At 39.2% G+C, this 72,089-nt stretch overlaps 2 protein-coding genes across 3 annotated transcripts in view; both read left to right on the forward strand.

The window, feature by feature from the left end:
• The first annotated feature begins 39,685 nt into the window (after window positions 1-39,685).
• On the forward strand, window positions 39,686-57,153 carry OTUD6B (OTU domain containing 6B). The gene is made up of 7 exons (XM_006916680.3): window positions 39,686-39,915; window positions 40,564-40,715; window positions 42,881-42,961; window positions 48,175-48,487; window positions 49,244-49,305; window positions 53,842-53,948; window positions 54,704-57,153. The coding sequence occupies exons 1-7, from the start codon at window positions 39,834-39,836 to the stop codon at window positions 54,786-54,788; spliced, it is 882 nt and encodes a 293-aa protein (XP_006916742.1). The 5' UTR covers window positions 39,686-39,833; the 3' UTR covers window positions 54,789-57,153.
• A 7,701-nt stretch (window positions 57,154-64,854) lies between these two features.
• Window positions 64,855-72,089, forward strand: part of LRRC69 (leucine rich repeat containing 69) — an 87,382-nt gene continuing 80,147 nt past the window's right edge. The window contains exon 1 of one of the 2 annotated variants that reach the window (XM_006916682.1): window positions 64,855-65,073. In XM_006916682.1, the coding sequence (XP_006916744.1) occupies window positions 64,891-65,073 (183 nt within the window). In that variant the 5' untranslated portion in view covers window positions 64,855-64,890. The remainder of the gene's footprint in view (window positions 65,074-72,089) is intronic. The other variant, XM_025050143.1, reaches the window with a different exon arrangement.

The raw sequence follows: 72,089 nt of genomic DNA on the forward strand, positions 1-72,089 counted from the left end.
GTGCTGCCAATGTGTGACCACCACTTCCAAGGCCATGAAGCAGATTTCCAGACAACAGATAAAGTGAAGCAAATTAATCATTGTCTGGCTGCATATACTATTAACTTCAAGTAAGTTTTGTAATGTGGACATGACATTCCATATGAGGTCAGTTAGGAGGCTGTCTCGGCAATCTTCTGTTACAAACAGACTGATATTTTCTCAGTGTTTATGTGCATTTGATTAAGTGATATGAACTCAACATTCCAAAGGGAGTACTACATCATCTCCATCTGTCACATGATCTCCTTGTGTTCCATACAGGCCAGTCCCTTGATGGCCACATGATTCTCATGGGTGGTCACATGATTCTGTCTGACTCCCATGGGGTCATGCTCCTGAGGTTTACACTGTCTAATTTTGAACATACTATGCTAAGGACATACTCACACTTTCAACATCCTAGACCCTGTGACAGAAACTAATGTGCAGTGCTGGCCAACAGATCAAAGCTGTCGATTCTTACAGAAAAGACAGGAGACCTCCATTCAGTTAAGAGTACTGTCCTCCCTTCGAATGATATAGTTTGGAGATCCCGGTGCATGACACAATGCCAGTTCCTTTCTAACACTAATAAAACCTAAAATAAAGTAGTTGACAGCCCCAAGTCCACAACGTGAAGACTATCCAATTGGTAACAAAGTCCAGAATGAAGTCCTAGGGCCAAAGACCCAGCTTGGCCCTTGCTATCAGAAACTCTTGCAGAGACCTTGGCCTACATAACCATCTGTCATCACATAGGAAGAATAAGAACAGAGGACATGGTTCACAGCTTCAAGAATGTCTTCCCCTTAAAGCATTTACAATAGAAATTTGGGCCAATGACACCAACCTGTGTCATGTTAACAGTACAGTCAGCAAAACTTGGTCCCACGTCACCAATTTTTCCTTTTGACAATTATTGAAAGGTGCCCATAACATACAACACCAAGCCTTACCGCTTGTAAGAGAAGATAGTGTGGGAACTAAGAAACCTTGCACAAAGCCTGGACAGTTCTATAAGGAACTCGATTGAAGACTTGCAAGCACAGCCAAGCATTGCTCCAATTTCCAGGAAACAGAGTGAAGACCTTGGCCCTCAGAATGTAGCCTAAATTTTCTTAAAGGAACCTTAGGTAGAGGATGTGGCACATGGTAACAAGTACTTCTTAGTGGTAAAAAAAAAGGTCAATAGAAATCCATGGCCCAGGACCCAGTGTTCTGCCTGGACTAGGGCAAGCAGAGGGGATGTTTTAAAACACAACACCATGCCGGCCTCCTTTACAAAGTAAACTGGATTGGAAAATGATTCACACACTGAAGCCCGGTTCATTCTAAGAACTAAAGTGAAAATCTACGACCACAGCGACAAGACGAGTCACCTGGTAGACACCAGATTCCCTCCAGGTGTGATTCCCTCACGTGAATCCAGTGTGGTGTTCACGTACTGTCGCATGATTCCCTAGTGATTGCGTCATGATTTTCAGGTGATTTCAAAGTTACTCCTCTTCCTCTATCTTTAGCCATGAGTTTTCAAGACAAGTCTCATAAACACTTCATTTTCAATATTTCAGCATTGATACATTGGCAGTTAAGCAATTCCCTCTCCACAAGAGTGGCCTAAGGTCCTCATACAAGAATAGTGCGGTAGTCCCAACTGAAGCCATTAAGAGTTATGCTCACAATGACTCAGCATTTTGTACAACACAGCAAAATGGCACCTACTGTTCCACCGTTCTAAAGTAGCTTAGTCAAGCAGTCTCCAAATTTCAATGCCAATATTGTGCGACAGCCACTCACATTGCCTTCAAGAAGACCATGGACTTCGGGCCACATAACTATCGACAATTGTCTGGTAGTCCACGCCACTGTCCTTAAGCAAGTCTTCTCATGCAGACATGACCTTTCGATTGAAGGGCCGTTAGGTGGCTCTGTTACATACTGACTCTCGTTTTCTCAGTGTTTACGTGAATTTTACCAAGGAATGTAGAAGGGTAACTCAAAAGTGAGTGCCACATCATGACTCCAATGTCATGTGATCTCTCATTGATGCCCTCTCATTGATGGTAACGTGGATCCCACGGAACAGCTTCATGAATATCGCGAGATTCCCTAATTCTTGTTATGAGATTTCCAGGTGACTTCCACCTCATTTTCCTCTGCTAGCCTAAAACACTTGTTTTCTAAACACATTGAAGGAACTCCCTCAATGTCACTATCTCAACTTTCTCTCCGTGGTGGTGAAGCCAATCCCTCTCACAATTTGTAGTCTGAGGTTTGTATAGAGAAATTCTCAGGCAGTCTTTCTTTCCTCTACGAAGATTTATATCACAATGACTCAGCATTTTCCCTTCAATACAGCAAAATGGCAGCTATTGTTTCAACCGCTATCCAGTCTCTTCCTCACAGCACACTTAGCTTCCAATTATCAATGTGACAAATGAGCGACTGCCGCATCCACTGCAATAAAGCAGTTTTCCTGACAACAGACAAAACGCGAGGAAAATTATGGTCATTGACTGGTCACATATTCCCTTGACACCAAGTAAGCTTTGTAATGTGGACACGACATTCGATTGGAGGTCAGTTAGGAGGCTGTCTCGGCCACCTTCTGTTACACGCAGACTAATGTTTTCTCGGACTTTATGTGAATTTTCAAAAGTGATATGAATTTGTCATTCCAAAGGGAACACTACATCATCCTCATCTGTCACATGATGTCCCAGTGTTTCATACAGTTCAGTCTCTGATGGGCAACTGACTCCTACAGGTGGTCGCGTGATCCTTTTGTGACTCCCTAGAGGCCAACCTCCCAAGGTTAACACTGTCTAATTTTGAACAGAGTAGTCTAAAGACCTAATCACATCCTAGTCCCTGTGATAGAAACTAATGTGCAGTGCATGTCCCATAGATCAAAGCTGTCGATTCTTACAGAAAAGAGAGGAGACCTCTGTTCAAGTCACAGTACTATCCTCGTTTCAAATAATGTAGACTGGAAATGCAGGCCTATGACCTAAAGCTACTTTCTCCTATCACTAATACAACGGAGTCCTGGTCTAAAGCCAAAAAAGCCTGTCCTTGTTGAAAATTAGTATATTGGAGACCTTAAACCTCAAGGCCAGCCTATCCTCTGGTAAGAATATATTTCTTGAAGAACTAGAACATTGGCTCCAGGCCTGGACTTTCTGTTAGGAGCAAGAGTGGTGACTATCTCTGTAGTTCCAATTCTTCACCTATTCCAGGAGGTTGAGCTGAGACCTCTTGCCACAGCATTTCTTCTGTCTTTTCATAAAGAAGACTGGAATGATGCCTTGGGCCAATGGTTCTAAGCCTGTCCTTCCTGAATGAATGGCAGGTGGTGACCTAGGTCCATAGCAACAAGCCGTCTTTATTCAAAAGAAACTAAAATGGAGACTTAGGCCTGTGACAGCAAGACTTAGGCCTGTGACTCTCATAACAGGAATTAGAGTGCAGGCCCAGGCTCCCAAGTTCAAGACCATCCAATTTATAACAGACTAGACGAAACGACTACCCACAGTACACCCAGGGTATCCCCTGTGAACAGAGACTCATGTGGAGTGTAAGGCCAACAAACAAAGCTGTCTTCTCAAAACAAAAGAAGAATGGGACCTGCTGTTCATCCCAACAACACTGTCTTCACTTGAGAGGATGGTCAGTGGTGACACAAGCCCAAGGCACAATGCCTGTCTTTTCCTAACAAAAAGTTCAAGAAAGACTTGGACCCAAAGCACTGAGCTTCTCGTATGTGTAAAATCGTAGACAGGAGAACTTAACTCATAGAGCAAGGCTGTCCTCAGGGAAGAGAATCTTATCTTGAGACCTAGGACCTTATCTCTTGCCTGTATTTCTAATCAGGAACCAGAGTGCTGACCATGGTTTGCAGTTCCAATCCCTTCCCTTATTTCCATGAAGTAGAGCTGAGAAATTGGCTGGCAGCATTTCTTCTGTCCTCCTAACTTAAACTGAGGGATGGCATAAGCCCAAAGTCCCAAGACTGTCCTCTGTGAACAAATGTCACCTGGAGTCCTAGGCTCACAGCAAAAGCCTTTTTGATGGAAGAGAAACTAGAATGGAGTCTGTGGAAATCTGCACCAAGATCTCTTAAAATAAAATAGTTGGCAGCCCCAGGCTGACAATGTCAAGACAATCTAATTGGTATAAAAGTCTAGAATGAAGTCCTAGGCCACAGCACCCAGAATGGCTCTTGCTACCAGAAACTCTTGTGGAGACTCTGGCCTACAGATCCAAGCTGTCATCTCCTAGGAGGATGAATAACGGAGGACTCGGTTGATGGCAACAATACTGTCCTCCCCTGAAAGCATTTAAGATAGAAATTTGGTCCAACGGCAAAAAACTTGTGTCATATTAACAGTACATTCAGCACAATCTGGCTTAAAGCACCAAGGCTTACTTTTGGTAAGAGAAGATAGTGTGGGCACTAAGAAACCTTGCACAAAGCCTGGACAGTTCTTTCAGGAACTCGATTGGGGGGCTTGCAAGCACAGCCAAGCATTGCACCTATTTCCAAAAAGTAGAGAGGAGACCTTTGACCTCAGAATGTAGCCTAAATTTACTTAAAGAAACCTTAGGTGGAGGACTTGGTACGTGGTAACAAGAACTTCCTGGTGGAAAAAAAGTCTATAGAAATCCATGGACCAAGACACAGTCCTCTGCCTGTACTAGGGAAAGTAGAGTGGATGTTTGAAAATGTACCATATCCCTCTCATTTACAAGGTAACTTAGATTGGAAAACTTTTTACACACCGAAGCCTGATTCATTCTAAGAACTACAACGACAGCAACAAGATGAGTCACTTGGTAGACACCAGATTCCCGCAGGGTCTTGCTTGACCATCACATGAATCCAGTGAGGTGTTCGTGTGACCGCTGCATGATTGTTCTGTGATTTTCAGGTGACTTCCACCTTACTCCTCTTCCTCTATCCTCAGCCAAGTGTTTTCAAGACAAGACTCATAAACTCTTTTCATTTTCAATATTTCGGCATTCATACATTGGCCATTAAGCAATTCCCTTTCAAAAATAGTGGCCTAAGGTCCGCAACCAAGTATAGTGTGGGAGTCCCACAGGAAGCCATTAAAAGTTATGCTCACAACGATTCAACATTTTTCTATAACACAGCAAAATGGCACCTACTGTTTCCACTACTCTTAAGTAGCTTCATCAAGCAGACTCAGTCTCCAAATTTCAATGCTGATAATGTGCGACAGTCGCTCTTATTGTCTTCAAGCTGGTTGACTGACCATAGATGAAACCTCAGGCCACTTAACTAATGACAGCTGTCTAGTAGTCTATGCCACTGTCCTCAAGCAAGATATGATCTTTCGTTTGAAGGGCTGTTAGGTGGCTCTGTTACACATGGACTCTCTTTTTCTCAGTGTTTATGTGAATTTTGCCAAGGAATGTAGAAGAGTAACCCAAAAGTGAGATCCACACCATCATCATCTGTGTGATACCCTCAGACCAGTTTCATGATGGTCACGTGAATCCCATGGGAAAGCCTCATGAATATCGCGAGATTCCCTAATTCTTGTTACAAGATTTCCAGTTAACTTCCACCTCATTTTCCTCTGCTAGCCTAAATCAAGTGTTTTCAGAACACATTGAAGGAATTGCCTCAATGTTAATATCTCATCTTTCTTTCTATGGTGGTGAAGACTGTCCCTCTTAGAATTTGTAGTCTGAGTTTTGTTATAGAGACATTCTGACACAGCTGTTCTTTCCTCCATGATGGAGTGTCCTCACAATGACTAAGAATTTTTCCTACACTACAGCAAAATGGTGGCTGTTGTTTCCACCGCTATCCAGTCACTTCCTCACAGCACACTCAAGCTCTAATTATCAATGCGGCCAATGTGCGACTGCTGCCTCCACTGCCATAAAGCAGTTTTCCTGATGACAGACAAAACCTGAGGCAAATCATGACTGGCCATGTATACCTTTTACCTCAAATGAGTTTTATACTGTGGACACAACATTCGATTGGAGGTCAGTTAGGAGGCTGTCTCGGCCACCTTCTGTTCCACACATATTAATGTTTTCTCAATGTTTATGTGAATTTTCACAAGTGATATGCACTCGTCATTCCAAAGGGAGCACTATATCACCCCATCTGTCACATGATGTCTCAGTGTTTCATACAGTCCAGTCTGTTAATGGCCCCTATTTCCCACAGATGGTCACGTGACTGTCTTGGGGCGATGCTCTCAAGCTTAACACTGTCTAATTTTGAACAGATGAGGGTAAGGGCCTATTCACACTACCAACATCCTAGACTTTGCAATAGAAACTGCTGTGCAGTACATGGCCAACAGATCAAAGCTGTCGACTCTTACAGTAAAGACAGGAGACTTCCGTTCAGGTAACAATACTGTCTTCCCTTCAAATGATGTAGACTGGAAACCTGGGCCCATGATACACAGCTGGTTTCTTCCTAACAATAATACAAAGGAACCCTGGTCTAAAGTCAAAAAGCCAGTCTTCGTTGAAAATTAGTATGTTGGAGACCTTACACCACAGGACCAGTCTTTCCCCTGGTAAAAATAGCTGTCTTTAAGAACTAGAATCTTGGCTCCAGGGATGAACTCTCTGTTAGGCGCAAGAGTTGGGACTTTGGCTTGCAGTTCCATTTCTTCACCTATTACAGGAGGTTGAACTGGGACTTAGGGCCACAGCATTTCTTCTGTCTTCCTATCAGAGACTGAAGTGATGGACTGGACCCACGGTTCTAAGCCTGTCCTCCCCGAACGAATGTCAAGTGGTGTCCTAGGCCTGAAGCAACAAGCTTGTCTTTATGCAAGGGGAACTAGAATGGAAATTAGGTCTGTGACACCAAGCCAGACCACTCCTCACAGAAATTAGAGTGCAGGCCCAGGATCCCAAGTTCAAGACCATCCAATTATAACAGACTTGATGAAACAACTACTAACACTATACCAAGGAATCCCCTGTGAACAGAAATTGAGATGGAGTGCAAGGCCCACAAACAACCCTGTCTCTTCAGGACAAAAGAAGAATGGAGGTCGCTGTTCCTACCAGCAACACTGTCTTCTTTTGAGAGGATGTGGCATGGTGACATGGGCCTAAGGCACAATGCCTGTTTTTTCCTAACAAAAGTACAAGGGCAATAGGGATTTAAGGTACTAAACCTGTCCTCCCTGAAAACTAGTAGATAGCAGACCTTAACCCACAGGGCAAGCCTATTCTCAGGTAAGAGAATCTTATCTCGAGACCTGGAACCTTGTCTCCTGCCTGGATTTCTAATCAGGAACCAGAGTTCTGTCCTTGGTTTGCAGTTCCAATCCCTTCCCCTATTTCCAGGAAGTAGAGCTGAGAAAATGATCCACAGCATTACTTTCCCTAAAAGAGACTGAAGGGGTTGGGTAAGCACAAAGTTCCAAGCTTGTCTGCTCTGAAAAAATGTCGCCTGGAGTCCTAGGCTCACAGCAAAAGCCTCTTTATTGTAGAGAAACCAGAATGGATACTGTGGAAATCTGCACCAAGCCTGGATATCTTAAAAGAAACTTGTTGGCAGCCCCAGGCCCACAACATCAATACCATCCAGTTGGGAACACAGTAAGACTGAAGTCGGAGTCCCACAGCACCTAGCCTGGCCAATTGTACCAGAAACTGTTGTGGAGACCTTGGCCTACAGAACCAAGCTGTCATCTCATAGGAGGAGGTAGAATGGAGGACTCAGTTTACGGCTCCAAGACTGTCCTCCCCTTAAAGCATTTATGATAGAAATTTGGGCCAATGGCACCAACCTTGTGAAATGTTAATAGTATATTCAGCACAACCTGGTCCTATGTCACCAATTTTTCTTTTTGACAATTATTGAAAGTTGAATATAACTTATAGCACCAAGCATTTCCCCTGGTAAGAGGAAATAGTGTGGGCACTAAGAAACCTGACACAACGCCTCATCTGTTCTTTCAGGAAATCGATTGGGGAGCTTGGAAGCACAGCCAAGCATTGCTCCTATTTTCAGCAAGTAGAGTGGATACCTTGGCTCACAGAATCTAGTCTAAATTTTCTTAAAGGAACCTTAGGTAGAGGACTTGGCACACAGTAACAAGACCTTCTTAGTGGAAAAAAAAAAGTCAATAGAAATCTATGTCCCCAAATCCAGTCCTCTGCCTGAACTTGGGCAAGTAGAGTTGATGTTTGAAAATACAACACCATGCTGGTCTCATTTACAAGGTAAACTTGAGTGGAAAATGTTTCACACACTGAAGCCTGGTTCATTCTAAGAACTAAAATAAAAACCTAACCCACAGCAACAAGACTAGTCACCTGGTAGATACCACATTCCTGAGTGGGCTTACTGACCCTCACGTGAATCCCATGAGGTGTTCACGTGTCCGCTGTGTTATTCCCTAGTGATTGCTACGTGATTTTCAGGTTACTTCCACCTTACTACTCAGCCCCTATCCTCAGCCAAGGTTTTCAAGACAAGACTCATAAACTCTTCATTTTAAATATTTCAGCATTGATTTATGTGCCATTAAGAAATTCCCACTCGATAGTAGTAGCCTAGGGTCCCCATCCAAGAATAGTACGGGATTCCCACGGGAAGCCGTTAAGAGTATTGCTCACAAAGACTCAGCATTTTTCCTACAATACAGCAAAATGGTGGCTGTTGTTTCCACCATTACCCTTCACTTCCTCACAGCGCACACAGCCTCCAATATCAACCTGTCTTATGTGCGACCGCCGTCTCCACTGCCATAAAACAGAGTTCCTGACAAGAGAAAAACGTGAGGTGAATTATTGAACTGCCTGCCCTCATATATCGTTGATCTCAATTAAGATTTTTAATATGGAAAGAATATTTGATTGGAAGACAGTAAGGAGGCTCTCTTGGTCACCTTCTGTTACACACAGACTAATGTTTTCTCTGTGTTTATGTGAATTTTCTCAAGTGATATGCACTTGTCATTCCAAAGGGAGTACTACATTATCTCCATCTGTCACATGATCTCCCTGTGTTTCATACAGTCCAGTCTCTGGATGGGGCCCTGATTCCCACGAACACTCATGTGATCTTTTCATGACTCCCTCAGGGCCACGCTCCCAAGGTTAACACTGTCAAATTTTGAACACACCAGGCTAAGGACCTCCTCACAGTACCAACATCTGAGCCCCTGTGACAGAAACTAAAGTGCAGTGTATGCCCCTCAGATCAAAGCTATCAACTCTTACAGAAAAGACAGGAGACTTCTGTTCCAGTAACAGTACTGCCCTCCCTTCAAATGATGTAGACTGAAGACCTGGGCCCATGACACACAGCCAGTTTCTTCCTAACACTAATGCAACAGAGCCCTGGTCTAAAGTCAAAAAGCCTGTCCTTGTTGAAAATTAGTATATTAGAGACCTTAATCTGGAAGGCCACCTTTCGTCTGGTAAGAATATCTTTCTTGAAGAACTAGAATCTTGCCTCCAGGCCTAGACTATCTGTTAGGAGCGAGAGCTGTGACTTTGGCTTGCAGTTCTAATTCTACACCTATTCTAGGAGGTCTATCCAAGACTTCAGGCTATAGCATTTTTTTCTGTCTTTTCCTAACAGAGACTAAGTGGTATCCTGGGCCCACGGTTCTCAGACTTTATGTCAGAATAAATGCTGAATGGTGTCCTAGACCCACAGCAACAAGCCCATCTTTATGCAAGTGAAACTAGAATGGAGATGTAGGCCTGTGACACCAAGCCTGGACTGTCCTCACAGGAAATAGTGTGCAGGCCCAAACTCCCAAGTTCAAGACCATCCAATTTTTAACAGACTAGATGCAACAACTACTTACACTACACTCAAGGTATCCCCTGTGAACAGAAACTCTTGTGGAGTGTATGGCCCAGAAAGAAAGCTGTCTTCTCAGAACAAAAGAAGAACGGAGGCAGCTGTTTATATCAGCAACACTGTCTTACCTTGAGAGGATTTGGAGTGGTGACACGGGCTCAAGCATAATGCCTATTTTTTCTTAACAAAGAGTACAAGGGAGGCTGGGACCAAAGGCACTAAGGCTGTCCTCTCTGCCTACTAGTAGATAGGAGAGCTTAACCTACAGGGCAAGCCTGTCCTCAGGGAAGGGAATCGTATCTTGAAATCTAAAAACTTGTCTCCTGTCTGGATTTCTAATGAGGAACCAGAGTGCTGACCATTGTTTTCAGTTCCAATACCTTCCCCAGGAGAGAGGATTGTAAGCTGACGAAGTTTTTGCAATTTGTGAGGTCTATCAATGAACCCTCCTAAGAATGGGGAATTATGAACTGTTTGGGGAACAATGCGGTGTTGCTCCATGGCTGGGAAGTATGCTCACAGCCCCGAGCAGATGGAACTACAAAAGACCCTAGCAGTGTGTGGTTTGGGTGATTGTGCAGAGGATGATATTATTCTAGGCAGCAATTGTATGCTCTTGTATAAAAGCAGGTTGTAAAAATAAAACTGGGCCATTGCTCCACCATCAGTAGACAGTGGACCTTCTGATCCCAGCTTTCTGTCTTCTTTCTTTTCTCAATATCCCACCGCTTCCAACAGGTACATTCTCCAGAGCTGTGCTGGGCGTGGCAGATTTACCATTTGCTGGATGCGGCAGGTGGCACCCGGAAAGGGATCTGAGTATGGGAAGACGTAAAAAATGGTAAGATGAGGAGACTCCCTTGGGATAAGCATAGGCAAAAGAGGAGGTGGGAGAAAATACAGATAACAGCCTGGTAGAATTCAAGAAAATACACAAATTAAATAAATTTAAGGAATAGGCTGTAGTAGTTAGGAGTTAAACATGGAACAACAAGGATCAAAAGACCGCAATATTTTTGTACAAATGCTTAAGGCTACGCTTAGAGCTAGAAGCTATAAAGTGAAAGAAGAACAATTAACAGAAGTTTTAAGTTTTGTGCAAGAAACTTGCCCTTAGTTCCCAGAGGAGGGAACTGTCAATAGTCAGACCTGGAGAAGATTCAGAAGCCATACGATGGCGCTGTACCTCTGAAGGGCCTGATATGATCTCCATTTTTACGTTCTCCTTATGGGCTTTAATAAGACATTGTCTTGATTCTACTTGGGGGGGTTCAAAGACTCCTGGGAGAAGAAGGTAATGAGTGGGTTGCTACACTGCGAAGGACTTTGAGTGGCATGAGGACCTTTATACTCCTTCACCACCTTCTGCTTCTCTGTCACCATTGCCTCCTGAGTATGAGCTAGAAATAGAGAGGGAGGCTTACAGGGATCAGCAGGCTAGGAGAAGAGAGGACAGTCAGGGCTGAGTCGGGACACCTAGGGAAGTTACAAATACTGATGATGGGGAAATATGGATATGTGCATTGTTGTGGATTTTGGCCCGTGTACCCAGAAGAACCAAGTGGCACTCAGCGAACTAAGAATCAAAGGAGGTTTACTTACGCCAGTGGGCTCAAAGGAGTCACTCTCCCAAACAAAGGCAGTCAGGTAGATTTATACATTGACTACTTTTACATGCTTGGCGGTCTTTTGTTTTCGGTGCGCAGGAAAGGTAGGGTTCCAGGGAGAGAAGGTTGGAAAAATTCCTCTGGGATGGGTAGCCATCTTAGATATCTTTATGTTTCCCATATCAGCATGGCCTCTAATCTATATTTATCTGTGTTATATGTAATATAGTGGTTCAGTTAAGAATTCTAATTATGATGGAAAGGAAAATGTATGTTTTTGGTAACAGAAAGAATGAAGTATAGAGATTTATTATGAAGGAAATTAAAGAAAAGGTGTTTGTCTTAAAATTGGTTATTTCTGAATGAGTGAAAAGAGGCAAACTGAAGGAATGAAGAAAGTAGTAGAAGGTTTATAAAAAAAACATCCTGAGAGGAAATTTTATGTGATTAAACTAAAGAAGATCTGAAATTTATATGCCAAAAGTAAACTAATGCAATATTAAAGTTATGTTTTAATATTTCTTAGACTATTAGTTTGCTGCTGATATTATGGAAAAGTTTTCTGAGTAGAAAACAAGGATTCTGTGATGAATCAAAGTAATTTCTGTGTTTTATGTTGCCTTAACCAGTTTTCTGAGGCTTTTAGAGAATGGATTAACATTAGCCCAAAGTCTGAGGGCCAGAAACTCCGTGCTATCTATTTTGTAACTCGGTCTGTGTGCAATATTCAAAAGAAGCTCCAAAAGTTGGGGCCTAAACCCCAACCCTACAGCTGTGTTGGCTGGAAGATCACTGCTTAAAATTTATTACTTCCTGGAAATTACTGTTTAGCTATCGCCATGAGAACATAGGCTATTAATTATGGGAACATAACATTCTAATAACAAACTTTCTGCTTCTGTACGCACCCCCCCTTGCACACCTGACCTGTGGGTTGACAGGTAATGAATGAGAAAATCGACCTTTGTGTTAAGACAGAATGAGAAATGAGATTTAGGGCTTAAAAACCCTGAACCTCTACATTTCACTGCTGCTTAATTTGGGGTCTGCGTGCCCCTGGCAGACCCAGCTGGCTGAATAAAGAGTGTGTTTCCTATAACTCACTGATTTTTGGTGGTCCGTGTGTCTTTTGGGCGCTGGTGGCTACAACACAGCCTGCCTTGGTGCCAGAAGTCTTTAAGGTGTCCAATAACTGGGACAGAGCAGAGAAGGAAGCAAAGTACAAAAAAGGCACAAATATAAGCTGCCATAATACAGGGACCACATCGGGGTGACCCTAGGCAATAAAAACTTTGCAGGCCTGGAGGGCCTCGATCTTGGTTGGCCGTGAGTGGCATTGTCAGGAATGAAGCATAATCAATGTGCAAACTGCAGAAGTAGGGGCACTGAAAGGGCAAATGTTCATCTAGCCCTGGGAAGCCAGGGAGGGGTGGACCTCATAAGCCCTTGCCCCACACAGTGAGCCTCTCATGAAGTGGCTGCTACCTCCTCCAACAGTGGAGGTGCAAGTGCTTGCAACCTCCAGTCCTAGGAAAATCCACCACGAACTCAACAGTGGAACTTCAGGTCACCCTCGACATGGCAAAGAGGAAAAACTGAATTTTTACAAGATACTAGAGCTACCTACTCTGTCTTGACCCATCCCATGGGCCTATCTCCAATGCTAACCACATAGTGACAGAAATAAATAGTCTGCCCTCAAGGCAAATAGAAAGGCACTACCAAGTTTTGTTAAGTTCCCAAATGCTGTCAAATTACAAGGAATCAACAGCTGGATACATTTATCTTGAATTAAACAAGTTTCTTATGAGTCCTCACAGGTTCCTCCAGAAAATAAACCGGAAAGTGCATCCTCTTCTTCTGAACCTGCGGAAGACCTTAAGCTTTTGTTTCGGAAACTAGATAAGTCCACATGTCCCAGGGAATCAGGGAACTTTTGTGTACCTTGAATTAACAAACTGCCGTGAAAAAGTAACTTCATTGTCAATTACATCTACTATCAACTTTGACTTATCTTTTCTATCTTTTTGCTACATTTATATCTTCTAGGTTACAAGGATTCCTACCACTTCTGCATGCTGGAACGGCCTCATGTTGTCTGCCTCTGGGGCTCTTAGAATAAGCTTTCAGAAATTTTTATTCCCAATCGGCAGGGACTACAGCCCTATCTCAGCTTTGAAGAAGTTACAGAAGAGAGACCTTCTTCCCTCAACGTACCCTTAAGATTAAAGGAATAAAATCTCTGACGAGAAATAATGTAGGGATGAGGCAGGATATTGAGGTGTTGTTTGGGTCACATTCAGAGACTACAATGCCTCTGAATGGGATTAAAATAAAGTTAAATTACATTTATAAGTGATATGGACTGGCAATAATGCCAGTCTCGACGTGGCTAATCTTCATAAACATATTCTTGACATCCAAAACAATAGAGCCTTTATTGTGGAGCTTGCAAAATTGGCTGAGAAAAATTCAGAATATTTGAGAAGCTTTAACCCCTACAATTTTCTTAAACATATTGCCTGGTACTTATTTAGTCTGCTATTGTTGCTGTTAGCAAACTTCAAATACAAAAACAAAAAGGGGAAGTTAGCCTCACGACTCCACCAAATATATTATATCATGTACTTTTTGCTTTAAATTTTTTAAAGACAGATGATGATGGTGGAACAGCTTCAGAAAGATTCTGGTCTCCTAACGGGAATCCATAAGCAGTAGTACTTCATTGGAAGGACTCATTAACTTGTGAATGGCGTGTCCTGGATCCTGTGTTAGTATGGGGCAGGGGGCACATTTGTATTTTCCCTGAAGGTGCAGACGGACCTCGTTGGCTGCCTGAAAGTCTTGTCAGGCATTGTGAAGATGGCGGATGGATCAGACCCAGAGAAGCTCAGCTAGAGTATACATACTTTGTTAATCACCCTGAAAGGACACATTCAAAAGGACTTGTAGCAAGCTTTTGCAGCTTTGGACTTTGTTAACCTGTCTGATTCATCTACTGCAGATTTGAATATTAAGTATAGCTATGGGGTTCGATCTTGTGTAGCTGCCCCCTATGTTTTTCTACTGGGACAATTGCCAACATATGCTTCAGATGGTCTTCTTAATGTATCTTGTACCAAATGTAGTTTAACTAATTGTGCCGGTCTCCATAATAAGGGGTTGGATCTATTAGTTTTGAATCAACCAAGTTTATCATGGCACTAAATAAATTAGAAGAACTTGGTATGATAATAGTGGAGTACAAGCTCTGTTAAAAATGAAATTTGATTTGAATAGACATAAAAGAGTTATAGGACTTGTTATTGCAGGACTAGTAGCTCTTGTGTCCTTAATAGTTACTGCAGTAACTGCAGCAATGGCTTTATTGGAAAGCATACAAAATGCTAATTTTTGTTATGAGTTGGCCCATAATACTTCTATGGCTATGAAGACACAAGAAGATAATGATTTAAAATTAAAGGTTAAGCTGAATGCTTTAGAATCTGTTGTAGCACAGATAGGAAATGAAGTTCTTGAAAAAAGCACAAGTTTGCACTGCCATGCTGCTTTTAAAGGTGTAAGTGTAACTAATGTAATCTATTCATCTGAATGAATGCCGATTGATGTCCTAGACCCACAGCAACAAGGCCATCATTCTGCAAGGGAAACCAGAATGGAAACTTAGGCCTCTGACACCAAGCCTGGACTCTCCTCACACGAATTAGAGTGAAGGCCCAGGTTCCCAAGTTCAAGACCAACTAATTTATAACATACTTAACGAAACAACTACACTCACATTACACTCAAGGTATTCTCTGTGAACAGAAACTAATATGGAGTGTATGGCCCAGAAAGAAAGCTGTCTTCTCAGAACAAAAAAAGAATGGAGGCTGCCTTAATACCAGCAACACTGTCTTCCCTTGAGAGGATGTGAGTGGTGACACGAGCAAAAGGCACAATGCCTGTCTTTCCTAACAAAAAGTACATGGGAGACTGGGACCCAAGCCACTCAGCTTGTCCTGTCTGTAAACTAGTAGAAAGGAGAACTTAACCACAGGGCGAGCCTGTCCTCAGGTAAGAGGACCTTATCTAGAGACATAGGACCTTGTTTCCTGCCTGGATTTTTAATTAGGAACCAGAGTGCTGATCTTGGTTTGCAGTTTCAATCCCTTTACGTATTTCCAGGAAGTACAGCTGAGGAATTGGCCCACAGCATTTCTTCTGTCTTTCCATAACAGAGACTGAAGAAGTGATGTGAAGTCACAGTTTCAAGCCTGCCATCTGTGAACAAATGTCACCTGGAGTCCTAGGCTCACAGCAAAAGCCTTCTTTATGGAGGAGAAACTAGAATGAAGACTATGGAAATCTGCATCAAGACTGGACCTCATAAAAGAAACTAGATGGCTGCCTCAGGCCCACAATGTCAAGACTATCTAATTGGTAACAATGTCCAGACTGAAGACCTAGGCCCACAACACTCAGCCTGGCCCTTACTATCAAAAACTCTTGGCCTAGAGAACCAAGCTGTCATCTCTTAGGAGGAGGAAGAAAAGAAGACTTGGTTTATGGCTTCAAAACTCTCCTCCCTTTAAAGTATTTATGATAGAAATTTATACCATTGGCACCAACTTTGTGTCATGTTAACAGTACATTCAGCACAACCTGGTTCCACGTCACCAATTTTCCATTTTGACAATTATTGAAAGGTGACCTTAACTTAAAGCACCAAGTCTTTCCCTTGGTAAGACAAGGTAGTTTGGGAACTAAGAAACCTGGCACATAGCCTGGACTGTTCTTTCAGGAACTTGACTGTGGAGCTTGGAAGCATGGCCAAGCATTGCTCCTATTTCCGAGGAGCAGAGTAAAGATCTTGGCCCACAGAATTTAGCCTAACTTTATGTAAAGTTACCTTAGGTGGAGGACTTGGCACATGGTAACAAGATTGTCTTGGTAGGAATAAAAAAAAGGCCATGGAAGTCCATGGCACAGGACCCATTTGTCTGCCCTTATCAGGGAAATTAGAGTAGATGTTTGAAAACATGACACCATGCTGGTCTCTTTTACAAAGTAAACTCAATTGGAAAACGTTTCACACACTCAAGCCTCATTCATTCTAAGAAGTAGAGGGAAAACCTATGCCCACAGCAAGAAGAATAGTCACCTGGTAGATATACAATTCCCATGAGGTCTTCCTTGACCCCATGTGAATCCCGCGAGGTGTTCATGTGACCGCCACATGGTTACCTAGTGATTGCTACGTTATTTTCAGGTGACTTACACCTTATTCTTCTTCTCCTATCCTCATCCAAGTGTTTTCAAAACACATCTCATAAACTGCTTCATTCCAATGTTCAGTTCTGATGCATTGGCCATTAAACATTTCCAACTCGAAAGTAGTGGCCTATGTTCCGCATCCAAGAATAGTATGGGAGTCGCGCTTGAAGCCGTTGAGTTGTGCTCACGATGACTCACCATTTTTCCTACAAAGAGCAGAATGGCAGCTGTTGTTTCCAAGATTCTAAAGCAGCTTCCTCATGGCAGACTCTTCCTCCAAATTTCAATGCGTTTAATGTGTGGCAGCCATTCCATTGCCTTCCAGCAGGTATTACAACCCCAGATGACTGATCAGACCAGTTATCTAATGATTATTTTCTAGTAGCCTACACCGCTATCCACAAGAATGTTTATTCATGCAGACATGACATCTCAGTTGAAGGGTTGTGAGATGGCTGTCTCGCCACATACCATTACACACAGACTATCCTTTTCTCAGGGTTTATGTTAATATGAACAAGGATTGTAGAAGTGTATCTCAAAAATGAGCTTCATACCATCACCCCACTGTCACGTGATCTCCCTGTGATGCCCTCAGGCCAGTCTCTTGAGGGTCACGTGATCCCTGCCAGTAGCCAAGTAAATGCCCCGATTTTCCGTAGTACATGCTACGAGATTTTCAGGTGACTTCCACTCATTTTCTTCTGCTGGCCTAAACCAAGGGTTTGCAGAACGCGTCGAAGCAACTGCCTCAATGTCCATACCTTAGCTTTCTTTCCATGGTCATTAAGCAAATCCCTCTCAGAATTTGTAGCCTGTGGATTGCTATAAAAGAATTCTGAGGCAGCAGCTCTTTCCGCCATGAAGAGATATCATCACAATGACTCAGCATTTTTCCTACAATACAGCAAAATGGCAGCTTTGTTCTCACCGCTATCCAGTCACTTCTTCACAGCAGACTCAACATTCAAATTTCAACGCAGCCATTGTGCGACCACCACCTCCACTGCTGTAAAGCAGGTTTCTTGACAACAGACAAAAGCTGAGGCGAATGAACAATCATTGTGTGGCCACATATATCGCTGACTTCAAGTAAGTTTTCTAATGTGGGCATGACTTTCTATTGGAGATCAGTTAGGAGTTTTTCTTGGGCACCTTCTGTTACATACAGAATAATGTTTTCTCAGTGTTTATGTGCATTTTCCCAAGCAATGTGAAACTAATATAAAAGTGAGCCCTACACAATCACCGAATGTCATGTCATCTTCCTGTGACTCACACCAACCTGGCTCTTGATGGTAATGTGATTTCCCCAATGGTAACGTGAACACAGCCTAATTCCCATGGGATTGTCACTTGACCATGTCGTGATTCCTATGGGGCCATGCTCCTGAAGATAAGACCATCTAATTTTGAACAGACTATGTTAAAGGCCTATGGACACTACCAAAAACCTAGACCCTGTGGATAGAAACTAATATGTAATGAATGGCCCACAGATCAAATCTGTTTGTTCCTACAGAAAATAATGGAGACCTTCGTTAATGGTACCAGTACTGTCCTCCCTTCAAATGATATAGATTGGAGTTCAGGGCCCATGATATAAATCCAGTCTCTTCTTAGCAGAAATACAACAGAGCCCTGGTCTAAAGCCACAAAGCCTGTCCTTGTTGAAATCTAGTGGATTAGACAGCTTAAACTTCCATGCCAGCTTTTCCTCTGGTAAGAATGTCTTACTTAGAGAACTAGAACCTTGGCTCCATGCCTAGACTTTCTGTTAGGAGAGAGTATGATGACCTTGGCTTGCACTTCTAATTTCTTCACCTATTTTAAGAGGTAGAGGTGAAAACGTGTCTCTCTGGATTTCTTCTGTCTTTTCCTAACAGAGACTGAATTGATGGCCTGGGATCACAGTTCTAAGCCTGTCCTCCCTGAACAAATATTGAGTGGAGCCCTAGGCCCACAGCAAAAAGCTTGTCTTTATGCAAGGGAAACTAGAATGCAGAATTAGGCCAATGACAATAAGCATGAACTCTCCTCACAGGAACTAGAGTGCAGGCCCAGGCTGTCTCATTTATAACACACTAGACGAAAGACTTATTCACACTACACCCAAGGTAGCCTTTGTGAACAGAAACTCAGGTGGAGTGCATGACCCACAAACAAAGCTGTCTTCTCTCAACAAAAGGAAGAATGAAGGACTCTATTCATGCCAGTAATACTGCCTACTAGAAATGATGTGGAGTGATAACATGGGCCCCAAGGCACAAAGTCTGTCTTTTCCTAAATATAAGTACAAGAAAGATTAGTTCCCGAGGCCCTAAGCTTATCCCCTCTGAAAACTAGTAGATAGGACACCTGAACTCACAGGACAAACCTGAAATCTGGTATGAGAATCTTAACTTGAAACCTAGGACCTTGTCTCTGGCATGGAGTTTGAATCAGGAACTAGAGTGATGACCTTGGTTAGCACTTCCAATCCCATCCCCTATTTCCAGGCAGTAGAGCTGAGAAATTGGCCCATAGAATTTCTTCTCTCTTTTCCTATCAGTTTCAGAAGCACTGGCATATGCCCATGGTTCTAATAGTGTCCTCTCTGAAGGAATTTCAACTGGAATCCTTTGATAAACAAGCCTTCTTCATGGAAGAGAAATTAGAACTGAGACTGTGGAAATCGGCACCAGGCCTGAACCTCCTAAAAGGAACTAGTTGGCAGCCCCAGGTCCACAAGGCCAAGACCATCCAATTGGTAACAAAGACCATACTGAAAACCTAGGTCCACAATACCCAGTCTGGCCCCTGCTACCAGAAACTCTTGTGGAGACCTTGGCCGCAAACCAAGCTGTCCTCTCTTAAGAGGAGGAAGAACGGACGACTTGGTTCATGGCTCCAAGACTTTTCACCCTTTCAAGTATTTACGATAAAAATTAGGATCGATGGCACCAACCTTGTGTCATGCAAACAATCCATTCAGCGCAACCTGGTCCCACATCACCAATTTTCCCTTTGGCCAATAAAAGTGACTGTAACTTACAGCAATAAGCCTTTCCCTTGGCAATAGAAGGTAGTGTGTGCACTTAGAAATTTGGCATAAAGCTTGAACTGTTCTCTTAGTCACTCTACTGGGGAGCTTGGAAGCACAGCCAAGCATTGTTCCTATTTCCAGGAAGTAGTATGGAGACTTTGGCCCAAAGACTCTAGCCTAACTTTTCTTAAAGGAACCTTATACAGAGGACTTGGCACACAATAACAAGACCGTCTTGGTAGAATAAAAACGTTGAAAGATGTCCAAGACCCAGGACCCAGACCTCTGCCCGGATCAGTGGAAGTAGAATGGATGTTTGGAAACACCACACCATGCCATCTCATTTTTAAGGTAAAGTCGAGGGGAAAACATTTTCAACATACTCGAGCCTGGTCCATTCTAATGAGAGGAAAACCTATGTCCTCAGCAACAAGGCTAATCACCAGGTAGACACATGATTCCCACGGGGTCTTCCTTGACTCCACGTGAATCCCACAAGGTGTTCAGGTGACCCCCCGTGATTCCCAGTGATCACTATGTGAATTTCTTTTGACTTCCACCTTATTCCTGTTCCTCTATCCTCAACCAAGTGTTTTCAAAACACATCTCATAAACTGCTTCATTTTCAATATTTCAATTTTGATGCATTGGCCATTAAGCAATTCCCTCTCAATAGTTATGGCCTTAGGTCTATATTCAAGAATAGTGCAAGATTTGCACTCAAAGCTGTTAAGAGTTATGCTCATAATGACTCAGAATTTTTGCTAAAATATAGACAAATGGTGACTGCTGTTTCCACCACTCTAAAGTAGCTTCATCATGGCAGATTCTGCCTCCAAATTTCAATGTTGTTAATGTGTGACAGCCACACCCATTGATTTCAAGCAGGTTGCCCAACCATGAAGGAAATCTCAGGACTATTATCTAACGATCATTGTCTAGAAGCCAACACCACTATCCTCAAGCATGTTTATTCATGTAGGCATGATCTTTTGATTGAAGGGCAGTGAGGTGGCTGTCTCGACCACGCTCGGTTACACACAGACTCTTTTTTTTTCAGTTTTGATGTGAATTTTACCAAGGACTGTAGAAGTGGATCTCAAAGGGAGTGCCACACCATCACCCCAATATCACTTGATCTTCATATAATACAGTCAGGCCAATCTCCTGATGATCATGTGATTCCCGTGGGCAGCCATGTGAATGCTGTGAGATTTCCTAGTACTTGCTCTAAGATTTCCAGATGACTTCCACTAATTTTCCTCTTCTTGCCAACATGAAGGTTTTTCAGAACATGTTGAAAGACCTGCCTCATTATCAATATCTCAGCTTTCTTTCCATGTTTGTAAAGCCAGTCCCTTTCAGAATTTGTAGCCTATGGATTCCTATATAGAAATTGTGAGGCAGCTGCAATTTCCGCCATAAAGTGGTATCCTCACAATAACTCAGCATTTTTTCTACAATATAACAAAATGGCAGCTTTGTTTCCACCACTATTCAGTTTCTTCCTCAGAGCACACTCAGCCTCCAATTTTCAACGTGGCCATCGTGCGACCACCACCTCCACTGCCTTAAACCAGGTTTCCCGACAACATACAAAAGCTAGGCGAGTGAATGTTCATTGTCCGGCTACATATACTGCTGAACTCAAGTAAGTTTTCTAATGCAGACATTGACATTTGATTGGAGAACAGATAGGAGTCTGTCTCAGCCACCTTCTGTTACACACAGACTATTTTTCAGTTATTATGTGAATTTTCCCAAGCGATGTGGATCTGTAACACAAAAGTGAGCGGCACCCAATCACTCAAAGTCCTATGATCTTCCTATTATTCTCACCCACCAGTCTTTTGGTCATCTCATTATTCCCTCATTAAGTCCCATGACCCTGTTGTGATTCCCGCTGGGCCATGATCCCGAGGTGAAGACCGTCTAATTTTTAACAGACTATGCTAAAGACCTACGCACACTCAAACAACCTAGACCCTGTGAACAGAAACTTATGTGCAGTGAAAGGTCCACAGATCAAAGCTCTCTGCTCTTACAAAAAAGAAAGGAGAACTTTGTTCAAGGTACCTGTACTGTCCTCCATTCAAATGATGTAAACTGGAGACTTGTGCCCATGGCACAAAGCCTGTCTCTTCCTAACTCTAGTACAGTGGAGCCCTGGCCTAAAGCCACAAAGCTTGTCCACGTTGAAAACTGGAAGATTGTACAGTTTAAACTGCAAGGCCAGCCTTTCTTCTGGTAAGATTTATTACTTGGAGGACTATAACCTTGGCTCCAGGCCTGGACATTCTGTTAGGTGCGAGACTGGTGACCTGGGATTGTGCTTCCAGCCTCTACACCTTTTCCAGGAGGTAGAGCTGAGACCATGGCCCTCAGCATTTATTCTGTCTTTTCCTAACAGAGATTGAAGTGGTAATTTGTACTCCCTGAACGAATGTCTCATGTGTCCTAGGCCTACAGCAACAAGCCTGTCTTTGTGAAGCTTGCAAAAAGTAAACTGGGCTATTGTCCATCGTAAGTGGGTAGTGGACCTCCTGATCCCCACTTTCTGTCTTCTTTCTCTTCTCAATCTCCCACCATTCCCACTCAGGTTTATTTTTCAGAGCTGTGTTGGATGTGGCAGGATTTACCACTTGCTGGATGTGGCAGGTGGCACCCGAATAGGGACTTGAGTCCGGGAAAACTTGTAAATACAGTCAGGTGAGGAGATACTCCCTCAGGAAAGGGCGCAGAAAAGAATAAAGGAGGAGGGAGAATGCAGAGAACAGCCTGGTGGAATTTAGGAAAACACAAATGTTAACAAATTTAAGGTATAAAGGAAAAATAAGGAATTGGTTGTTATAATCAGGAGTAAAACATGGGGCAATTAAGGTCAAAGGACTGTAGTATTTATGTACAGATGCTTAAAACTATGCTTAGGACTAGGGGATGCAGTGTGCGTACTCAACAGATTCAGCAATTTTTAGATTTTATACAGGGAACTTGTACCTGATTTCCAGATGAAGGAACAATGAATTTAGAAACATGGGAAAAGGTTGGAGCGTGCTTAAGGGAATGTTTTTCAGCAGAAAGACCTAAAGATTTTCCTATTTCAACTTTTGCCTTATGGGGATTAGTAAGGGATACTCTTGATCCTGCACCTTCTGCCAATCAACTTCCTGCTACAGTACAGCAATTAAAGAGCACAGTAGAGGGTTATGAAGCTTTAAAGAAAGCTGTGCCTTTAGCCCCTCCTTTAACTGAGGAGCCTTTATCACCAAAGTATAAGCAGGAATTAGAAACAGAAATGTCACTCTGCAGAGTCCTCTGATGAGGATAGTTCTGATGAGGAAAAAGACTCTGCCACAGGATTGGTCGCAGCTTTGGCAAAATTATCTTGTGGAGCACCCCCGTGACTGTTCCTGCAGTTCCTTCCTGCAGGACCAAGCCTAAGAGAAATACTGTTACTTTGTCTGTAATATCTAAAACTTTATGTTCTCCTGTATAATGGAGATTGCAAATAGCCAGAGAACAAAAAGAAGATACTGGGGGATTTCATGTGTTTCCAGTCACTGAGAGACAAGTAAATGGACAAGTTGTTAGAGCACATTCTGCTATTCCTTTTAAGACACTTAAAGAACTAAAACAGGCTTGTACTACATATGGGCCTACAGCACCTTTTACTTTGGTGATACTTGAGGGTTTTCAGAATGAAGCCTTGCCTCCCAGTGATTGGAAAATGGTTGCTAAGGCTTGTTTATTAGGGGGAGATTATTTACTGTGGAAGAGTGAGTGATATGATCTCAGTGAACAGAAAGCAAGGTGTAGTGCTGCTCGCAATATTCCTATAAGTGTTGAAATGTTAACTGGAGAAGGACAATATTTAGATCTCATGTAGCAGGTAAAATATCAGGTTCAGGCATATCAACAGATTAATATCTGTGCCACGAAGGCTTGGCATAGCTTTCCTACTTTTGGGGCTAAATTGGAGGAGTTGAGTAGTGTAAGACAGGGTCCTGATAATTATACGAAAATTTTGTTTCTCACCTCTTGCAGGCTGTGTCTAGGACAACATGTGATACTGAAGCAAGGAATATGATAGTGAAGCAACTTGCTATGAGAATTCTAATAAACTTTGTCATGAAGCATTACGACCTTATGGAAAGACTGCCAATTTGTCTGATTTTATTAGAATTTGTTCAGATATTGGACCATTGTATGTACAGGGAGCTGCCCTGGCTGCTACCCTAACTCAGTCTCTAGGTAATGTAGGGGGGCCACAGGAGAAGGTAATGAAAGGTGGAGGAAGTTGTTTCAGACGTGGTAAAATTGGACATTTTGCAGGAGAATGTACCACCAGGAGTTTAATTAGAGGTTCTGGAAGTAAACCAATATTACATGGTCGAAGGACAAATTAATCTGCACTGCCTGGAGTTTGTCCTCAATGTCAAAGAGGATTACATTGTGACAGTGATTGCAAGTCTATCTATGATGTTCAAGGAAACCTGATTCAGGGAAATAGACCCTGAAGTTGGCCCCGGCCTCGTCAAATACTGGGAGCACTAACTACCAATCCTTCAGTGGTCCTGCCACCCAATGCGGAGCGGCTGTCTCAAGTAAGTCCAGAATTCAACTCTGTCGTACTACTCCAGAAAATGCAGGACTGGGCCTCAATCCCACCACCTGATATGTATTAACCCATGAAATGGAGCCACAAGCATGGATGTGGGATCCTATTCCTCCTAGAACAGTAGGTCTTATTTTAGGAAGAAGTAGCATGACTATGAAGGAATTACTGATAAAGATTATACAGGGGAAATTAAAGTGATGGCTCAAACAGTATGAACTATTATTCAAATATTGTCAACTGATAGAATTGCTCAATTATTGCTTATTCTTCGTGTAAAGGCTGGAAAAATATTAAGTTCTAGGGAGAGGGGAAAATCTGGATTTGGTTCCTCAGATGTTTTTGGATCCAACAAATTAAACAAGAGAGGCCTACAATGACTATTGATAGAGGGAAAAGTGTTTTCTGGTCTTTTAGACACTGGAACTAATGTATCAGTTATTGATGATAAACAGTGACCTTCCAACTGGCCCACTGCGCCAGCTTTAACTGAGCTGAAAGGCATAAGACAAGCTCAAGGACCATTACAAATTTCAAAGATGGACAGATCCTGATGGTCAACAGGGTTCCTTCCATCCTTATGTGCTTCCTGGTCTGCCTGTTAATTTGTGGGGAAGAGATGTTCTGTCACAGCTAAAAGTTATGATTTTTAGTCCAAATGCTCAAGTTTCTAATATGATGTTTAGACAAGGTTATATCCCTCTTGGTAGACTAGGGAAGGAGCAACAAGGCGATATACAACCTATGCAAGGCTATCCTAAATATGATCGCTCTAGGTTAGAATATTAAAATTTGTAACTGGGGCCTTGGTAGCTCCTGCTACCTACCCCATGCAAGATTACAGCTGGAAAAATATCTTGGAAGTCTGATGCTCCCGTTTGGGTAGACCAATGGCCCCTAACTCAAGAGAAATTATCCACAGCCCAGCAGCTAATTAGCAAACAGCTTAAAGCAGGACATATTGAGCCTTCTATTAGTCCTTGGAATACTCCCATCTTTCTCATTAAAAAGAAATCAGGGAGCTAGAGGTTATTACAGGACCTCCGGGCAGTTAATTCAACTATGAAAATCATGAGTGACACTCAACCTGGCCTCCCTACTCCCACTATGATTCCTTGGAATTTTCATCTTATTATTATAGATTTGAAAGACTGTTTCTTTACTATACCATTAGATCCTGAAGACAAAAAGAGTTTTGCTTTTAGTATTCCTTCACTTAATTTTAAGGAGCCCATGAAGAGGTATCAATGGAAAGTTCTTCCACAAGGTATGACTAACAGTCCTACACTGTGCCAAAATTTTGTTGCTCATGCAGTGTTGCCAATTAGAGAAAAGTTTTCAGACTCCTACATTATCCATTATATGGATAACATTTTGCTTACACACACAGAGGAAAGATTACTGCTGCAAGCTTATGCTGAATCACAGGTATCTTTACAGAACTTTGCATTGCACCAGAGAAAGTGCAAAGATCTGTACCTTTTTCTTATTTGAGAACTATGATTTTGCAATGTACAGTTAAGCCACAAAAGGTTCAAATTCTATTTGACTCATGAAAATCACTTAATGATTTTCAAAAACTACTCGGAGATATTAATTGGCTTAGACCACAGTTAAAAATTACCACAGGACAGCTGCAGCTTCTGTTTGATATATTGAGAGGGGAATCTGATCCTTCTTCTCCAGAGAGTTAACTCTTGCTGCAAAACAGTCTTTACAACTAGTAAATGAAGCAATACAAAAAACACAGGTCTATCATATAGATCCCTCTCTACCTTTGCTACTAGTAATCTGTCCAACTAAGCCCCTTCCAACTGGGATTATTTGGCAGAGATCAGGCCCAATAGAGTGGTTGCATTTATCAAATTCTGGTCCAAAGGTTCTTAATCCATATTATGAGTTAATTGTGGTCCTTATAGATGAGGGTCACACCCAGATGCAACAGCTCTTAGGAAGAGATCCTGTTACTATAATTATTATTCCTTATAATTATTCCTTATAATCAAAAGCAACAAGCATGGCTAAATCCAATTCATGGTCCTTATCATTAGCTCAATGTAATGCAAATATTGATTCTCATTATCCACCTGATAAGCTGATACAGTTTTTGCTACAAACACCTGTAATGTTTCCAAAGGTGATTTCCCAGGTACCTACCCCTAAGGCCATTACTGTCTTCACAGATGGCTCCAGCAATGGCATTGCTGCGGTATATACTCCTACTCAGACTTATTCAAAACAGACTAATGTGACCTTGGCTCAGAGAATCGAATTGTTGGCTTTAATTTGGGCTTTAGAACCGTTTCCACAACAACCTGTAAATATTTATTCAGACAGTGCTTATTTATACACTGTAAGGCAAGTTATTAAAACTGCCTTTATTGGACATACGGTGGATGAGAGTCTCATTTATTCATACATCTTCAAAAGCTTATTCAAGCTAGGAAAGAACTATGCTTCATTGGACATATGTGAGCACATTCACAGCTCCCAGGGCTACTGGCTGAAGGAAATAAACATGCTTATCATGCTACCCACGCTGATAGAGCTATCCCTATTTATCATTTGCTAGTTGCTGTACTCTGTACTTCTACACAGCTATAGAAAGTCATCGATTACATCATCAGAACTCATCTGCCCTATGGAAGCAATTTGGACTAACTAGAGAAAGTGCTCATCAAATTGTTGAACAAGGTCATCAATTCAAATTCATCTGCCTGTCCTTCATTATGGAGTAAATCCAAGAGGACTATTACCTAATCGTATATGGCAAATGGATGTTGCTCATGTTCTGTCTTTCTGAAATACTCCTTATATATATATGCTACTATAGATACTAGTTCTGGATTTATTTTCACTACAGCTTATTTGGGGGAAGGCACTAGTCATGTAATTAGTCAATGCTTGCAAACATTTGCAGTCCTAGGCCTTCCTAAGCAAATTAAAACTGACAATGGACCTGAGTATACTAGTAAGACATTTCGACAATTCTGTCATTTCAAATCACACATGTAACAGGTATACCTTATAATCCTCAAGGACAAGGCATTGTAGAATGAGCTCATCACACTCAAACTTCAAATACCAAAACAAAAAGGAGTCAGCCCTGTAACTCCTCAGAATATCTTAAACCATATACTTTTTACTTTAAATTTTTTGAACACAGATGATGATGGTCAAACAGCTGCAGAACAGTTCTGGTCTCCTTCGGGGACTCCACAAGCAGTAGTTTGTTGGAAAGATCCTTTAACTAATGACTGACATGGCCCAGATCCCGTTTTAGTATGAGGTCAGAGGCATGTTTGTGTTTTTCCTGAAGGTGCTGACGGACCTCGCTGGCTGCCTGAAAGGCTGGTTAGACATTGTGAAGATGACAGATGGCTCAGACCTGGAGAAGCTCATCCCTCCCCTGAAGCATCTGAAGATCACTCCTCCTGCAGTTAGTCCACAGTCCAGAGGGACTCAGAGGGCACATAAGCTCACATGGGGGGATATTGTTATGGAAAAATCCCCAAAGCTCCCAAAATCAGACCAGCGAAAAAACAAGCAGCAACTCAGAGAAAAAGAGAACTCAGTTTTATTATGTGTGGTCCCAGAAGAGCTAGTGTTCTGAAGATCTGGACAGTGGGCTCAGTAGAAACAATAGGAAAAATTTTATATAACCTGATTGGTCAGTTTGAACATAAACTGTTACACAAAAGAATTGCTATGCAGATTTTAAGTAGTAACAAACAGAAGGGGGAGTTGCTATGGGCAACCAGTAAACACAGATTGTTACAGAGAGGGGGACGTGGTGAAGTACAAAATGCTACATGAAGGGAGGGCTGCTAGGATACAAACAATTACATTTGCAAGTCAAGCAAAGTGAAAAGGGAGCTTTTGCAGAAGCCCCTTGCAGCAAACATTTTCTCGGAAAGCAAGCATATTTACAGAAGCAGAGAGATGATTCAATGAAAATTCCTGAAATTTCCTCATCGATATTAAACATTTGACATCAAAAGGACAGGACATGGTTCAAAGCCAGGGTTTGCCTATCACTCCTGACCGACTGTTTGTGGCTATGTTAGCTTTACTCATAGCACAAGTAAGTATAGTCAAAGGGGACAACTATTGGATATATTATCTCATCCTCCTGTATTACATCCAATTACTTGAGAAGACGTTAATGTATCTGTGTTTATTAATGATATGTGAGTTCTTGGGGGCCATTCTGATGGCCATATAAAACCATAATGGGTAAACTAACTATTCAGGGGTATCATCAGTTGCACTACTGTGTGCGGAGACTCGTACTGGGGTTACAGGATGTTTGAGAATTGAATCTTATCTGAAAACAACCATTGCTACTCTCACTGTCTCATGGGACATGTTTAAATATTTGCAGCAATTGTCTATTCTTAGACTCTCTAAAAATACCATAGAGGTGCCATCAACGCATCCTCCTGGGATACCTTATTGTCCCAATACTACATCAGTGGAGCTGAATGGATGGGTGAAATGGCTAGAATGTGCTCATCCTCTGCCTTCGGAACATCATACAACTGGATGACCATAGACTGTGTATGATTGGTCTTATCACATTGTTGCTCAAAAGAACTGGATGACATCTGGAGGGTACATAGCCTCTTTGATGACCACCCCGAAAGGACACATTCAAAAGGACTTGTGTCAAACTTCTGCAGCCTTGGACTTTGTCAATCTGTCTGATTCATCTGCTGCAGATTTGAACATCAAATATAGTCATGGGGTTCGAGCCTGCATTGCCTTGTCTTTCTAATTGGATAATTACAAACAACTGCTTTAAATAGATTTCCTAATATATCTTGTGTCAATTGTAATCTAACTATTTGTGTAAGTTCTCACAAGAAAGGGTCAGATCTATTGGGTTTGAATCAACCAAGTTTCATAATGTTACCAACAAAATTGGAAGAGCCTTGGTATGATGGTAGCGGTGTACAAACTCTGTTAGAAATAAAATCTGCTTTGATTAGAGATAAGAGATTTATAGGACTTGTTATTACAGGAGTAGTATCTCTTGTGTCATTAATAGCTACCACAGTAACTGCAGCAGTAGCCTTATCACAAAGCATACAAAATGTTAATTTTGTTAATGAGTTGGCTCGTAATACTTCTATAGCTATGAAAGCACAAGAAGATACTGATTTAAAATTAGAAGTTAAGTTGAATGCTTTAGAATCTGTCATTGTGCAATTAGGGAATGAAGTAGAAGCTCTGGAAAAAAGAGCAAGTTTGTGCTGCAATGCCACTTATAAAAGGGTGTGTGTAACTAGTGTACTCTATAATCAATCTAAGTGGAATTGGCAACAAGTGCAATTACATTCACAAGGCATTTAGTATCAAAACAACTTGAGTTTAGATTTACATAATTTACACCAAGAGATTCTACATGTACAGACTGCAAAAGGTACTATTATTAATCCAAAAGATTTAGCTAAAGACATTATATAGTTTGCAAGGGTTAAATCCTTTAAATATGCTTAAACATACTTTTTGGATTTTAGCTGGAATTGTATGCTTACTTGTATTCTTCTGTGCTTTCTCAGTCAACTGCTGGATTATCCACCAACTAACACAGTCTCGAATTGGTCTGCATTCACTGAGGCGTCAAATTAAAAGGAAAGGGAGAGATATAGAGAGTGGTTTGTAATTGTGGAGAGCAGTTTGTAAACTGATAAGGTCTTTGCAGACTGTGAAGGCAACCAAGGGTTACTTCGCCTCCACAAATTCCTCCAGAGAACAAGATAGTACAAATAACGCCACCGGCAGATAAATATGCTGAAGGCCATAAGAAAATGTAGTCTTGGAGAAAGTAGAAGAAACGATGTTGCTATGAAGCTGCATAAGCCAGCAATTGTATGTTCCTGTATAAGAGCAGCTTGCAAAAAATAAACTGGGTCATTGTCCATCATCAGTGAGTGGCGGACCTCCTGATCTTTCTGTCTTTGCCACTTTCTGTCTTTGTTCTTTTCTCAATCTCCCACCGTTCCCACTCAGGTTTATTTTCCAGGGCCGCACTGGACGTAGCAGGATTTACCAATTGCTGGACATGGCATCTCAGAGTTAATGTGAATTTTACCAAGGAATGTTAAAGTGTAACTCAAAAGTGAGTGCCATACCATCACCCCAATTTCACATGATCTCCCTGTGATGACCTCTAACCAGTCTCTTGATGTTCATGTGATTCCCTTGGGGCAGCCACAGGAAGGCCACGAGATTCCCTAGTTCTTGCTACAAGATTTTCGGGTGAATTCCAACTAATTTTCCTCTGCTGGCCAACACCAAGGGTTTTCAGAACACATTGAAGAAATTGCCTCAATGTCAATACCTCAGCTTGCTTTCCACGGTTGTTAAGCCAGTCCCTCTCATAATTTAAATCTGAGGTTTGCTATACCAGAATTATGAGGCAATTGTTCTTTCCACCATGAAGAGGTATCCTCACGATGATTCAGCTTTTTTTTTTACAATACAGCCAAATGGTGGCTTTGTTTCCACCTCTATCTAGTTGCTTCCTCACTGCACACTCAGCCTCCAAAGTTCAATGCAGCCAAGGTATGATGGTCACCTCAACTGCCTTAAAGCTGGTTTCCTGACAACAGAGAAAAAGCTGAGGTGAATGAACGATCATTGTCTGGTTACATATACCGCTGACCTCAAGTAAGTTTTCTAATGAGGGCATTAGATTGGAGGCAGGTTTGGAGGCTGTCTTGGCCATCTTCTCTTACCCCAGACTATTGTTTTCTCAGTGTTTATTTGAATTTTCCAAAGAGATGTGGAATAGCAATATAAAAGTGAGGGGAACACAATCCAACAATGACACGTGATCTTCCTGTGACTCCCACTAGCCAGTCTTTTGATGGTCACATGATTCAATGCGGTCACTTGAACACGACGTGATTCTCGCAGAATGTTCATGTGATTGCTGCGTGATTCTCATGGAGCGTTCATGTGAATATGGCATGATTCCCATGGCTGGTCTGGTGACCATCATGGGATTCCAAAGGGACCTTTTTGTGACCGATTCCTGATTTCCTTCTTACTGCCAAGAGATTTGTAGGTAACTTCCACACCAATCTCTTGAGAAATCGTTTTAGAAACTGCCTTCACTTCAAAATATAACCTTTCTTGCATTGTCTGTAAAGCAATTCGCTCTCACATCAGTAGCCTAAGGTTGACTATACAAGAATACTGAGGTAGCCAAAAAAGCGGTATCCTCATGTTGACTCAGCATTTCTGCCACAATATATTAAATTGGTGGCAGCTGTTGACACTGCAGTCAGGTTGCTTCTTCACAGCAGACACAGACAAATAATACAATGCAGCATTTGGGCAACTGCTTCCACCATCTTAAAAGAGGTTACCGGACAACACATGAATTCTCAGTTTTATTAATGATTATAGCCTGGCCGCCCAACTATTGTCCTCCAGTAAGTTTTCTCATGTAGACATGATCTCTGTGTGAAATTCTATTGTCACTGCTCCCCGGAAACAATGTGGAATCCTATGGGACACTGCAAGATGCGAGGCATTCCTTGAGGCAAACCCTGCAAAATGGATCATTGGGTCAATCAGACATCAAATGAAAATGGGAAGCAAAAGGTGACAAAGAATCAGCTGGTGACTGCTGGGTGTTGCAAAGACTCTGGGCCCACTGCCAACTTATCTGGAATCCTCAAATGTTAAGGCCAGCCACTGAAAATGCGGGTGTCCTCACACACCCTTTTTCAAGGTGACCAGAAATTCCACATGTGAAGCAAAAAAGGAAACAATGAAGTCCGAGGTAACCTTGAAGCAAAGGAAAGGTTCTCTACTCACTCTTGGGGAAAACATCTGAGAGACGCCACAGCCAGGCCTCCTCCTCAGCCATCTGGGCCGTGTACTGAGCTGTAGCCTCAGGTAGACAGGGCCTCCATTGGCCACCAAGGAGGGTGTGTCAGCCACATCGTCAGGACAGGAGACTCTGGTCTTGACATGGATGCTGACCTGAGTAGGCTGCAGGGCACACGATGCTTGTGGGGAGGCAGTGCATGAAGCTCCATCCCAATGATTCTGGGGGCTGGTGTGTAGGGTTGGGGAGATCTTATCAGGCGGATTTGTTTTCCTTACTTTGAAACTTTTGAAATTCACATTCTCAACTGAAGCACGACGGATTCAAAGGTGATGTTGGTTTCAGGGGCACACCGTCCAAACGTGACAGTTCCATACAAAGTGTTCGCCATCAGTGGTCCAGTGAATATCTGTCACCTAAAAAACGATCATAATGTGACTGAGAGGATTCTCCTCCTTTTTGACACCCGGTCTTCACACCCATGCCCAAACAAATACTGACAGATGTCTCTGGGGAACATATTTGACACATTCACACACTCTACCAGACATTGATTTTCTCCCAAAAAACTCGAGGCGCACGTGAGGCTTTGCTCTCCAACTAAGTGCATGCACAATGCATCCACATCATTAAGTGAAACCATATCCGACACTCACAGCAATGTTCACAAAGGCACACACATGAGGGCACTCACATATTTCCACATACTTGGATTTCACATAGCCACATCTTTATTGGAACTCAGTTCTTTAGAGATTGAGGAACATGAAACAGGTCCACCGCACCGACAGCCAGCTGGGAAAATGAGGCAAGCCATGGCTGTGCCTGTTTGATAGAGACACATGAAGATCCAGAAGTCAAAGAGGCCTTGCAACCTGGCCCTCAAGTCCTCCAGAGCCATTTCTCTTCTGCGTGCTGCACACCTGGGCCTAGCTCGGTCTTCTCAGCCCTCTGACTTACTGGCCTCAGGAGGAATGGGACTGTGCCTGGCAGCATGTCTAAGAGGGGACTTGCCTTCTCAGGTGCTGGCCAGGCCTAAAATAATATTACCCAAACCTCTGCCCCCAGGACCCAGTCTCTAGCTGCTCCAGCCAGGCTGGGCAGTGGGCTTGACAGCAGCCAGGATCCCAGGAGCAGTGCACTTGCTGGTGGTCTAAAGCCCTGCTGTGGACAAAGAGATTGTCCAGGGAGAGGGCGGTGGAGAGGGACAATGAGCCCCCTGTGTTGGATCACGTAGGTGAGGATCATGGCTATGTAGAGGGGGTAAGGACGATGGTCAAATGAGAGAAGAGAGGGCGGTAGAATTGGCAGCAAGGGAGTATGGAATCGTGGAGAATGAAGAGAATGGGCTGCCTGGAGGTCGAAGTCCCTGGGAGTGGACTTAGAAGCTGAGAGTAGAAGGAAATGGAATGGGGAATATGCAAAAAAAGCAGGGCTGCTATGTCACAGGAAGACAGTGGAAGAAGGAGGAGAGAGCCCCCTGCCTGCCCTAATCAATTTGATGGACAATAGCTGTGATTAATTGACAGCTCATCCTGGTTCCAAGGAGCGTTGATTGGCCAACTCACCTGTGCCAATCATGGGACTGAAGAAGCTGAACCTTTGTCAAGTCGACCCTTCCCATCCAGAGCTCCCCTCTGGGGATTCCAAGTGCCCTGAGCCTGGCAGGGACCAGTTTGCAGAAGAGCCGAGAGAGCTCAGAAGAGCCAGAGACAGAGAAGAAGCTCCAGAGGGGAGCGAGAGGCAGGAAAATGTGGCTTGTGTTCACATGCTGATCAGTCAAGAGGCCTAGGATGAAAGCATGAATATCAGTGACCTGGACACTCAGGGCAGGGGCGAGACTGTCAGCATCCCTTAGGGATTTACACAGGTGCTGGTTCTCTGCATGGGGGCTGGGCCATGACTCCCAGACCTCCCAATTCCAGGCCCTTTCCAGGCCAGGCACCTAGGGTGTTTGACATAACAAGGCTAGCTCTTGTCCTGGGCCTTGTGTGAGACATGGTGACTTCATCCCTACTGCCATGCTGGTGAGTAGGTGGTGATAAGAGCCTCAACCAGGCTGTGGGCAGCGGCCTCATTTCACTGCAAGTGTGGTATGCACATATCTTGAACTGAAAATGGCAGGTCAAGACTGCCGTGTTCACCTGGGGCAGACTTCCCAGAACCGCCACTAATGTGTCGCATCACCTCCTCCCCAGCGTCTGCCCTAGGTGGAACAGAGGGATCGGCTCTCCACTCTCCACAGGCCCCAATGCTCCTGGAGACCCCAGGAGAACCAAGGCTCAGGATACCTGCCCTGTCCTCTGCCAGGGGATCAGCTGTTACCTGCTAGCCGGCTGGGAGGCCAGCCTCCACTGCCACGCATTGACTTCCTTGGCCTCCCTAATCATGGTCACATCTGCATTCTATGTGCCCAAAGGCTATAAGCTGTCCCCATTGGGCCAGTGGCCAGTCCAGCCACTGGACTTTAGGCTGAGACGAGAGGTCCTGGATAGCCCTGAGAATTTCGAAGCTGCGTTCCACCTGGAACTCAGGCCTCTGCCCCTTAGGAGCCCCTCTACTCACCCATTCATTTTGGGATTGGCCCTTTCGAACCATCCCCCTCACTATTAAGGGAAGGGAGCTATGTCAGAACACCAGGGACAGGGCCCTTATGATTTTGCTCCCATGTAGACTTGAAAAGGAGAGCAAGACACCGACAGGCAAACAAGCAAAAGCCAGTTCAGAGCCTCAGACATGAGACTAGTGTGGATCAGAGCAGAAGGGCAGTAGGGGGAGAACGACATGTGTGTAAAGGGGCTTAGCCTTTGCGAGATGATGACACAACAGGCAGCGGGTGCTGAGCACCCCACACAGGTATGGATGTCGGAGTAGAAGGCAGAGTAGTGCCCCTAACATGTGGGTAAGGGTGTTAAATCACGCATCCCTGCTAGGTTTCATTGAGTCAAATGGACAGACCGAGGTAGGTTTGGAGGTGCCAAACCCTAGTCTGGCATTCTTGTGATGACAGATTTCTGGACACCCTGGAACGCTGTTTGGATTCGGTGGGATTATTTTCCATCCTGTCACAGAGTTGCCTAGCAAAGACCATTGGAGTCACCTAGTGCCATTTGAAAAGGAGCAGCAGTCTCGGTGCCTCAGTGTTTCCTGCGACCATGTCCATCACCTTTCTTCTGTGTTTTGAATGCCAGAAGTATTCCAAAGGAGATGTTGGCTCATTGAGAGGTGGAAGAGGGAAAGGGTAATCCATTCTGGAACAGGGGAGTGAAAAGTAGGGAAATGAAAAGAGGGCTATGACACTGCTGACAGAGGGACACCTGGTCTCTTTCTCAATAGCTTTCCAAAAGTTCAACCTTGGGGAAGAATGAACAACCTTGTTTAGAATAAAGGGTACGTGGGAGCCATTTGTTCAGTTTGCCTTGGGCTAAATAAGGTCTCCCAGGGATCCAGGCAGATGCCAACTTTTTCATATTCCTGCTCTGTCCAGGGGATTCTCTCTGACTGAAAGTCTATCCTCATTGCTGCCCAGAAACAACCCGGATTCCTTAAGGGACAGTACAGGATGGGAGGTATTCCCTGAGTCAAACCCTCCAAAATGGATCATTGGGCCAATTCTTTTCAATGAGAAGCGGGTAGAGGGAGGGAGAAAGGTGCCAGAGAATCAGCTCGTGGCTGCTGGGTGTTGCAAAGTCTCTGGGCCCACTGCCGACTTGTCTGGAATCCTCAAATGTTAAGGCCAGCCACTATGTTAACAGAACTTTGAAATGCCAGTAGGAATAATCCTGCAAATTGAAGTCACCCTCAAGAGAGCACATATTATTGTAAACCGTCAGATAATCCAATCCCGGCCTTGCTTTCTCCCATCTCCATATCATCTTCCATAAGTCCCCTCCTGATTCTAAATGCATAAAAGAAACCACAAATTGTTATTCTTGGGAACATTTTTGATCTTGCTCCTTGGCATATGTCCTCATGTGGCTCAAAGAAACTTAAAAGTATTATTTACAGGTTTATTTACAGGTTTCTTATGCCGCGGTCCAGCCACGACAGGATCCAGGGGGCCCCGAAGGTGGGCAAGGCGTCGGCGCTGGAGACAGTCGACTACACAGCTCAGAGGCGGTGTGACACTGTTCCATTTTATTGTGATTTGAGTACAACTTTTATACTTTTTATTTTGACATTTGATTATACTTTGTTGTTAAGGTAGCAGGGAGTTAAATTTCTGTGGTTAGGCGGAGCAGAAAATCTTATAGAGTATATTATTATTAATGTTCATGATTAACTAGTACATTTTTCTCACAATCATTAGAACAGAACTACCTGATGGAACAATCTAAACTTTTAATTCTTATATCTATTACGTAAGATACAGTTTGATTTAAGTAAAGGAGGTAGATAGATGTATTCATAACAGCAAGCATTGGCTTGTGGGCAGACATTGTTCTTCTTTCTGCCTGAAGAAATCTTTTAAATGCTATTTGATTTATGCTATATCTAAAGTTCAAGCTGAACCGTTCTCATAGCTGTTCAAAAGTTTCCTTGGTGCAGTAATGAGGAAAATATTTATAAAAATCAGTTTCACAAAGCTGCTTTCATAAGCTAAGTTTCTGTTCCTTTGTTTTTAAGCACCAAGGAGATCGTGACCTAGCCAGCCTTTCTATGAAACTTAAACTACTATAAGGCACATGAATTCTATCTTTATTCACTACATGTATACTATCGTTATTATAAGCTTCTGAATAAGGCAAAGGAAGATCAGGTAATCTTTTCATACTATTAGCCCCCCTAGGTGGATACCAGAGTTTTCTATTTATCCACTAGGCCACAAAAGGAGGCCCTTCTATAGTAGGCACAGGCTTATGAGTAAATTTCTTATCCTTTACTAATTTTTCTACTAACTGTGTGGGAACAGGAGTATAAACTGGTTCTAGTAATTCAGCTTGTTATAATTTATTCATAATATCTTTAAGAGGCGCGTCAAAAGGAATTTCCCTTAATAATTGTTCAAATAAAGGGTTTACGCATTTTGGACACGTCAGGGTGACTAGAGCTGATTCCATACGCGGGGAATTTACTATGTTTTCCTCAGAGCCAATTTTGAGGAAATCCATTTGTATAGCGTTTACACTTACTAGAATTTGTGCTACCCAAATTCCCCCTATTAATAGGATCATTTCTAAGAAACCAATTACCCCTAAACACATGCCACGTCCTCGTTCTTGACGATGCATTCCTTGAAGCCTCTGTCCCCATCTCCGGACCTTGTCACGCAGTAGGGTAGAAAGAGGACGCGGCATTCTTATGTTGACACTCTTTACCATTAAATATTAGTCTTTAAGCTTCTGTGTTATATGATTCTTAATTGTTACTATCTCTTGTTTCCACTGCTATATTATTTTCAAGAGGAGGCATTTTCTGTTAGTTATTTCTTTCTTTTGAACTGTGGTGTTATGGCATTTGTTAATCTAAAAATAAAAGGACAAAATGAGTGGCAACAAATGGTTGAGATCCAAAAGAATAGCCATTTTAGAAGCAATGATTCAGGCAGAAACCAAAATAGTGGGTTACGAGTGTCAGCTGGTGGTTGTTAGTACCAATTCAGTGCCAACAGAAATCCCCAATTTAGGGTGCAGTGAAGAAGGAAACTTTACTCAATGCAAACAGCTCAATTGTGATACAGCATGGTTTTGAGAATAGCATGGCTTTGTAACAGCTCAGTTATGAAACAGAATGGCTGCGGAGGGGCCCTGGGGCGAGGTCCTTCTCCTCCTAGACTAGTTTGTTCCAGTCTGCTCTACTCCACTCTGACTAGACCTCTTCATTGTTTCAGCTGCATCTGGGGAAATGCATTCTTCAGCCTTCAATGGAAAGGGAAAGTGTGGTCCCTGAGCAAGAGGGGAGCTGACTTACACAGATAGAAGTCCTTGCCCTTGGTCCCTGATGCAAATAAGAACTCCAAATCCTTGCAGTGTGATTGGTCCAAAAAGCACCGTCTTGATTGGTCAGAACGGCGCTGCTCAGATTGGTCAGTAAAGATGCTGTTCGGGATATAGATGTGCAGCTCTGATTGGATAGGGAATGTATCAGTCCTATTGGTTAGAATAGGATTCCAGGAATTCCTTTTTAAGGATTGGCTCAGATGGCAGGAACACAAGAAATTCAGTTTATATGTCATTCTTTAGCTCCTGTGAGTTATAGTTTAACATACTTTTTTTTTTAACCCATTTACTTTGATACGGACCTACAGTGAGAAAGGGGAAGGTGAAGAGTTTGTAGAGTGAAAAGGTAAAGCAATGCAGAGTGAAAGGCCTGCTGGCAGTTTTCAGCCTTTAATCTATAGGTTCCCCATGGTTTTAGCCATAGGGAATGATTCTTGGTACCTGTTTCCCCTTCACAGGTGTGGGGGATGGGTGGTTAGCAATTCCAGTAGAAATCTTCCTTTGTTCTGAAGGTGTCCTCCTGGCCTGGCTGCAGGACTGGTCAGCATACTGCAGTATCTGATTGTGGCTTGACATTTTTAATTCTCTTGCCTCCTCCCTACATTATTCTTACTCTTTGCTCTGTTTGTGGAGTGTTACCCCTTTTTTAAAATAAAATTTCATTTTGACTCTAACTTTGGCATGTGTATTGAATTCTTTCTATACCCTCTGCCAAAGGACCCTCTTCTCTCAGTGCAGGGATTGGTCTCACTGCCCCTCCACCCACCACGTGGGAATTTGTTCTGTCCTGCATCATTACAAGGTATCCTTTTTCTCAGAGTACACAGGTGGTAAAGGCAAGGAGTATTTATGAGAAAGGGAAGAGGAATAATTACATGAATAAAAGGACTGCGTTTCTATAGGTGCAGATTAGCTAACATAGTGATATTAATTCCAAAGAATGTGTTTGATTATCAGTCTGGTAGCCATGTCTTTCTTGTTATCTTTGCAAACAATTATTTGAGGATACACTGCTGCTTTAGGCCCAGTCCAAAGGGTACTTTGCCCAGTTTTAATATTACAAAGGTTTGAGGAGTAAGACCTACAAGGCAGTTCCCCTGGGATGGCAGCTCAAACTCCGCTTTAAAGTGCCTCTGTTTAGATTATTTTTTACACCTTTAAAACGATAAACAACTATTTGCTGTTTGATTGATTCGGCCCAAAGAATCCCATTGCTAATCATCAATGGTTTTATTGAAATATTTGATTTTTATTCCTCACCTTTTCACTAGCTCTTTTTAGCAATGGGACCAAAAGTGGGGATTAAAAGAGCAATGAAACAAAACACGAACCTCCAAAATGGTTCTCACTATGTCATTTCTGCGTGCCTAACATCAGGGCCAGCAGCCCAGCAGGCAGCCAATCAACTACCAGGCCGCAAACTCCAGCTGGCCAAGCTACAGGCAGTGAGGCGCCTTTCCATTCGGTTTCCGTTCCCGCCCCTCAACCCCAGTTGCGTCCCCTTTCAGAGGGGCGGGGTCAAGGAAGTGCGCATGCGCACAGCATTCTTTTCGCCTTTCACCTCCTTCCAACGTCTGGACTTAAATCCGGTATCGCTTTGAAGGCGGGGCTGGGGCCTGTTGAGGATGGGAGGTACCTGCCAGCCGGAGGTGCAGGATTGTACCATCTAGACTGCTGGGCTCCGTGGTGATCATGGAGGAGCCCTCGGCGGAGGGGCTTGATGAGGAGGAGCTGCTGGTGAGAAGGCATCGCAAAGAGAAGAAGGAGTTGCAAGGTGAGGGGGTGGGGGAGTGGAACCCAGAAGTCTCAGGGCCCAGGGACGGGCGCGTGGCACGCCGGGGAATCTTGAGGGGCTTCTAATCTCCACTGTGCTAGACTTCTCCAAAGTAGCCAGTGGCCTCTTCCCTCCCGCCTTCCCTGCCCCAGCGGTCCCATAATCCCCTAAACACTTCAGTGGCTTTCTTTTCTCAGGTGCATCGCGTTCCCCCAACCCCGAGCCGCCGCTCGAGTGCTGTTGTCTGAGTACGCCTCCACGCCCCCGTGGCGGACCCAGACTGTTCCACCTCCTTTCCGGGTCTCCTTTTCCCATTCCTGCCCTACTTACCCACACTTGGCTCTAATGGGTGCTTTTTGAAATACTTTACCTCGATTTTGAGGACCCAGAAGGGATATTTGAAAGCTGTAAAAATTTCATTTTTTTTTTTCTCGTACCACAGCATAGTCACGGTTATGTTAATAAAGTTTTTTTGGGCGGGGGGGACGACGGGGGGAGTCTCAACTTCATCTGGGCTTTTCTCTATAATTGTCTGATTGTTTTGTAATTACTCTTGATTACATAATTTTTGTATGCCCTCTCCCCTTACCATCCCCTTCTTGTTATTTCGTTTTTCCTTTAACCTGTGGGGTTTTGGTGGCTTTTCAGCCAAAATTCAAAGTATGAAGAATGCCGTTCCCAAGAATGACAAAAAGAGAAGGAAGCAACTCATTGATGATGTTGCTAAGTTGGAAGCAGAAATGGAACAGAAACAGAGAGAGGAACTGGAGCAGTTGAAACTGACTTCTAAGGAGAGTAAAGTATGTGAAGTAATGTTTCTTTTGCCTAGGGCATTTGAAAGCAATTGTCCACTTCTGTTAAACTGTTTTCTATATAAAAATCATAAAATTGGAGAGAAACCTCATGCCTCACCTTCATTATCTTTGCGACCCAGGTTTACATGGTCAGGCGTTTGTGTAAGGGAGGTCAGCAAAGAAAGTATACTTCTTTAACTATTTACTTCCCAAAAGATGAACGGATTGATAAAATTTATCTAGAGGAAGATTCACCAAATGAAAGTTGGAAGAGCAGCCTTTTAGTCCCTGAATTGCCATTAAATATGATTGTAACCTGGATAAAGTTACTTAAACTTACTGAGCATAAATTTTTCCACATATAATAAGATACAAATACTTCTGTTTAAGTAAAGATTTTGTAAGAATCAAATAGGACAACAGATGTGAAATCATTTTTAAGTTATAAAAGTGCTTTTAGAACAAGTTGTAATGAATGAAAACTTACTGATGTTTCTTGGGGAAATTGGAACATAATGGCTCATTTTAACTTATACTTATTTTATCATTGTAGCTAATATGTACTGTGTGCCAAACACCATCTTTAATAGTGCATTATCTATAATTCTCATGGTAACTATGAGGTATTACCTATAAAAAATAAGTGTAAATAATTCCATTTTTCAATTGGGAAACAGAATTTGAGAGATTAAGAACATTGTCCTGAATTCATAGCACCTAGTGTCAAAGTCACAGCTGTCTTACTCCATGATGTGAGTATTGAATTCTGTTATAACTTTGTATGGTGTGGTAATTTATTGCTTGAGTTTTGGATAGCAAGGATCAGACTTCATAACTTCACTCCATTTTGGTAATTAGAAAGTTCTTACGTCTATGCAAATTTTTTCTACCATAATTGAATTTTATTTGGTTTATTTTTGGTCTGCTGTTGACAGGGAAACAGATTGTCTGTACTGATTTATAATGATTGTTATATTAAACATAGTTTTATTTTCTTTAACTTTATTAGCCAGTCATCCAGATTCTGGCCTTCCATGCTCTTCACATATTTTATTTCCAAGTTCCTAGGCTTGATGCTCCAGGTATTGGTGTTGTCACAATCATGGTATTCTTAATTATCTCCTCGTCTTTCCTATTAGTGAGACGGTTTTGTTTGCTCTCCCTGGCTTTTCAATTTTGAGATTTCTTTCCTAGGTTTCCAAGGACAAAAATGTTTGATTCTTAAGCTACATAGTGCCCAACTGTTAATATACAAACTCTCATTCTATTTTGAATTATTATCTTTTTTATAAACTTGTTCTCCTTCTGAATACTGCCCGAATTCTTATGTTATTGCTCTCTCTTTTTTTTTTTTTTTCAGATACTTCTCTATATCTTGCTTATTGTCAGTATGGCAGTTTGTAAATTGTAACAGATTCCTCTGAAAAATATAATACTAATTTTACTAAAATCGATGACCATTCTTTGACATTTTAATCTGATTTTGATTTTTTGATCATTTGAGCCATAGCCTTGGAGAATGCTGACTGGTTATTGTTGCCAGAGGCCTTGATATGTTTTATGTATGTGTCATACTAAATACTAGTTTATATTTGCAATAATAAAATACTAGCTCCTAATTCTGATAGTTAACATCTAGCAACTTTTTTATTTCAGCAAACGTATAACCCCTATTTAATGATTAAGATTGGTTGTAATATCTTAATGATAATTGTAAGTTAAAGTCTACCTATGGTTATCAGTTTGTAGCTGGGAAATAGAAAAAGCAAAACTGTTACTAGGGTCAAGAAGCAGTGCTCATCAGTGCTTATGATGGAGAAGACCTGTGTTGCCACATTTGGAGAAGGGAAGAATGGAGTGCTGAGTAAATTAACACTTAAAAAAGTATTTGGGTGGTAAAGGTGTAGGCTTGATAAGAAGGAAATAATGCATGAGGAGAGATGAGCATTATCTTTGAAGACCTGTAAGGAAACTTCTTGGGAATCTGACAAATTCTTCCTTGTAAATAGAGAAAGGAGACAAACCATACTATCTAATATTTATCTAGTGTCCTTATTCAAATTCGAAAAGTGGGATTGCACATATTTATGATTTCCTATAATGTAATAATCTAATACTTTGATTAATAAAAGTATTTTACATTAACTAGTTAATGCTTTTTGTTTTTTCAGATAGATTCTGTTGCTGTTAACATTTCAAACTTGGTTCTTGAGAATCAGCTGCCTCGGATATCAAAAGCACAAAAGAGACGGGTATGAAAGTCAAGTATTTAAGTTAGTGCTGTGTGCTCAGTACTATCTTAGGGGTTATATAGGAAAGGAGTAGAGAAAAAAATGATGGAGTTTCTTGTCAGGCTCTGAAGTAACATTTATGAAACACTTGCAATGTGCTAGATATTAGGCTAGGCTTATAGATTATATGAAATCTCATTTAGTCCTGACACTAATCCTATGAAGTAGGATTTCTTACCCCATTTTATAGAAAAGAAAATAGGCCAAGGGAAAAAAAAAGTCATATTCATTTTGTAGTTCTGATAGAAGGGCGGGGGCTAAGAAGTAGTTGTGCAAAGAATACTTTTTACAATTATGTTATCCCAGACTTAATAATACAGAGTCTTCAGAGTGTGGGCCAAGGAGATTCTGATGCACAGCTTTGGTTAAAAACTATAGTAGTAAGCGATGAAACAAAGATTTGAACCCAGAAGTTTAAGCAAGATATATAGCCGTATAAAAGAAAGAAAAGTTCTTTGTGTTATGTAATGAGTTGGAATTTTAAGGAAAAATAGTTATTTAGGTAGGATATTTGAAGTAAGAGAAATATCATAGACAAAAGTATGGGAATGAAATTTTGCATTATCAAAGAACTGTAGGAATCTGATTTATTGGAATTAGTGATATCAAAATTATGGGAATGACGTAGATAGATAAGGCCTTCTCTCTTCGAAAAACTTTAAATGCAATCTTTTTAGTCCCAAATATTGTTTTACTAACACCTGATGTTTTCTAGGATTTAAATGTTTATTTTTAAGCTAGCTTTGAATCTTATAATTTAGTATATAAGTTAATAGAGCATTGGCTTTGGTGTCAGATAGATGGGGTTTTAATCTCATTTATTGTGACTTCGAGTTAGATTCTTAACCCTTGTAAGCCTTGGTTTCACATGTATAAATGGGGAAAATAACACCTACTTCATAGAATTATTGTGAAAATTAAGTAACATGCTATTTCCAAAGTTCTAATACAACGCCTAGAGAACTACTGGGTCAACAAGTGATAGACTGTTTACCGTATTAACTACTCCATAATAAATATACCTCTTAAAAAAAATTTAACCTAAAACCAGTACTTTTCGTTTGTTTGAAAGTTGATTAAGTTCAAATTGTCAAACATTTTTCACACTTAGGTGAAATTTTTTTATTAAGTAAATATGATTGAATTTTATAGGACCATGAAATTTAGATTTGTCCAACTGTTAAAATTTAGAATTCATGGTATCTTAAAAGTTACCTAGTTCAACTCCCTACTTATGATATATATTCTTTTTGCAATAGCGTTAAAATTGTCATCTATAGATCTAAAATGAAGGGCAGAATCTTTGCTTGGCTTTAGCATAACAAAATATTTGTTGGAATTCCCTTTACTTAGTAATCGATACATCTTAGAGTATTCTTTTTAATTCTGAGAAACATAAGGATACAACTCCTTTCTGTCATTATCAAAACTGGTTCATCCCCACCTGGACCCTTTGGGAACAAGACAAACAAAAACAAATTAAATTTCCTTATCTTAAACGTTTTGTAATTTTTCTCCTAAAATACTGCATACCTTTTTTTGGCTATACCCTCAAAGATCTTATCGTTTATAGTAAGCAGCTTTTAACACTTGGCAGAGAAAATATCCTAGAACTAATGCCCCAAGTTTCTTTTGCTTTCTTATATCAGTAGGATTCTGGAACAGAAAACACTAAAAGCTTATAATACATAAGAAAATGGAACCTGAAAACAGAGTGGATAATTAGTTATTAGACTTATTTTGACTTTTTTCTTTTTTTTGGCCAAAGGCACCAAGAATTGAAAAGCCAATTAATGGTATTTATCTTTAGGAGAGAGAACAACTCTGGTAGAAAAACATGACAAAATTTTATGACGATTTGTTACTGGAATGTCGTAGAGCAAATCTCTTATTTTTAATCTAGAAAAGGATAGGGAGTATTTATTTGATTCAGAGAACTTCAGTGCTTCAATTTAGTTTGGCAGAAAGAATTAAAAGTAGAACTTAGAAGAACTGGGTTCCAAAATATGAAATTTGAGAGCTAGAATGAGATATAGTTCAGTTTCTTTAGTCTACAAATGAGAATACTTGAGGCCCAAATTGTTTCAATGGCATGCTGAAAGTTTGATACAAATCCAGGACTAGTACTCAATTCTTAAGGTTCCTCTTTAGAGTTGTTTTTGCTATATTACTACATCAACATGATTCTAGTTTCACTGACAGTGTATATGAATTATGTAATATATTTTCATCTTTTATATGTTTTTTCTTTAGACTTCACTGATGATATTCTATCTCCAGTACTAGGGTTGTAGAAACAAAAATGCCTAATGCCATTAGGAAACTATACTGTTGACATAAGAAACATCTAAATTTGTGGAGAATTTTTATAAGAGTCTATTTACGCTAAACTGAGGACATATGCCAGGGAGTAAGATCTCAAGTGTTTTGGAGAGTAAATTAGCAGTTTCTGTTAAGCATTTGAGATTAAGGAGGGAACATAAGGAAGATTACAGGAAGGTGGGAGAAAGCAAGGCGGTGCTTTGGATTACAATTAAGATTATATGGCTTCCTGAAGGTGGTCTCTGCTTTAGCCGGAGGGGTCTGAAAGGGGACTTTTCACAGGTGTGTTAACCTAGATGAATAGAAACAATGGACAGGGCTTCCTTAAGACAAAGATAAATCTTTTCCTAAAGCAATTTTATGCCTGGGGCATAACTATTCACCATGACCTGCCCAGTTAGGAATTTATGATCAGATCACCCTGTGGGGTTACTTTCAATAGAACTGTGTCTACAGTACTTTGCATACCCTACCTGGTGCCTTAGAAATGAAATATAATTGCTGTGTCATATTGAAGCAGAGCATAGGGAGAAAAAAATGAAATGATTAGATTAGTATTTTAGAGGTTTTACAACGAACGGTTTTGCAATTAGTAAAAAGTTCCACTCTGCCAGTAAATAGTACATTATATCGTAAATTCAGCTTTCATCTGCTCCAGTTTTTATTCTGATTCAGGTACCTGGATAGAAGGAGCTCTCTGTTTTTCCTTGGCCCCTGCTCTACCCACTGTATGGGCTTTGGAAATCTTTGTGTGTGCAGTTTCCTCAGAAAAGGAAGATGAGAGGTTTTGAACTAGATGATACCTAAGGTGCTTTTTATCCCACTCCTCTGAAAATGTTTTTTAGTCTTTTATAAAGTAATAGTGCCATCTTGTGTATTAAGATTTTATGCTTCTGTGGTCCATAATTTTAGGTATGCAGTGAGATAAATTTGTTCATGTTATTTCCAGAATGGTTGGAATTGGGAGAAAATACTTAAATAGGCTTATGTTTTATTAGGGAGGTAATAGTTTTTGATTCAGGTAACTTAGAGGTCACTTTAGGTTCATCTAGCGGGACACTTAACAGGCATATAGTACAATATGTGACATTAAATTGAAATTTGCCTTTCCCTTTGCTTCTTCTGCCCAAAGGAGAAGTTAGAGATATGAAAATCTTCACCTTTTCCTAGGTTTACCCTGTAATTTGCTGCCAATATCAAGATTCATAGAATTTAGTTTAATTATTTTTATTCTCTTAAATTTGAAAGCATTTCCTAAATATACAAGTAAAACATACAGTGGAGAATTCGAAAGATGCAGAAAAGTGCAATGCACACACACAACCAAATAAAACTTATTTTGTAATCCTACCATCTAGAGAAAAGTACTGTAAATACTTTGTGTATGTCCTTCTAGTGTTTTTTTTTTTTTAAACAGTGTGTGCGCATACTTAATGTATATTAACTACAGATGCTCTTCAACTTACGATGGGGTTAAATCCTGATAAACTCATCATAGGTTGTAAATATCATTTAAGTTGAAAATGCATTGAACACACCTAACTTACATGCATCATAACTTAGCCTAACCTACCTGAAACATGCTCAGGACACTTTACATTTGCCTACAGTTGGGCAGAATCATCCAACACAGCAAATACAGTGTAGAGTATCAGTTGTTTATCCTCGTGATCATGGCTAACTGGAAGCTGCAGCTGGCTGCCATTGCCCAGCATCATGAGAGAGTATCCTGCTGCATATCGCTAGCCTGAGAAAAGATAAAAATTCAAAGTAAGGTTTCAACTAGATGTATGTGCTTTCACACTAGAGTAAAGTTGAAAAATTTTAAGTCAAACCACTGTAAGTGGGGGACTGTTTTTATATACCTTTTTTGCCCCAAACTCATGTCTTGATACTTTTCCTTGGTACTATAGCTATATGAACTGTGTTTATCTATGAAACATAGTGCTTCTGGCTTTTAATTCTTGCTAGTCCAACTGTCAAGAACTTTTTCTCTTCTTCCCCAACCTTCTCATTCTACCTTCTATCCATCCTTTATGTCACAAATCTTTTACTGACCTCCTAATCTCATCCTTGTATATGCTTTATGGGAAGATTTCTTATGACATTTGAGTAAAGAAAGGTGCAGAATGTAATGTATACCATGTTTGTTTAAAAGTTTTCTTTTTATACATTTCCAATGAGTACATTTGTATTTATTAAAATGCATAGGAAAAAATCTAGAAGGATATACAACAGATACCTACAGTAGGTACTGGGATTAGCAGTGGTCTTTAAGGGGTACTTGAGTCTGTCTATAATATTTTAATTTTTTACGAAGAATATTTTTACCTGTTACTTTAATAAAACATGTATGTTCGTGTTTATACGCACATTTTTTTTTTTTTAAAGCTAGGTAGAGTTCCTGTACTTTTCTAAAGACTTTAGCACGTTAATGCCTCATTGTTGGAGTGGTAAATTAAAAAGCTTGCATTAGCCTGGACTTAAATAAATATATGATAATGATGCTTTAAGGCCGAGAACAATCCAGTCTTAAGACAATATATTGAAATCAGTAAGTAAAGTTTTAGAAACTTGGCATGTAGTTTTTAAAAGTTTTTAAATTTTTCAAAGAAAATTTGAGAGCTTTTGTCTAGGTACAGAGCTAGGTACTGGGTACACAGAAAGATAGTTTGCCCTTAAAGGAGTTCACAGTACAGAAGATTCTACAAGTTATGAAATCATCAATGCTATAGTGCTTGTGGTAAAAGGGAGAAAAATGGCAAAAATGTTTTGAGAGTCTTATGTCTGTCTCCTTAAATGTAAATTAGCCCTAATTATTATGAATTAACTTTTCTACATTCTCTCCTTAGGACAAAAAAGCTGCATTAGAAAAGGAGCGGAAAGAAAGGATAGCTGAAGCTGAAATTGAGAACTTATCTGGAGCTAGACACATAGAAAGTGAAAAACTTGCTCAAATATTGGCAGCTAGACAGTTGGAAATCAAACAGATTCCATCTGATGGTCACTGTATGTATAGAGCCATTGAAGATCAACTGCAAGAACAGGACTGCCCTCTGACTGTGGCTGCCTTAAGAAGTCAAGCTGCTGACTATATGCAAAACCACGTAGAAGACTTTCTGCCATTTTTAACAAACCCTAATACAGGAGATCTATATACTCCAGGTTATTTATTTGTCTTTACTACATCTTGTTGTCGTGGTTGTTGTTGTTAAATAGAGTGCTCCCTGGGACTGAGAATAAGAAAAACTCATATCGTTCTTATGGGGAAAAATATCTCAAAATTTAGGCAGATTTATTTCCTATAATTTTAACAGATATTAGCATATTTTACAAGATCTTTTAAGTACTTAACCATTTTGTAGTTAAAATATGTTAATTGTGTCATATAAGATGCTGATGCAAATAAGTTAACAGCTTCCAGAATGACAAGTTGGAGGCACTGTTTGATGCTAGCTCTGGGAAAGGAGTTTCACCTCATTTGTACTTTTACCCTGATTCTTTTTTCACATTTCTTATAGTTTTACAGTGAACCCGATTTTATAGGGGCTGCATTTTTATTCTTTTGATGTGTTCTTTTGCATGCAGATTTAGGCTTTAAAGTACATGTCAAGATAGTGAATAAGGTGACAATTTTGGGGTGGGTAATGATTGCTTGGGTTAAAGAGGGAGAAGAAGGACCCGTTACATACTTAAGGTTCTTGGGCCTCAGGCTGAGGGAGGGAAGCAGAAATGTATTGCTTTGCTCTTGGATGGTGAGGCGGCAGAAAATTGGAGTGGGTTAAATTCTGGAAAGCACAGGTAGAGAAGGAGGAAGTTCATATATTGAACAGTTTCATCAGGAATTGTGGAAGCTATAAAAGGGATCTTGTTACATGATTTATGAAAATTATTAAGTTTTATATTGTTTATTCTCTACAGAAGAGTTTGGAAAGTACTGTGATGATATTATAAACACAGCTGCATGGGGAGGTCAACTTGAGGTAAGTTTGTAATTATTCATCATGATAGCGAATTGTTAAATTATTTCTAAATCCCATCTGTAGTTTTGACATTTTTCAGATGATCCTAACATCTCTTTGAAGATTCCCTTTCTTTAAATATTAGCTGGTTCTATATTGACAAAGCATTGAAGTGTAGGAGGATAACATTCTTAGGCCTTTAAGTATGTACCTTCAGGAAGTAAAGCACTGTTTCATTTTAAATAGCCAGGTGTTTGATCTGTGGGTTGGTGTAGGTCGTGTTGCACCTGTGTGTTTCCAATTGTGATACTGCTATTGGCAATGTGTTTGATGTTTTGAACTTATGAAAGTTAAGATTTTACTCAAGTACTGTAATATTTGCCCTAGTGGCTCAGCTGATGAAAAATAACATACCTATTACATCAGACATAGAAGACAATATTTTTATGTGCTATTACAGGTCAAATCCTACCATGAATTCCTAGTTGGTAATGACTGACTGAATTGAAAGCAGTATTGATGTCATGAATTCCTAGTTGGTAATGACTTACTGAATTGAAAGCAGTATTGATGAATTAAAATTCACATGTAAGAAAACAATGTTTAGTCACTTGTAGAGAGTTAATTAGGATTTTTTTGTCTCTAATTATTTATTGTACTTTGTTAATTTTGTTTCATTAAAATAAAATAAACCAAACCTCTATGTGGTCCAAATGGTAATGAGGCAACCTGGGTGATTAGAAAGTTAGGAGATAAGAGGAGAAATCTTGGGTTTGGGTTTTGGCTTTTCCTTCCACTTCTCAGTTTTGTGATCATGAGGGAGTCAATCTCCCGAGCTTGAGTTTCCTAATTATTGAATGGGAATAATAAAAAAACCTATGTGTACCTCAGCAGGTCATTTGTGGACACTAAGGCAAGAACTATATGCATAGAAGTTTGTAAGCTAAAGTGCCAGGTGGATGAATCTAGCAGTGTTATTAATATAGTGATTAATCATTTTGAATAGTTTGTAGCTCTGGGTATTTTCCTTTAAGAACTATATTGTTTGAAGGTATGACATAAATGTTTCTTCAAAATCTTTTTCTGAGCAGTACTGTATTTGTACCTCCTCTGAGCCATGAGAAGGAACTGTGTCCATTTGTTTTGTGTTCCTCTCCTGGGTCTCTGAAACTCAAGAAGTTTTCATAGTAGCATTGTGACTACATTAGGAGTAATTAATTAAAGATGTTTAACTTTTCTTACAAGGATCACAAGTTAATATGAGTATTAGAGACCTAAGTGACTCTTTCTAAATTGAAAAATCTTTTAAAAATTCTTTGAAGGACATTTCTCATAAGTTGTTCATCTCTGAATCCATTTGAAATAAGAATTGCTATTTTTACAATAGGGTAAATTTAAATTATTAAAGAGAAAATCTTTGTATGGTTTCTGAAGACTTAGAAGGGATAAGATTTTCAGAACTTGCTTTGCACCCTCCATTCTGAGCTAGCTTTTAAAAAATGTTATTTTAGGTATGAGGAAAAACTGTCTCAAAGGAACATTTTTTTCCTTTTGGTATTTTTTCCCCGTCTTTATTGAAATAGACAATTAGTTGCTTGTAGTATATTTTACAATTCCATGACTTTTTTTTTTTTTTAATTATAGTTGGCATACAATAATATACCAATTTCAGTTGTATAGCATAGTGATCAGAGATTCACATAATTTGCAAAGTGATTTGTACCTCTTAATCCTTTTTTTTTCATCCTCCCCAATGCCCCTCCCATCTAGTAGCCCTCAAAATATTCTCTGTATCTATAAGTTTACTTCCACTTTTGTTGTTGTTCTTGATTTTGTTCTTCAGATTCCACATGTATGTGAAATCATGTAATATTTGTATTTCTCTATCCGACCCATGTCATTCAGTGCAATATCCTCTAGGTCCATCAAGGCAATATCTTTTTCAATCCCCTTCCTTTTAGTCTGTGTGTGTCTTTTAATCTGAAGTGAGTCTCTTGTAGGCAGCATATGTAGGGGTCTTGTTTTCTAATCCATTCAGCCACTCTATCTTTTGGTTGGAGCACTTAATTCTTTTCCATTTGAGGTACTTGTTGATAGGAACGTAATTATTACCGTTCTTTATTCATGTTTTTGATACATGTTTTTTCTTCTTAAAGAAGTTCCTCCAACATTTCCTGTAATACTGGCTTGGTGTTGATAAATTCCTTTAGCTTATTTTTGTCTGAGAAGCTCTTTATCTGTCCTTCAACTCTAAATGATAGCTTTGCTGGATAAGCCAGTTTTATGGGTGTTCCCTTATAAGTAATGATCTGTTTTTCTCTCTCTGCTTTAAATATTCTTTCTTTGTATTTAACCTTTGGCATTTTAATTATATGTCTTGGTGTGGGCCTCTTTGGGTCCCTGGTTTTTGGGATTCTCTAGCTTCCTAGGGTTTTATATATATTTCCTTCACCAGGTTAAGGAAGTTTTCCATCATTATTTCTTCAAATAGCTCTTCAATGTCTTCTTTTTTTTTTTCCCCCCCAATACCCCTACGACAGAGATATTTTTACATTTAATAGTGTCCCATAGGCTTCTTAAATTATTATTATTATAGTCTTTTTTCTTGCTATTTTGATTGAGTGTCCTTGGCTTTCCCATCCTCTATGTAGGTCATTTGATCCTCTTCTTTATTCACTCTGTTTATTCTATTTAATATACTTCTCATCTCAGGTAATGTGTTCTTCATTTCTGACTGGTTCTCTTTTATAATTTCCATTTTTATATTTTTTATCTCTTTGTTGAAGTTCTCACTGACTTCATCTACACTTTGCATAAGTTCATTGAACATCTTTATAACCAATGTTTTAGACTCTGCATCTTTTCAATTGCCTGACTTCATTATTTCTGGATCTCTGTTCTGCTCTCTCATATGGTTTCTCCTTCTTTGTCTTCCCATTTTGGCTGCCTTTCTGTGTTTGTTTCTATGTACTAAGCAAAGCTCCTAGGTCTGCCAGTCTTATTAGTGCAACTTTGTGTAGTAGGTGTCCAGTGGCACAGTCCTGAGAGGGGTTCAGCTGCAGGCCAAATTTAGCCCCAGGTTGCGCCCCTCTTGGGCCACCTGTTAAGATTCAGCAAACAATCCACAGATGCTGTGCTTATAGTTACCTCAAAAGGCCACACCAGAAACCGAGGCCAACTGCCACCAGTGTGGCTTGGCCCTGCTCAGCAGGGGGCATCTGACTAAGTGAGGGCACAGCTGGATGTGGCTTGGGTGGGGCCACGAGTTGAGGGAAGCTTCAGGGAATCCTCTGGGCGGAGTAACCTCTGTTATCCAGTTTGATGACATCTGGGTGTGGTGGCGCTGGGTCCACGCACTGAAAGAGGGGAGGGCTCAACAGGGGAACAGTGGATACCGCCAGTACTTCATTACAGAGCGAGTCTTGGCCCTCTGACAATTCAGTATTCCCCATGGAAGTCCCTGGTGCCACCTGTGTAGCTGAACCACTGCTTGTGCTCAGAGCGAGCAGGTCCATCACCATGAAATTCTGCTCGCAGACACGGCCCCTTTAAGAGGCCTCTGCAGCTGCCAGCCACCGCTGCAGTGGCCTCTGTCCCACTCAGCAGCTCTGGACCCGTCAGCCCATCGTCCTCGCCTCGTCCTACCTTCTGCCATTGCCGGGTGATTTCTTAGTTCTCTCCCTAGTTGTATGGCTTGTTTATCTAGATCCCAGATGATTTTCCTTGCTGTTTGCTCCTTGTTGATGTCACAACTTTGATTCAGTCACCAGAGGGATGAACAGAGCCTCTATCATCTACGCCATTTCTTTTTCCTCATTCTCAAAGGGACATTGTTATGCAATAGAGTATGGGATTAAATTTGCCACCATGAAGCATAGAACCTTTTTCATATTCCTCGAGTAATTTAATACTTTTGTTTAAAACTTCCTAAAACTTCCATGTTTTAGACAGAATGATCTTCTAGTGGGGCAGATGTATAGATCCGGGCACTATGATTGAAGACTGTTAAGGGATTAATTTGTTTATGAACTTTCTCCATTCAATTGCAGGTCATTTTATTTCCTTGTGCTTGACTTTAGGTAGGCCTTCAAGATCATCTGAAAAGCTTTAAAAAAAATAACCAATTTGCTCTGCTCCTTCTCTTTCCCCCCTCCCTCCAAAATTGTAATTGATTTGGTCTGCTGCTTCAACAATGATTTACTAAAAACTTTTTATTATGGAAATTTTAAATTATATTCAAAAATAGACCAATGAACTCCGTCTACCCATCCCCTCACTTTAACTATGACATTGATATGTCTAAGAAGCTGTTGTGTAGCCAGAGCTTGAAACTTCTGCATTTGATTTAATAAACATTTATTTTTTAATTTATTTTTTAATTATTTTTTAATTTTAAGGTATTAAGTGCCTTCTGTATGCCAGGCTCTCGGTGTACATTGACGAACAGGGCAGATCCCTGCCCTTACTGATTGCCCAATTCATGCGTACCTTAGTAGTTTATAATTTCAGTAAGATTTACATTTTTATTTTTTTAACGATGCATTTTCTTTCTTATAGCTAAGAGCCCTGTCTCATATTTTACAAACACCAATAGAGATAATACAGGCAGATTCTCCTCCTATTGTAGTTGGTGAAGAATATCACAAAAAACCATTAATACTTGTGTAAGTACCTAGAAATGTCTACTGTTATATTTTTCATATTAAGACAAAAAGGATTATTTAAAAATTTTAGGTTGTGTTGTTGATTAATTGAAAAAAAACTTGTCAGTAGAATTATGCTTATTTTATGTTAACTGCAATTATAAAATTAGAAAGCATTTTTAAAATATGTGATTTAGATACTCGTTTAAATCTCTAGTGATTTATTTTTGTGTATGAGTTAAGAATAAAGTTATTTCTAAAGGTTACAAAGTTTTAGAATTAGTTTGCATATTGTCCTAGTTTGACATTAATAATGCTAAAAGTTTCAACAAGTGAAAAAGCTGAAATATATTTATGTTGCCTGATTATTCCTTAGAGATTTTTTTCTTCATATTGTAAAAGTATTTTATGCGATTGAGAAATCTCTGAAACACAACATGGAGAGTTTGCTCTTGGCTTCAGTGTTTTATTAGCTAACTCTACTAAGGTGGTCATTAATGGCTTGGATTTAGGTAAAAATTTCAGCTTATTGAGTAGTCAGCATTTCAATCCTTTTTTTCCTCCAATGATTGTGTTTTACTTAAACTTAGCAGACAGAGTTACAGATCTTATTGACTGCCACTGCTTTTCACATGGTGTTAAACTTAAGTATGCTTATGTAGTTTATTAAATGATACCTCTGTGGAGTGATTCATTCAGAATACTTGGTTTTATATGCTTAATAAATATGTATAAATATTCATCAAAACTACTCATTTCTTTTTTTTTTATTTCAGATATATGAGACATGCATATGGCTTAGGAGAACATTACAATTCTGTTACATGGTTGGTGAACAGAGCTACTGAAAATTGCAGCTAGTTTACAAAAAGTTGCACAATTATGTTTTAGTACCAGTATATGAGTATTCAAACCAAGTGCTGGATTGTTCTAAATGTTACTGGAAAAACACAACTACCTGAAATTTGTTTTATGGCAAAGCTACTAACAGGTTTTTAGAAAATGTCTCAGAGATAAACTTTAACCAGTGTCCCCTAAGTGGTATTTTAAAAACACATGTAAATCCATTGTGGAGATCATTTATAGACCAAGATGCAACCCTATTTGCTGATATTTTTATTAATATAGGATCCTGAACGTTCTGTTGAAATAAAATCTTAAATGTTTTACTAAAAGCTTACAGTAACCACTTCAGTGTAATTTTTCTTGAAGAAATGAGACTCAGTCTCTTTGTCATTGCAATACTGTGGTGATCGTGATAGCGACTTTAACGCTTATAAATGAACTTGATTGCGGTAACCTTGGTATCAATGGGATTAATACTGTGAACCTTTTTATAAGCCCATCAAAGTATAGCTGAGAAGCTTGCTTTAATGATTAAGAATTGTAAAATATTTTTTCCTATGGGAATCAGTTATATTTTAAGAAATGAGACAAATTTGAAGGTAAATAGGTATTCCCTATCAGATTTAAACCTCTAAAGCAGTGGTCCCCGACTTTTTTGGCACCAGGGACCAGTGCTCCTATGAGAATCTAATGCCTGATGATCTGAGGTAGAGCTGAGGTGGTGACGCTAGTCCTGGGGAGTGGCTTCAAATACAGACGAAGCTTCACTCCCTGCTTACTTCCTGCTGTGCAGCTCTGTATAAGTCCGTGGCTGGGGGGTTGGGGACCCCTACTCTAAAGAATTACAGCTTAGCCTTTTATTTGTGTGTAACTTAAAAAAAACCCAACAGATTCTTGTCTAATTCACTTGTTACTACTTGCTGTTTCTTAAACTTCAGAATGGAATTAGTGCCATCATTTCTTGATTATCTTCATAACTACAGTTTTTTGGTTTGTTGTGTTTTCTTTATCACCACTCAGCTGCTTTGCTTTCCTTGCAGCATTTTCCACTAAGAAATAGTTTGTGGCCTCACTTAACCTTTAACTTGTACAATTTGAAAGAGTAGCAATGTAAAAAGGCCCAAGGCTAAAATTTCTTCAAATTTTCTTTTCCAATTTGTTTTACAAGATCTTTCTCTGTTTTATTTTCTAGGATTAAAAGAAAGCCTTTGTTACTTGTTATTTTGTTTGCCTTATTAATGTACCTTTCCTTAACTCAAGTATTTTCAGTATTTTTTTTTATTACATTATGGATAAAGTTGAAAGCCACTCTTTAGGAGTCAAGACTATATAGTAAAATCAGTATACAATGCTTTTTGGTGTGAATGATTTATCTAAATCAGATTTCAGGTTACATATAACGTATTCCATCTAAGAAGATAGTACTTATATATACAAATGTGTCTGATAATTTATATATAAGGAAGTATTATGAAAATGAGACTTTCTTGGTTGGATCTATTTTTCCTCAATTAGAAATAACTAGTAACATTGAGCATGAAGTTTATGACATTTTAATTTGAGCTTCATTAATCCAGCTAATTTTTACAATTAAATGTGGAGTTTATAGTATTTAAAATGAGGTGTCAGTCTCACCTGCCTAGCAGTTGACTATGTAGGAAGCTGGTCAACTAGAGCAAGTGAGTACTGCATTTCAAGAGTTTAAAAACAATTCTGCCTGCCAAACAAAATATATTCTGAAGGTTGCTTGTTTTGTAATCCATGATCTGAATTTCTGGGGGTCTGAAATGTATAAAATAATGAAATTTTAAAACACTAAGTATCTTGGCTTTATTTTGAAGTAATTTATTACTTTAAAAGATAAACATTAGGAAGTAATAAAATAAGATCATGAATCCTCGTTATTACAAATTCCATCTATATTTAAAGTATTCTAAAATAACCTGCTGGTAGCTATTGTTTTCCCTAACGAGTGTTTTCTTGATTATAGGTTTATTTTTTATTTTTATTTTTAAATGCCCAATATGGTTATGAACAAGACATGTATGGTTAACTTCCATTCTTTCATAAAACTTCAGATAAAAATCATTTTAGCTGTAACCTAAAATTTAAGTCTTTAAAAAATGGCAGATGTTAATTTAAAAGCACGTACACTAATTTAGTTTGCTGTATGATGACAGTTTAATAGAAGTTTTCTAATCTTTATTTGGTCCTAACTCAAAAAGTGTTAGAGTTCTGGAATATGTGTTAAGCCAAGAATTTTATCCCCTTAAATATGTTTACAACTTGTATAAAGCAAAAAAGAGTGTTATAACTATAGTGAGCAATATAGTTTTGTTCATATCTGTTTGCCAAAAGAATAAAAGATGAATTAAGTAAACATTTGTTCAAATTGTTGTTCTTTAACAGTTTTAGAATATAGAAATAGAGGAAACTCATTTTGTTTTAGAATTTTATTCAGCCTTTATTTTGTCTTCACATATAATTGAAATTAATACAATAACATATTCTTGGATTTAAAAGATCTGGAATAAATGTACGAGCATAGCATTATGACCTAAACAGAATAGAGGGAGATAATAAAATAATAGCCATTTAAGGCATGGCTTTTAGTAATCAAGTTGAAATTTAGAACCTTTTAGAATAATGAAGGTTTATTTAGGGCAAGTGAATTAGAAGTTTCTCAGACTGGCGGGTGTTAATGAAAAGAAACGTGTGTAGAAGAATGTGAAATAAGGAAGGCTGTGCAAATTATACTGGTACACCCTTGTTAATATGTTGTCTTGAACGAGTTGTCCTGAACTAGCAAAAGGAGCAGATTAGTTTTTTTTGTAGTAAACAGTATGAAATAGAGTGTTTCTTCTTCCTGTCCAGTATGTTTTCACATACATAGATTCTTCTCTCCTATTTTAAGTTTTGTTTAAAATAGTCTCTTCATCTTGTGGAAAAAATAGAACTCATGGGGTTTTTAATTTTTCGAAGTAAGTTTTTAGGAAAGCAATCAGTTCTTGTTCTTTACCCCACTGTTGTTTAAGACCTTTCAGAGTTGAACGTTTCACCCAGCCTGCTTCACCAACATACTTTTATGTCTTCGGTTTAAATAACACCTACCTTGGCAAGCTCCCAGACTTACAAAGCTTGTTTTGATTATTGCTGAAGAAAAACATTTGCACATGAAGCTATGCATTTAACCATGTGGTTTTGAAATATATGTATATATTCAACCAACAACAGTGTGTAAACTTCCACCACTCCAGTGAAACTGCTTCTAAGAGTAGTACCTGTCCTTATCTTACTGAAAATTTCTGCTGGTTCCTCCTATGACTTTCACATTATTACCCCTGACTATCTTTCTCACTCTATGCCAAATGCTTTTTCAGTTTTCCTGCCAAATAGATTGAATTCTGGTTGCTGACATTCCACAAGGTTAATCCACATGGCAGTGAGCTCAGCACCCCTTTCAGCGGGGTTTAAATAGTGCATTTAAGAAGCAGGTCAACATTAAAAAATTTGAAGTAGTAAATCCCATCTCCTTTTCTGCATTTCTCTTCTTGTGTCTTCACAAAACTTGACCTGTGCCACAGCCTTACCCAACCAAATATTACCCCAACTCTATTTACCTACTTTACATCTTACTATGAGATCAGGTTCTAGTTACGGTCTTACCTACTTTATACCCTATCATTTTCTATCCCCGCCCCCCTTTTATTTCTCACCTAGAAGCCTTGTAATTGCTATTCTTGCCTCCTGTCTTACTCCCTTAAACTCTCCATGCTGCTAAAGAGAACTGCCAAAAATGAAAAATCTGACGACTATCTTCCTAACCTAAACTTCGCAATGGCTCTCCAGCCCCATAGGATGAAGTACAGTGTCCTTTTGGAAGGTGTTTAAGGAAGGTCCTTTGTGACTGGTCCTATGTACCTCACCAGCATTAACATCCATCACTCTTTAAACTTATGCACTAGAATTATTTATATTCCCATGGCCTCATGAATTTCATGCCTGTGAACATTTTTTTTTTTTTTCATATTTCTTTTCTTAAATGCTTTTCTCCTCACATTTCATCAACGGCTTAATTCTTTTAACTCATTATGACTACTTAGCAGTCAATAGCAGGAAATCTTCCTTGAACCAACAAATTAGGTTCTTTGCCATTTTGTGTACTTACTTAGATAAGCATTTATAGCATTGAAATGTTGGCTTTATGAAAGGAGTGACCTAATCTATCTCTTCATTATTATGTCCCCAGTGCATTAGTGCTATAATGATGACTAGCATGTAATGGCAACTTAATAACTATTTGATTATTGTGATAAGCAGTTTACAACTTATACATCACATCATTATGTTGTATACCTTAAACTAATACAATCTTATATATGTCACTTAAATTTCAGTAAAACTGGAAAAAAAATAATTATTTGATGAATGAATGACTTGTTTACATTTCTAACTAAGCTCTAGATTCTAAGCTCCTTGAGGGTAATGACCATGACTTATTCATATTTGTATACTAGGCATCTTGGACAGTTCTTGACAAATAGTCACTCAATATTTTTAACTGTCAACCTTACATTTTTTTTCTATATTTGTGTGACTTAATTTATGCTAATGATGGGGTTTATGTAAGGCACTCTTTCATACTACACCAAAGTTTAAATTGTCAATTTAATAAACATTATTAACTGAATGCCAAGCATGCTGTAGAGATTGCAGTTCAAACGTGTAGCAAGGGAGAAATGTGAAAAGATCAATAATACGAAGTATTAAATGCTAAACAGGAGTTTGTATAAAGTCCTCTTTAAACATAGATATGGAAGCAATCTTCCTTGGAGAGAAGGTCACAGTTCAAGGAAAATGTTAGAGGAAATATTTGATGAGGAAATATTTGATGAGATTCTTCAAAGGATTAGGAACAATTAGGTCGGTAGGCAAATGAAAAAGTTATATAGGCAAAATAAAGAGCGTAGGCAAAGGAATGAATGTACTTAATGCTATGGAATAGCATGTGGTCTCCTAAAGGTAGAATAGAGGGTTTGTGACAGGAAATGACATGATGAAGCTGGGGCTAGACACAATCAGTTTTGAGTCCCAACTCAATAATTGAGATTTTAACCTATAAGCAATGAAAGGCCATTAAAATATTTTATTTAGAGTTATAGATTTGTTGGAAGATAACTGGTGATAGTGACTATGTAATGGCAGAGGCAGACATATAATTGAAGCAGACAGTAGTACAGATAGAGATGATGAGACTTTGGACTATGATACCAGTGAGTGGTAAGAGAAGTAGGTGTCAAGGGTGATGATGCGGATTGCATAAGATTTAGCTAAGCTCAGACAGTATTTCAGAATCCCCTTTCTGGAATAGTTTCAGGTCAGTTAACAGTTGAGCCTACAGCATATCCCATTTCTTCCAGATCTGGGGCAGACAGATAAGCAACATCCAGCCCTACACACATAGCTCAACCAGTTCCTACAGTTACTTGAGATCAAAGTCTATGTGATTCCTAGTTGGTCTTTTTCTCTGATTGAACCCTGATGCATAATTTGCTGCTAGAACAAAATATTTAAACCATATAACAGGGTTTTTGGGACTGGGCCTTGGGTGTACATTAGAAGGGCCTTGAAGAGACGGTTTAGCAGGAGCCTGATGGCACTCCAGGAGGCCCTTGGTGAGGGTTTAAAGGAATGTGAGGAAAATGTTATTAGAACTGGAAGAGAGGTGACTCCTGTGAATAGTAGCAGAGTTTAGCAATGATGCCAGCAGCATTCACTTGGAAAGTAAAAAGCATATCTCATTTACTGGGTGATCTAGATAAGATTTCTAGCCAGTGTTGATGTGGTGTCGATTCTTCTAGCTGCCTATAGTAAAAGAGAAAGGCCAGGGTAAGAATTATTAAATGTAAATGAGCCACAAACTTTGGGCTTAATAAATAAAACTTTCTCACTTCTAGCCTCTCCAGACAATAAATGATGCTAAAATTAATAAATGAGTTCCAGGCAAATACCAAATCAGGGAACTGTCAGGAAAATGTCCGAAGATGAAGCCAAGGTCATAACAAAACCCTTTGTTAAAACCTCAAGAAGATTACAGATCTTTTCTAATCAACAGATGAGAGAGCTTCTAAAATTCTTGTCTTCTCCCACAGTGGTTTCACATGGGAACCCCAAATAGAGAAGGATATGCAAAGAGATTTTGAGTGTGGCTTTGTCTGATGGAAGAAATTATAAATTGTTTGAAAATAAACTTACAAAATTTTTAAAGGGATTATATCAGCTTTGAATTAAAAATGACTGTATAAAATGGAAAGATGAGCCCTCATAAACTGTTGTTAGGAATGTAAACTGATGCAGCCACTGTAGGAGAGTCTGGCAGCTCCTCCATGTGACCCAGCAATTCCTCCTTAGGTATATACTCAAGAAAATTGTACACAGATGTTCATAGCATTATTTGTAATAGCCAAAAAGTAGAAACAATTAAAATATCCATCAACTGATAAATGGATAAATAAAACAGTATAACCATACAATGGAATAATTCTAGGCAATAAAAAGGAATGACATATTTGTACATACTATAACATGGATGAACCTTGAAAGCATTACAAAAGTGAAAGACAATCACAAAGGACCACATATTGTATCATATCTATATAAAATGTCTAGAATAGGCAAATCTTTGGAGATAGGAGATTAGAGGGCTATGTGTTATGGAAAAGAAAAGTAATTCAAGAGCCCAGAGAGGGGAACCGAGAACCAATCCCAGGCAATAGGAATGAACGCTAATCAAGGGACTGACAACATATACCTAAATGAGTTCCAGAATTGCTATGAACTAGTGGGCTGCTTTGTGCCTCTTTTTCATTTGCATGGTACTGTCTATTGCACTCTATGTTTTACACATTAAATTCTAGGTACTTGTCTCTTTAGTTCATAGATCTTCAGATCAAGATGAACTGTATTTGAGTTGACTCGAAGAACTGTCCCTGAAGAGCTCCATTCACCTTTGTACCTGATTTAGAGGACAAGATCTTAGGATCTGATGCTCTAAATAGATGAAACTTTGGGGGAGGGGGCACTCTTGGGAGAAAGTATGTTGGGGGAATGTAAACAATTCATGGCCAGAGGGTGAACTTTAGTGGATTTTAAGATATGTCCACTTAGCATCAAGAGGTGGGGTCTATTCCTCTTCCTTTGAATATGGGCTGTACTTAGTAACTTGCTTCTAATAGAATGTGGCAAAAGTGATGTTGCATGACTTCTGAAGCAGGTCATGAAAGTGATATAGCTTCCACACTTCTTTCACTCTTGAGATGCTAACCCTTTGAACCAAGACACCATGTTGGGAGAAAGCTCAAGCTACATTGAAGAGGCTACATGTAGGTGTTGTAGCTGATTGCCTTAAGGCCCCAGTCAATAACCAGCATCTACCACCAGATGTGAGTGAATGAGCCTTTAGATAATTTCTGCTCGACCCCTGAGCCAGCCCAGCTGTTGCCAAGAGGAACATTGACAAGCTGTTCCCACTGAGCATTGCCCAAATTATAGACTTGTGAATAAAATAAATATTTTAAGCCACTAAGTTTTACAGTGGTTACCCAGCGATCAATGAGTGGAACAGGTGATATTAATGAGACTGATTACACATTGGAAGTAAGGAAGGAGGAATCAAGAATGTTTATCAGATTTTCTAGGTTAAGCAAATTAATAGAAAGCAGTATCAGATTGTAGTGGCCTGTTTACCCATATAAAACTAACAATTACCAGTGTTTGAATAGTGTCAGCTGGGGTACTGGCTACACAGAGTTACTTTAGAGGAGGTAAGTGTCCATGAGATTTTTTTAAAGGCAAAGCCTTATGGTCACTTTGTTTAGGTAGTAACAGCATGATTGTTCTTAAGAAACTAAAATATCAGCGTAAAGAAGTTAGGATTGGAAGAGATAAGATGAAGAGCAGTGATTAAGTAGCTGAAAAATGATTTTATCCTAGCAACTGCAAATCACTATTAATCACAACCTCTTTTTTTTTTTTTTTTTTACCATTACAATGATATTGATGTTTGTTATAATACCCTTTATAAATTTAATGATTCTTTTTCAGGACTTTGACATTTACTTTAACCTCTTACTGGAAAAGCTCTTGTCTGTAATAGGACCTTCTCTGATCATCCTATCTAAAATTGCAAATTCCTTATTTCCATTCTCCTTATTTTTTTTTACCTGCTTTATTTATTTATTTATTTGCATTTAATATCATCTAACATACAAGTTTTGCTTATTTATCTTTATCAGTTTTCTCCCCCAACTGGAATGTAATTTCAATGAGAGAAGGATTTTTGTCTTTTTTTTTTAAATTCATTTCTCTATCCCCAGTGCCTGTTACAATGTTGAGCAGATAGCAGGTGCTCCTAAATATTTGTTGAATAAATGAATAAAGTAATTTTTTTAATTACAAAGAGAGGGTTAGATTTGTGTTCTGCATACAGTCAATACAGAATGTATTTTATAGTATTCAAGTTTTTGGAAATCAGCAATCCAAATGTGAGATTATCCATGTATGTGTGTGTGTGTATGTGTGTGTGTGTATGTGTATGTAACCCAAATGTCTCCATTGCCCAAATGGGGTTCTAATAGTAATCAAATGTCACTGGCTTTAGCTCCTCCCCCTTTTTGTCTTTGTCTTAATCTTTTATTTGGAAAATTTCAAATATACATAAGAAAATAATGGGAATAGTATACTGAATCTCTGTGACCCATTACTGAGTATCAATAATTATCAGTGTTTGGTCAGTCTTGGTTAATCCATTTCTTCCTCCCACTTTTCCCCCATGATTATTTTAAAGAAAATTAAAGACATCATGAAATTTCACCTGAAAATTTTAGATGTATTTCTAAATGTTGAGTACATTTTTAAAAAACACTATCATCAAGCCATTACCACATATAACGTAATTAGCAATTTCTATCATCTAATACCTAGCCCATGATCAAATTTCCCCAATTAACTCCATAATATTTTTATTTAAATAAGGATTCAAACAAGGACCATAGACTGCATTTGGCTATTATTTCTCCTAAGTCTCATTTATTTCATAAGTTTCCCCTTGTTTTTATTAATGCCATTGATTTGTTACTTAAACCTGTACCATTTGCTGTAGAATACCCTATGTTCTAAATTTGGCCTACTGCTTCCCTGATATGAATTTAGCTTGTTCTTTAGTCCTTGTATTTTCTATAAATGGTAGTTAAATCTAGAAGAATGATTAGATTCAGATTCAATTTTTAGACAAAAATATTTCATAGGTACTTTTTATTGCATCATACCATGAGACTTATAACATGTGATTGTCTCAATTTAAATGCTGCTAAAATAAATTAATGAGTTATTAGCCTGATTTCTTACTTATACAGTTGGTCATTAACCTCTCAACTACTTTAAACATCCAATTATCTTTTCATAGATTCATTATTTCATTAAAATTCGCAAAAATGATGTTTTTTCTAAATCTACTTTTCTTCCTCATTTATTAGCTTCAATCTTTCTGTGAATAAAAACTTTTTAAACTATTAAGTTATATTAAAATGTATCATGTACTAGAAAAGCAGCATAAGTGCTTCATTTTTTTCCTTTTTTAATTTTCAGACTTATGAGTTGGTTTCCTAGCAAGTCCCAATGTAATCAATGAGTTTCTTTTATTTTTTAAAATACCATCATGAACTCTTAGATTTGATTGTATTTTGATATGTTTCAGTTCAGAATTATTCTTTCTGATCCTCAAATTTTCCTATTTTAGACCAGTGGGAGTCCTTAAGAAGTTGGCTTCTGTGTCCTTTTGATATGATCTCATTAGTCTTAAATAACTTCCATGTCTCTGGCATGAGATATTCTAGGATCATCTTGTATATTTCCTGCTCCAAATCTGGAATCAGCTATTTCCCCTTTCTACCTTTTGCTCAGGAAATTATCTGATGCCTCCCACCTTCAACCCGGTAGACCTCAGAATGTTTTTGTTTCCATGACACGCCAATTCTGCACTTAGAGTTCTAAAGATGAATAATAAAGAACTTAATCCCTAATAGTTACCTCCTCTCTTTTCTATTTCTCTTCTAAGCCCATGGCTGAAAGGTTGTTAGTAAGAGCATTGAGGGGTGGTAAAAGTACTAAGATCGTTACCTTGAATGGGAAGAAGATAACAAAGATGCCGTCAACATTAGAAAAACTGCCTGGCCTGAAGACTCTAGACCTTCAGAATAACCTAATTCCCAAAGTGTGCCCAGAGATAAGCACCTTAACCCAGGTGAGGACTAGCACATCTTTTTGGATTGAGGATGGAAAATAGGAGGAAAGAAAAGAGTTGGGAGAACAATAAGGCTTCAATCTCTGGAGAATTAGCTTCCTGGAAATTTACTGTTGAGCATTGTGAGAGAGCATCAGGAGGTTTTCTCCCTTAGGGAATTGCATATGACAGGGGAAGAAGATGTTTCAACTTATTCAGGTACACTTGAGCTCACATCTAGAATCAGAGTATTAGGTCTCTGCCACACTCATCTTTCTGGAGGCTGTCATCTGAAAAATGTTGGGAGCCCGGATCTGCTTGTCTACCTTGGGGGTTCCATCTGGAAGTTGTTTTGAGGATCCCTGAGATGCTGTTCATCCTGGGGACTATCTTGAAGCTTTTGCATATGGAATGAAGACACAGTTTGGATTTAGGGAGGGAGTTCTTTTTCAATTTCCTAGAGTAGGCTGAACTTTGAAATGGAGTGTTGGCAGGGAATGGGAAGGAGGGGACATTCATTTACTCTGAAGTAGTCTCTAAAAGAGTATTAGTATGCTAAATAAAGAATGCCCTTCTTAAAGAGCAACAGTTGACATGAATAAATCCCAGATGCTTGTGTTAAACATCTCTGTCAAACAATGTGAAACACCAGCTACTGTCTTGAGATTGAGAGGAGGCAAGGGATATTAACTTTGCAGGTTTCTTTTTGCTCACTTGTAAACTGTCATCATCATGGAAAGAACCTATAACCAGCTAAGTCATTGCAGTTCATTAGTTTTGAATTCAGTATTACCCCCACCCCGATCCCCACCCCCACCCCCAAATCTCTATTTTCGTACTTTAACCTACCTCATTTTCTTTTTGATTTACAAAATTATTTGAGCTTGTAATCTGTGTGGCCAAATCTTTGCAAGAAATAAAGCAATACTAAAAGTACATTTGTAGTTACAGAATAACAAGGATTTGGACTTTTCTAATGGGACAGAGGAGTTTCTCTGCAGAAGAATTTAGGATTTGACCAAGGCCTGAGCCAGTTCTTACCCTCTGCTTGATTTTTTTCCCCAATGAATTAACACAGTGCATTAAGAAAAATCAAATACTATAAAAGGTTTATAATAAAAAACAACTATCTTCTGTCCCACTCACTCTCACTCTCAATCCTGTTCTCCATATACAACCACTTTTAACTCATCTTTTTTTCTTGATTTGTTTCATTTTAGATATCACTCTTCTTCATCTTCTAAGTATAATTATATTAATATGTTTATTTTCTTCACAGTTTTCCTTTAAATTTCATATTATTACACCTTCATCTCTTCTTTCATCAATTACAATCTCTTTTTCACTCCCTACTTTGTAAGATGGAAATGTTAGCATCAGTAATCCACCTTCAGCTCTCTTCCTGTCTTCTGCTTCATAAATTCTAAACTTAATTTTATAAGATATATAGCATTTATGTATTCAGTTATAACCACAATTAAATTTTTGTCTCTTGGAGAATTCTAAAATGTATGTTATGAAGTAAATATCATTCACATGGAGTCAATTAGTGTACTATGATTATATTTTCTTGTATAACCTTTTTTTCTTTGAGCGACTTTCTTCCAGGAGGCTTCATTCTTCTAACCCAATCTAAGCTGACTACTATTCAGGTTTTCTGCACACTGTCCACCAAGGACAATCTCTTTACAGCTCTCCTGAATTGGACCACTGTATCTCCTATTTTCCTCTTTCTTAATCTACTCTTTTATTTTGTAGGAATAAATCTCTAGATAACATCCTACTCTTGGTATATGGTAGTTAGTTAAATTTTGGAACTCTTATCTACCTGAAATGTGTATTCTTCCTTCATATTTAATAGTTGTTTAGTTAAAAATTACAGATTGTAAAATATATTTCCTCAGGAAGAAGGCTTGAGAATCTGATTACCATTATTTTGTTTTCTTGTGGCTTCCCTGTTATTTTCCTCCTCATCCTTCTACTATTTAGAAGAGACCCCAATTTTGACTTGCTTGTTTTCAGTTTTCTTAAATAGGGAGCTGGCTCAGCTCTGACCTTGCTTTTAAAGAAGAAATTATACCTTACTTTTAAAAAAGAATTTGATTGATTTGAAACTAGCCTTCTTGTGGACTACCCTTAAAGTGCTTTGCAAGGCAGATTCAGGCTAAAGATATTATCGTTTAGATGTTCATGAACTAGTAATTTTTCTCATATAGGGTTGTGAGATTTTGGAAAAAAAAATCTCTTTTCTCATTATAATGGGAGTTCCAAGAGCAGCTTGAATAAAATGTGCTAGAAATACTCAAAAGATGGATATAGATTATTTACACAGTTCAGAGATTGTACTGTGGTCTTAAAGATGCCACCGATTTCTAAAAAAAGAAGGTATTTATAAGAATTTGCTGAGTGAGCCATAATGCTGCCCTCCTTCATACACTTTTGTCGTACATATGCTACTTAGAAAAATGTAAAAATCTTGTTATTTTTCTCAGTAATTTGATTCAATTCTTTTTATTAAATAGTTTATGGAACCTGACAGTATATTATGTACTATGTAGGTGTAATGAATGGGAATATTTACTGTCCTTAAGGAATTTAAGGATTAATATTTCATATACTAACTCAAACATATTTATACTTGTCATAGGCCAATTATTTCATATACTAACTCAAACATATTTATACTTGTCATAGGCCAATACTATTCTAAAATAGTATCATCAAGCCATAATCTAGTTCAGAACGACTTCCAGGTAAAGTTGGACATTTCAGCTGGGTTTTTTACATTTAAAAAAGTTTTTATCCAAATTAGTCATGGATCTCATTTTAAAAATCAAATAAGTAATTGAAAGATGTAATAAATAGCATAACACTTTCTAGTAGTAATTAATAGCTACAAGCATAGCATAATTAAATGTTAGGAGAAATTGCCTGAATCAAGTTCTAGAAGTACATATGATACATTGAATCAAATATAGGGTTAGTGAGAATGAGCTGATGGCTAGAATAGAAAAGCATGTAGCCCATTAGAAGGAAGTAAATCAAACTGGGCAAATTGGAGCTGACTGAGCTCTATAGATACTTGATTTTGAAAAAAAAATGACATGGAGCCATATGAGTGTTCCACAGTTTGAACTATGTTTACAGATATGTCCCAAGCAGGCAGCATTCAACTAATGTTTACTGAGCAACTATTGCATTCCAGATACCATTCTTTGAATGCTAGATGAAACACATAGAGACCCTGTCATTGTGAAATTTCCACTTAATAGTAAAGATATAATATATATTTGAATCAATATAATAGAAAGCAGAAGATAATACCTGGTCATAGATTGTACACAGTGTCATGCATGTACAATAGGAGGATGGCTTTATGGAGAATGTGGTACATGACAGTGGGGAGTATTAAACACAGACATCTATTATAACAACTGGAAAACCAAGACATAGTGATAGTTTAATGGAAACAATCCTGAAACACATTATCACTGTAGAAACAAACAAAAATTTCCAGTAAAATTAACAAATTAACATAAAGTCTTTATTCTGTGGTCAATATTTCGTCTCCTGAAAATGTCATTCAAAAGTGGCTGTGAATTTAGAAATCTTTGAAAAAATGAGTTAGATATCATTAAGAAAACAAATAAGTTTAACATTTAAAAGCCAAATGGAAGTGTCTATATATATTTGAAGTACCTACTGCATTTCTAGTACCATGCACATCTAACATTTTGTGAAATAGTCTCCTGGGTCTAAAAGATTATAGCTAGTATTTTATAATATCTATTATTTGTCAGACACTTTATTATGCCAATCCTTAAAATAGCCTTTAGAAGTAAATGCTGCTATCCCCAATTTAAAAACAAAAAGGAGACTTAGGAATTAGAGTGAGTTGCCTGAGATCACTTACCTAGTACATTGCATAGCAGATAGTCCCCAAAGCCTATGCTTTGCCTTCTGCACAATACTGACTAATAAGTGTGTAAACCAATAGAACAAGAATATTTAAAATGAGAATTCCATGTGTTGCATACAAGATAATTCCATTATGTATATGTATGTGTGTGTATGAATGAATATATTATGTGCATTTATAAGCTTATATATAATCATTCTGAGCAACAGTAGACAGTGTAGTATAAAAGTTAACAGCAGACCATAGAGTGAAACTAAGCTATTTCACCATAAATCATAGCCTGGACCTCAGATCCCTTTTCTGGAAAGTTGGTGGTATTGTGAGGCAATGTATAAGGCTGCTTGGCACAGTGTTTGATACCTATACCTATTAAATTCTATTCAAATGTTAGTGTTATCATTAATAAATCATTTTCTTCTGATTTCTTGTCCTCTTCTCTCCTACTTATACAAAGATTGCTACACATGAAACCTAGATTTCATAATGCAAAAGCATCGATGGATGCAGAGATGCTTATCTCATATCCAAGACATAAGAGGAACCACACATATCTATTTCAAGGCAGGCCACAGATAGGTTATAACACAGAGATATGAGTAGGCCAATGCAATCAAATGAGTCTATTCAAATTTAGGAAGAATTTAGGGCAAGTGTGCAAAGATATGGAAAGGACTATGGGGAGGTTGAACATATTTAAAAAATATTGGGTGAGGAAATTCCTCATTGATTATTTGGGCAGCAGTTTATATATAATCTAGCAGGAGTGGATAGAGGGAATTTAAATGATGGCATACCTCATTCTTTGCATTCTTTGGCTATGTAATGCTATCTGTAATCAGGCAGTCATGATTACTATTCTTAAAGTAATTGCAATGGTATGTAGCTGAAAAGGTTGCATCTAAAAGGAAATTTGAGAATTTCCTTGACTGAATATAGGTGGAGAGAGAGAAGTTCTAGGCGATTCCAAAGTTGGCTACCATAAGATTACAAAAATGGTGGGTGCATTAACTTAAGTGTGGATGGGAAAAAAAGATTTGTCCATTGACATTGTCCAGTTTTAAACTTTGAATTTAGAATGTCAACATCACATTCACTTGAGATATCTTTTGAGCCCAAACTAACAAGATGTAATTTTTACAGGGATAATTACATTTAAGAAAATAATTCAATTGCATAAGTCTGGGATGTGGCTTATCTCTTTGACTGTTAACTTAGCAGTTTTCATTGACACAGACAAAATTAAGTATGCATCAACAATATGTCTTGCTGCTTAAAGAGTGCATGCCAGGTTAGGCTGCATTAATAGAAGTATAGTCATCTGACCGAGGGAGGTTTCCTGGTCCCACTAGCATCTATACTATGAGACCACATTTCCTGTATCACCCGAGGTGCCATGTTTTCAGAGAGAGGTACTTAGAAAAAATTAGAAAGTGACCAGGTCAGTGATGGGTCTAGAAATTATGTCCGGAGGGAAATGGTTAAGGAAGAATGAAAAAAATTCAGGAGGAATATGATAGCAATCTTCAAAAATTTGAAAGATTGTTATGTGGGAGAAAGGAGGGGGGATAAAACTTTTTTTATAATTGCTGTGGGAATAATTGGGTAGAAGTTTCAGAGAGCCTAAACATAAAAATAAAGTAAACAAATAAATAAAGCTTCCTAACTAGATAAAAGAATTACTCATTATTGTGTCATGAGGAAGATATATAATTGCCCATTTACATTTAATATGCTACTAGGTGACTTATAAAACTTCATTTGGATTGTAAGATGCTATAATTCTCTTGGTAATGGGTCCATAAGAAACCATTTAGTAGCAATGGTACCTATCTATGGCAATATGCCAGTTTCCAAGGGACAGAAGAATTACATTCTGAAAATACCAGCAGAACTTTATTTTATATATACTTATTGAAGTAATGTAAGTTTTAAATTTACCAAGTAGTTGTTTCTTATATGACTAAAGCCTTCCCTCAGGAACTGCCCATACCGTAGAGAGTATGACTAATGAAACACTGTGTGTGCTCTTTCTGGATGCTTGCTACTTTGAAACCCTTTGTGAATAACATACCATTTAGAGTAACTGTGTCAAGGCATCCCAAATGTCTCGCCTCAAACATCACCTCCTAATGACTCAGTCTAGCTCTGAGTTACTTTCCATTCCATTATCCCATTTCCTTTCCTTCATATGTAGCATTTAACACTAACAGAAATTATTTGTCTGTCTCACTTCCTAAAGTATAAACACTATGAGAGAGGGATCATTTGTGTCTTTTTTACTGTAGCATTCAGAATAATATCAGGCACATAATAAATATGATTAATTAATGAAACATTTAGATTGGGTCTTGAGGTATACCTCAAGGGTAACTCATTCCTTGCTGTGGTGTCTCTGGACCTTATGTATAATTTATGTAACTTAGTCTGAATCTCTGACATATTTGCCATGATGATAAAGTATAACCACTTGGCCTTTAAGATACCTTTATGAATTTGAAGGCCATCAATAAGTTCTTTTAGTTATCCTATTCTATCAAGAATAATCCCAATACATTCATTTTATCTTAACTTTGAAAACCTTTACATTTTGAGGCTTTCAGTTGCACCCTTTTCCTCTTCTACATGTCATATTTGGTGTGGAGTTCAGAATTTCACATGGAAGCCTGTCTTAGCCCAAGGGCCGTGTAGTTAATGTGTCACCCAGAAAAAGTGTCTTTTCTTGAGTCATATATCTATTTTATATCATCTTGGGAGCTAAGTTGAATCAGCCACTCTACTAAATTTCTCTAGATTGTCCTTTAAAATTACCTTTCATCAAACCTCTTACATCTCCTCTTGTCAACAGATAGCTTTGTTTCACATTTCATTGAAAAAAATAGACACTGTCAGTCAAGAACTCTCTCATCTTTCCCTTACTAAATCGATTCCTGTGCTCTGATCTGCATACACCTTCTCTACCTTCCTGCCTACTACCTCGAATAAGAATCTATTTTTATCTAAGGCCAGCACCCACTTGTGCTTTGGATTCTATCCTCTCTCATCTCCTAAAGGATTTTGATTCTGCAATTATCTTTCTCTTTATATCATTAGTTATTCATTCTCTACAGGATTATTTTCA

The sequence above is a fragment of the Pteropus alecto genome, unplaced genomic scaffold, assembly GCF_000325575.1.
Source record: "Pteropus alecto unplaced genomic scaffold, ASM32557v1 scaffold164, whole genome shotgun sequence".
Lineage (NCBI taxonomy): Eukaryota > Metazoa > Chordata > Mammalia > Chiroptera > Pteropodidae > Pteropus > Pteropus alecto.

What these genes read in the sequence shown, in the direction of transcription:
- OTUD6B (XM_006916680.3), top strand. Translation starts at nt 39,834, where the DNA reads ATGGAGGAGCCCTCGGCGGAGGGGCTTGATGAGGAGGAGCTGCTGGTG. An exon ending in CATGGGGAGGTCAACTTGAG is followed by an intron (nt 49,306 to 53,841) that starts GTAAGTTTGTAA and finishes TCTTTCTTATAG; the next exon opens with CTAAGAGCCCTGTCTCATAT. An exon ending in AAAAAACCATTAATACTTGT is followed by an intron (nt 53,949 to 54,703) that starts GTAAGTACCTAG and finishes TTTTTATTTCAG; the next exon opens with ATATATGAGACATGCATATG.